We start from the raw sequence: 72,089 nt of genomic DNA on the forward strand, positions 1-72,089 counted from the left end.
TACAAAACAGCATTTCTATTTATTTGACCTTGGTTTCTTTTTTGTGTTAAAAAAATTATAATTTCGTTGAAATTTCAGGGTTTTAATTATCATCTGAATTTTTCATATTAATGGGCACATCCTATTCAGTTTCAGTTCTATGAAACTGTATAATAATTTACATGATATATCTTACGTAATTGTAATATTAATAGTATTATATAGATGATATATATTTAAATAACCATTAGTTCTTTTGCATTATCCTAATTTAAAATCTGTCATTTTTGTTATATATAGATCGTAGTGGCTATTCTGAAATTACTAACAATTACTTTTTCATTAATTATTACTCGATTAAATAATTTTCCTTTACTTAATGACTGTCATGTTGTTACTGTACCGTATTAGTTTATTCCTCTCTGTGTAATAATAGTCTTTCAAAAGGGACCACAGATAGTATTACGATATTGACTTCATATAAAATATTTTAGTTTTCTTTACACGGCATATTAATATTTGAAGAATAGGTTATATTGATCAACATAAAGAATTAAAGAGACTGATAAAGTGTCCATACATTTTCATCTAACTTGCAGTTGTTTTCATACCAAAGAAAACAGAACCAACCTGGTTCTGCTTGAACCACATTATTTTGTATTTAAATTTTTTTTTTATCGATAATTTAGTTAAATATTTTGCATAGTTATTTTTTAACTATTTTACTTAATTGGACCAACGTCGTGTTCCCTGCAAACGATGCGACAGTGACGTAATCCAGAACAGGAAAGTTGATGTGAAAATTAAATTCAGAATAGGCCCTAGAACAGAGCCTTGAGGAATTCCTTGGAAGCCTTGAGGAATGATAAAAAGCATATACCAATCACCCCGGTAACCCCGGGGTATTGTTTGTGTAGTTTTCGGTTGTATGGATTCATTTGTTTTTAAGTTTTCTATTATTGCTCTATCTGTATAAAGTTTCATTCAACAAACTCACTCACTGGCATAATTTTCAAACAGAATACCTTGTAGAATTTGTAACAGATGAAGAAATATTCCACAATAGAAAGAAAGTTAGTATAATTAAGGACATATCTTGCTCTAAGTTTAATTTAAGGTATGCGTAAGGAATAAAAGTAAAATTTCAAAACATTTATAAATCTTGAGAAAATATCTGTAACGAAAAATAATATAATGTGTGATTTTTCCGAATAATGAAATTAAATATAGTGATTGAAGACAATCTGTATGAGAATCAGATACTTATAATAAGAAAATCAAATAAAAAAGTCAATTTTGGATTAACAAAAGGTGGATACGACATGTTTATAGAAAAAAATATATGTTTATGGAGAAAAAATTTCGACATGTTTATAGAAAAAGAAGTACAAGTTTTAAAGGACAGATTGAGTGACTAAAAAAAAAATCACAATGGATTAGTTATTGCCCATTTATGATGGAAAGTACTATTGAGATTCATTGACAACTTTGTTGACTTTTTCGTAACAAGAAAACAGTTAGAATAAAGTGTTACGGCAAGGATTTATGAATACGAGTTATTTTAATTTAAGGAGAGAAAATTATAACAGTAAAAAATTTAATGAAGTGAGGCAGAAACCAGAATTAAATACCAGAATTAAGGAATTAAATATTAAGATACTATAAAAAAAAGGAATATTTGTGTATGTTAGGGTTTTAAAATATTGAAAAATATTCAGCAGGAAAAACCGAATGTCAAAAAGGCCTTAAAAAAGTAATGTTACAGGATGATATCAAAAGGACTGGGTTAATACATTATGGTATGAACATTTTTAAGACGATAAAGAAATTTCTGGCAATATTATAAAGGCAAACTACGTTAGTGAACCATATAATAAAACAACAACGTTAATTAATTATTAAAATAAAGGGAGTTATAGAAAGTAAAAACTGTAGGAGAAAATGATTAGATCGTATAAAACAGACAACTGAGGAAGTAGTAAGTAGTTATTGTTTTTAATTTTAAAGATTAATCAAGAAAATAAAAGAACGAAGATTAGAAATAAACGAGTCAAATGACCTATGGATGATGCCAAAAATATTTATTTCTTATTTTACTGGCTAATATTTTGTTACATTACATTTTATTATTTAATTAAAATTGTGTAAGATTACAATTTTTTTTCTAATGATGAATTAAAGAAAATTTTTTTTATAACATTTCACAAACTCACGACAAAACGCAATCTGTCGCTTTTTCTGTCATATTCAGAAACCAGGTGTACTGTTCTCACTTCTCCCTTAACTGACGTTACGGGTTGCAGAGTCTTTTGAGTTGGAAAATTAGGAATACGAGGTGCTACCTAGGTTCGGGTAATTTGAATTTTGCGCGCGAACCCCCTGCTGGTACGACCTAATCCCGCTAGATGTGGCTAGCAGTACTCTTTGAGAATCAGTGTTCCAACAGCTGTGACAGTGAAAGGCTGCATTGTTGACTTTGGTGCGGTTGTGTAATGTTGTGTTTTACTGCTTCGGCGAAGTTCTAAATGGAAAATTTAAAAAAGCAAAGAACCTGCATCAAATTTTGCTTCATGCTTAAAAAAACCGGTGCAGAAACCCATCGCATACTTGTGGAAGCATTTGGTGACAATGCTGTGAGTAAAAATAAAACTTTTTTGTGGTACAAACGATGCAAAATGGACGAACGACAGTCGATGACGATGAGCGTTCAGAAGACCATCAACAGGCGCAACACCGGAAAACATCGCGAAAGTGCGAGAGGCTATTGTTGCAGATCGTAGACAAACAATCCACTATGTTTTTGCAATCGTGCAAATTTCATATGGGTCGGTTCAACGCATCTTGTCGGACAATTTGAAAATGAGACGCATTGCTCCGAAATTCGTACCGAGACTGTTGAACAGCCACCAGAAATAAAATCGCGTAGCTGTCTGTAGTGAATTGAAAAATTTAGAAAGAGATGACCCCCGATTCTCCTGATCTTACTCCGTGCGACTTTTTTCTCTTTCCGAAATTAAAATTTCAATTGAAAGGCCGTCGTTTTAACACAATGAGGAGATTCAGGAAGAAACGCAGAACAGAACAGAAACGCAGAATGTGCTAAGTCTTCTTACACATGCAGACTTCCAGAGATGCATGGATCATGGGAAAAACGTTGGGATCATTGTATCAATGCCCAAGAGGATTACTTTGAAGGAGACAGTGGAAATTATAAGTTATGGTAAGCTATTTTATTTTTATGGTAAAATTCGAACTTTAGGGTAGTACCTCGTATGTACTTTCGTGGAAAAATATCTTGGATTTTTGATTTCGTCAGTTTTTTTAGTATATATTTTTTGTGTTAGTGATTTTAATCATTTTCATGCATAGTAATTATACAGCCTTTATTGATTATACGTAAAACTTCAATACTCTTGATTGTTTCATTTTATAGAATTTTAATACAGTATGTAGACTATCAGGTTTTTTATGGAGAGTGAAAGTGATTTCATGTGTAGGTATGACAATGAATGTGCTAAGTATGACAATAAATTTGTTAATGCTAAGTATTTTATAATGTTTGGTTGTTCTTACTATTCATCAACTTACACAAGTGTATCGAGTAATCTGTGTTTATAGTTATAAAAGCTTAGAGTTCATGTAAGATTGGGGTTGTTTGATGTATTATAAGTGAATCGGAAGATCATTGGTTCTACTTTTAATTTAAAAGCATTTTTTTCTGTCGAGAAATTAATTTTTTATTTTGTTATATTTATACGCTATAGTAAAACTTTATTTGTAACGCCTTTTTTTGTCATTGTTTGTTCATAAAATCTTACATTGTCTTGATAGAACAAGATATCAAAAATATACAAAATTCAGTAAAATAATATCGTTGGCCTTTTTTAAAGGCTGGAAAAATACCTCTAGAGAGTGGTTTTATAATCTTAACAATAAACGAATTAATATGTGTAATAAATTGTAAAATTTATAATTTCATTTCATTTCTGTGTAATTATAACTGGTTTTGAACTCACCTTTTGTTACTAAAAGGTACGTAAATTAAATTAAGAATCTCTTATAATCTATAAAATGTGTTGTTTTCAGAAAATCGTTCATGAACTGCAAGTGATTGGTGATGATATCCTGTTGTAGAGATGTCCGTAACGAACAACATCTGGTTGTAAAGATTTCCACCAATTCCCGTTCGGTAAAAATACTCGGAAAAAAACTGGGAAAATTTCAAAATTACTGTCCTCCCAAATGTTTAAAAGAAGATTTATTGTTAAATATTATAGAAACAAAGACTGGTAACTAAATGAGCTCAGTTAAGTTAAAAAGCTATCGAATAACAAATCTAGTACCAGAATACATATCTTCATGAATGTTCGTGCGTTATTCCATAAATTATCCTAAAATTCATTTGTATAAAGTTTTATACTCTAGTCAGTACATAAAACATTTTGTAAACTTATATAGTTTCTTGTATACAGCTAGCTACAAGTTGAAGCAAATCCTTTAATTCGATGTCGAACTTTAAACTTTCCATATTACAAAGATTTTATCTTCTAAACTAAAGACCAAAAAAAGAGAAAAAAGATAGATATATAGCATGGGGAAAATATATAACAAAGATGGAGATAGAAAGTAAAAAAGAAAGTGTATAGCACAGAAAACCCTCAACGAAAGTAACTTTTCCAACTGTTTTCTAAAATTTCTTTTTACTATCGAGTTCAGCCGAGTTGAAAGTTTATACCGTCGTTCGATAAGTTTTATCTGCCATGTTTAAACCTTATTACTGACACTGAATCATTAATTATGAAATTATATTTTTTTGTTATCGATTACATATATATATATATATATATATATATATATAAACATAATTCATCAACTTGGTACTATCATGTTTTAATTTATTATCAGCAGTTGAATTAATCAGCCTTTTATTTCTCCAGTTATGTTTCATCCAATGATAAATTGAAAAACAAGGAAATTTCCTGTCTATTCTATTAAAAGATTGTAGCAGTTGTCAATGTTAGCTTTGAAAATATCAGAGACGTTATATTTGTCAATGTTATTTTTGTAAGTATACTTTTATTTAGTGTTTATTTCTTGCTCTTATAAAAAAAGGTAGCTTTTTTTTCTGAAACTGAGACCAATCTATCTTGATTTATTGTCAATGTTGGATATATCAAGCTTTAAAAATACATATAAACCTTCTGTAATGGAATTTTCTTAGTTCCTTCTTTTTATTTATTTTTTAATAGTTTGTAACTGTAGTGATTTACAATTTTAAATAATTGTTCAATCAGGGTGTTTTAAAACTGTTCGTATGCTAAATATTTCATAAAATTTCATTACATTTTATAATATTATGTGGAACATTACTAATCAAGGTTTTAAAATTTAACGGATCTATTGAAGGAATAAAAACCAAGATCACTGTGAAACGTTTTCATAAATATTTATATCTAACATATTAATAAATTGTAAATTTTATGAATATTGCTAGGTTTGCATGATTTCCTTTATGGAAGAGTAAAACCAGGAGATCTGGCGGAAAAATTTACTACGCGATCGGTCGGCTTCTCGGTACCGCCTGTCCAATATTACTTAGTTTTTGGTTTCCATTTAAACTCACATTCGAATCTGGGGATCCAGATATAACAAGTTACACATAAAAATAAGAAATTTTATTTTATAAAATAAGAAATTTATCTGCTTGTGGAGCCTGATCCATCACACAAATCATTCAATCCCAAAATTTTACACTCGGTTCTTAAAAGTTAGAAGATTAATATTAGTATTTTAGAGATATCTTAAGGGGTTTGCTTTATCCAAACAGGAAAAGTATTTAATTTTTAGCGTATTTTTCAGGAGAATGAAAATCTGATAAATGATTTGTTGAAGGAATAAAAATTTTATAAAAATAATATTCTTAGAAATTGAAGGTTTATGAAAATATTTTCAGTTTTTTTTCAATGTTTGTATTTTCAATGTTATTTTAATTATACATATATTTTGTGAAATAAAAAAAGTATAAACGTAAAATAAATAAATAAAAGTAAAATTTGCTCTAAGTCCATGACTTAGATAATACAGCATCCACCAAATACGTTTCTACGTGTTCTGATGATTTAACGTTGAATATAATTAATATCCTTCAAGAATAATTACTAAATTTAACGATCGCAGGTAAACCTTTTATTAAATACTAGCTCCCAGTCGCAGCTTTGCTCGCGCTATATGGTTACTTGCGTTTCCCGTGGTGGTCAATCTTTTTATTTTATATTTATTAGTCAAGTAACTGGAGGCAGATGCAGTCAGTCACACATAAGTAACGGTAGCATATCGCATTTCCGGTCGCTCAGTTGTGTCAAACGGGATTGGGCTGTGTATAGTCGGTCGCTTTCCAATCTTGACTGTCTTTCGTCTTCAGTCTCTGCCGCATGAACAGTTTTCATCATACGTGCTTTTTTTTTCCCGATCGAAGAATGTCTTTTAGGCATGGTATGATGTTTTGAAAATAGATCACAGAATTTAAAAGATTGCAGTTAAATACTTTACACACTTTAAATTAGTAACACACACATGATAAACAAAATCAGCTATTTATTTATGTTTTTAAACAGCTGTAAAAAATTGTAAATGAATGAATCGTAAAAATTACATATGCATGTGCGCTAAATCAGTTGAAGTTAGGAATAATTGTACGTTAAAACCTCAGCCTTTTCAAAATTAATAAATTCAAAAAAAATGTTAGCTAAAAATTAATTTTTTCTTGAAAATCAAAGTCATTTTTAAAATTAAATAAGCTTTAAGGAAGAAATAAAGTATTTTAAATTTCGTTATGTCGGAGGTCCAAAAAAATTAGCCTATGTTCACCGCAGGGCTTCAAAGTGTAGATGTGCAAAATTTTAGACAAATCTGTCCGGTATATCTTTTTTTATATATATAGATGATTCAGAAAAGATGCCATCAAAGTTAGAAACATTCCTAAATTTTATATTATATAACATATATTTTAAGTTATTTTCTTAATTTATGGAAAGTAAAAAATTTGGAGATGATTATTTTTTTGAAAGCTAGATAATTATTTTCTCTAATTTATATTAAAATATCAAAAGAAAAAAATTAAGTTAAACTTTTTTATTTAATATTTTCTCAAAGAATTCTAAGTAGTTTTTCGAAAGTCGAAAAAAAAAATCTGTCTTCTGAGTGCTATACCCTGTCAATTTCCTATAATCGATCTTCCGCACACTGTCCACGTCATTAATAAACAACTATACGTATACGAATATTTGGGTTTCTATATTTGATAGGAGTAAATATAAACTATTATCTTCTTAAAGGAGTTTAAGTGGAGTAATTTTATTACAAATTACAAACGTTTTGAGTTCACAGTTTACAACCAATTACGTTAATGATTCGTCTTGATAGATGATTAAATCGGTCTAATTAGTTAGTAATTAAACCAAATATAATTGCTTTCTCTTTCCTCTATTGAAACTTCTTGGGATAGTTCATAGTTACTAATTATTATGTATTGATATATAGTTAGTTTGCACATCAAATATACGTTTTACAAAGTTTGTTGAAGCAGTCAAAAACATAACAAATTTTATTAAGAGGTCAACTTTTAATTTTATTTAAAGTGGTATTAAATAAAATAATATTAATTACATATTTTATAAGTTTACAGATTAAGTAGTCTTAATACTAGAGAGAAAAAAGGGGTTAATACTTCTTCAGATGAAGTTTTATCTTAATGCTTAAGTAAAATTCTAGGTATCAGATTTTGAAATTTAAGGGTTTTTTTTAATGCTTAAATGAAACTAAAATTTAGTGACTTGTGGTATTTTATACTATTTTGATTTTACGAATAAGAAAATTTTAGAATTTATTGTTCCAGATGCAATGCCTACCTATTTTATTTTCCTATTCCCTGTTATATGTATTAATTCTTGATAGTTCCACTTTATAGTCTTATAATTTAAAATTTTTCACGCTTTTTAACTTCTTCTACTAAGCTTTCTTGCATTGTTTTATTCAATTCGTTTGCTCTCATAATACATTAAATTTAACGCCTTAATTAATCTGAATTAATTAATATTTCCTCATTTTTCACTTTATCCATGCTTTTAAAATAAAATGCCGAATAGCACAAGCTAAACGAGTCTTCAGTAAGAAATATAATTTGTTTACATCAAAAATTAATTTAAATTTCAGGAAAAGATTTTTGAAAGTATATGTTTGGAGTGTCGCTTTATATGGAAGTGAAACTTGGACGATCGGAGTATCTGAGAAGAAAAGATTAGAAGCTTTTGAAATGCGGTGCTATAGGAGAATGTTAAAAATCAGATGGGTGGATAAAGTGACAAATGAAGAGGTATTGCGGCAAATAGATGAAGAAAGAAGCATTTGGAAAAATATAGTTAAAAGAAGAGACAGACTTATAGGCCACATAGTAAGGCATCCTGGAATAGTCGCTTTAATATTGGAAGGACAGGTAGAAGGGAAAAATTGTGTAGGCAGGCCACGTTTGGAATATGTAAAACAAATTGTTAGGGATGTAGGATGTAGAGGGTATACTGAAATGAAACGACTAGAACTAGATAGGGAATCTTGGAGAGCTGCATCAAACCAGTCAAATGATTGAAGACAAAAAAAAAACCATGCTTTTAAATTTTTCAAATTTCTTTCAAGTCCATATTTGAATGCTTGTTTAATGACATTTACTTTTACTTTTAAAAATCTTCTGTTAACATGTTACCTAAGTACCTGTTTTTTTTTCTATTTATTCAATTCCTTAATGTAAACATTCATTGGTTTATTACCTCTTATCTTCATTCCTTATCTATTCCTAATATTTGTTTTCAAATCATATTATATTATAATCTTTTCCAATGCCTAAGTCATCTGCTAAATAACATGTTCTTCATCTCGTAAAAAATACGTCATTGTTAATCTAACTGAACTTATTTTGCAATACAACTTTGCTTTTTAGAATGTTTTAGTGTAAAGTAATGAATGAAAATATTTATATATTACGTAAAATTATTATCTGCAAATTTTTGTATTTTTTGAGGTTATGGAGTTCAAAAACAATAATTAAATATGTTGAAAAGTTAAAAACTTTCTGCATCTGTGAAAGTAGTCCTTGTTGATTTCTTTGTCTCTTAAGTTTAACCTGCAGTGATTAAATGTGGTGTGTTAATTTTATTATTAAGGGAATTAATTATATTCAGTTTAAGAAAATCATAAGAAGTAAAGAAATATTTAGTGACGCTGTACTTTAAAAATTATCAAAGTAAAATAAATGTTATTCCTGCCACTTTTTACTAGTAAGAATTTTATTTTTATATTCTGTAAATTTTTTTTATCCAGTCCAGGTCAATTGGAATGAGACCCGCAGACAGTTGCATTTTTTGTTCTTATCTAACTGTATATCTAGATCGTTAAATTTGTAGATCACCAAGCATGTTAGTTGGAATGTAACAACTGACTGGTAATTCAATAATAATATTTGAAGTCGATAGTGTTAAAATAATACTATTCTGAATTACTCTTTGACCGTCACCCTCTTATAGAGGGAAGTTCAAGCAAAGACGGCGAGATACACATTATATTTCAAAAATTAATTTATGAACCACTTATAAAAAACAGCAGTGAACTATATTACTAGTGTCAATTTCATAAAATATTTAAATTAAAAAAATATTTCTTAAAAATCTCAAAAGCACAAAATCTAAGAAAAGATAATTCAAACTGTAGTGTTCATAAAAAAATAGTCAAAATTGTTTATATTTACAAAAAAAGGTACTTTGCTTTCTTGAGCACTAAAATTAGAAAATAAAATTAATTACACCTACAATAAGAACACCGATGAATTAATTTATGATGGTGAGTATAAACTTGATAAAAAAACTGCAATAAATTTTACGTAACATAGATTGTACTTATGCTAGGTCCAATCAAAAATACTAGCACTTTACAATAGAAAAATTTCAATATTCGATGATCTCCTAGTTAATCTAAGGAATATAATAAACAATTTAAACATCCAGATTTTATTATACATAGATACAAAAAGATTTTATAAACGCACTAAAATTGAATAATATCAAATTTTTAAATATACAAAAAACTTTTAAAAAGAACAAATCAACACAAATCAATTAAAATATTTTATCACCTAACCAGTAAATTCCTACCTTCAACAATTAGACTTTACCTCAACAGTGCTGTATGTTTAACTTGAAATCTGTCAAAACTTATAAAATTTTATTGTTTCGCTGAAACAGGTTGTAGAAAGATCCTCAATATTCTGATACATTATATATAAATTCATAAAATAAACATTAAAAATTTATAATGCACTGTTACAAACAAAACATGCAAAAGCAAATAAAATTTTAACATCGTGCACTTAAGTTACTTTTTTAAAAAGAACCCAAATTCGTATGAAACTGAGTATTATCTTAGTAAAACGGTTTTAAATAATATGTAACTTTGTTTTATCTACCAAAATGGTTTTTATAAAAAAATATACTTTAAGAGAGTAACTTTTTTCTGTTTTCTTTTTTTGCATACTTTTTTATTTACAGTCAGTTTCCTGAATAATGAAACTATGAGTAAATTTTACAGAATAATGATAACGTGAAGGGAGAGAGCATTCATTGGTACTTCCTATTTTTGAAAATATAAAGGTTTAAACAAAACACAAAACAATAAAAAGTATAACGAATAAAAATAAGTAAACGTAAAAAAGAACACATAATTCGACAATTAACTAGAAAGAACAACAAAGTTAAATGGTTAACAGAGCCAGCAGTTAAGTATAACAAATTATCACAAGTCGTATATGAAAAACTAAGAAGTTAACATTGAACTAACAAATGAACTAACAAATTAACATTGATCATATGTAAAAAACAAAGTCAAAACTACGAACAAAATAATTCAGTAAACTTAAAAAAATTCATAAACAACGAAACAAAAGAATTCATATTATTAAACTAAAATAATTCATTAATAGTAACAGCAAAATTTCAACAAAAATGGATGATATTCAGTGAAAAACAGGCTTTAGATTCAATACATGCAGGCTCTTTAGTCGTCTCACATCTTCACTATTATCTAAAAATTTAACAACCAGGTGGTTTTCATGCGCGTTAAGTTAAGTACCGCGTTAAGTTAAAACAGAAGAATGAAGATGAAAGAAGTATGGGTTTCTAGTATGTTAGGTTGGGTGGACAGCCTCAGCGGTGAGAGCCAGCATGCTTAGGTGTGCTGGTTTCAATGATCCGCTGAGGACTCCTTCGGGTGTGCTGTAGGGACAAGAGAGTATTATGAAAGTTCCGGGATACATCACGACTTGTAGGTATGATGTGGTATCATAGAGGACATAATAGAGAATAAAAAATCTTAAAAGAGCCACCGGTAGGCCTGACCTGCCATGCCGGTATATAGCCGGTAGGCGGGGAGGTCCTATTAGAGTAACGGACACTCCCCTGGGTGGCGTAATACCATGATACCATCAAGTCGGTCCGGCCTAGGGGAGTAGAGAAAAAAAAAGAAGTTAAGTACCTACTTTGAACTTAGCCGGTGAATTTCTTCATGAATAGATGGATCCCTAGGTAATCGTGGATCTCTTTACTCTTCGCAAGTCATGGTGCCTGTGATATGTTCCCCAGCACTTTGTTCTGGAACCTGTGGATGATATCGATATTATTATTGCTTGTCGTACCCGTAACTTGTATCCCTTAGGCACACATTGTCTTTAAAACGCTTTATACCACAACAGTTTGTTATTTAACAACATTATAGTAACCAATTCAACCGTCTAAGCTTGATATTTAATTGCTTTTTCTTTTCTCTCACGTGATTTTTTCATGTCAAGCGGCAATCAAAATGAAGTCGTAGGTATCGTACGTTGTACGAATGAACTCCGAATACCTTCTATTTGGCTAGCCCTTTTACTGAGAAGAACTAATTCCGATTTCGGTCTCTTTGAGGCTACTGTTGGGTTAACGTCAAACGCCATTATCGCTGTGTCAACAATAAAAGACGCAAGAGTGATATTTTCTGTCCTTGAAAGATTAGCAGAGTAGATTGAGTACAAAAGTCCAAGTCTGAACACTGCGGAATCCCCTATTTCATATCAAAATGTCTGATAACACTTGTCCATGTTTAATCTGTGGGAACTGTTCATCAAGATAGTTGCATAATACCAAATAAAATGGTTTGGCAGGTTCATTTTAACCTGATAAAATTTTAAAAGAGTAAAATTAAAACAAAAAAACGTTCCACCAAGATTAGACAGAAGTTAGGTTTAATTTTATAAACGTTTATTACTTTAAGTATTTTTTAATTAAGGTTTATAAATAACAAAATTTTCTGTTTCAAATGGGTAAGAAATTTGATGAAAATTTCAAAACTTGTTGGTCCAAAAAAAGAAAAAAGATTATGGGTTTTAATTTTATCATGGTAAGTGTTTTTCTACACTTTATATGAAAGTGTAAATAGAAATAAAAATTTTCCTAAATATTTGTTGAACCATTTTTTTGCGATGCCCAAATAACGAGAAAAAAAAGTCTGTTTAAATCTCGATTCTAATAACTAACTTTAATTTTGTATGAAATTAAAAAAATAAACAACAAAACGAAACTTTAACTGATACATTGACTAAACTTCTTTTCATAGGATTTTATAAATAGATGCTAGATAAAAAGAAACTAAATGATGATTTCTATAGCATTTTTACACTAGCACTGTGGTTGAATTATCAGTGCTTTAAACGATTTAAACAAAAAAAAGGTAGTTGAAATTGATAAGTAAATATCAGAATACAACGAACTTTGGCAAAAATAAGTCTGAATAAATTTTATACATTTGCGTATATTTATAAAAGCATATATATTTATAGTTTGTTATTACAACTTTTTTTTTAATCGTATAAAATTAGATAAATGTGAAACTTCCGTATTATATTAATAAGAAATTAGTTAATAAGAAATAAATTTTACCCTCAATATAATTTCATAAGGAATGTTAAATGAAAATTACCCTCCTGGAATTTAATTAAAAATCTTGAAAAAAAAAACTTAATGAAGAAGAATGAAATAGAAGTTATTAAAATTCCAAGTATTTACTCAAGAATCAGGTGACTGTAATAAGAATCGGAATTGATAATGTGCCAGCTGTAGTACAAAATATGTAAGAGACGAAGATTTTGATCCTCCGTTTTATTTTGTAATTATTAAAGCCGCAATAGAAAATAATGAATAAATTTTAGAATAATTAAGTTATATTGGATGGATTTGTTAAAAGTGGTTGACAATATTATTTTCATTAAAACTGGGAATAAATACGATTTTTTTTTTTTTTTTTGCTTGATGATAAATTCATTAATTCACCCCAGATGCTTTGAAGCTTTTTCGTGGGAATATGAAATATGAAAAATGCTTTGTCTGATCGGGCTTCGAACCCGGTAGAGTACCGGGTTCAGCCTTTCATCCGGAGTGGATGAAAGGCTGAAACACTAATACTCCTCCAAGACCATCGGCAATTTCTTTAATATTATCGATTCATTGTTAGGATAGAAATTATAATAAGTTATAAAAAGTTAAAAAGGGAACGTGATGGAATATGACAGAAGGAAGGAGTTAATTATTGAGATTAAATAACAATGTAGAAGTAGAATTTTGTAATTTAGGTAAACATTTAGAAACGGAATACATGTGTAACAGAGAAATATACATCCAGGCAAAATGTTTTGTAGAGAATAAATTTTTTGGTATCAACTGAACATATAGGGTTAAGAAACAAATACTTTCAAAATATTTGTACGAAAAGAATTGCTCTTTATGGCGGCATAACAGGAATAATACCAGAAAAGCAAAGAAAAATGAAAAGTAAAAAGCGCATTTATAAAAGAATATTGATTAGTAGGTAGGTAAAACTTATAGAAAATTATGATTTTTATGGTGAATTGGAGAAGAGAGCAGTATTTTGTCAAATAATTTTAAAAAGTATAATCACCATATCTTAACTAGAATTCTATACAGAAGAATTGAGAGGAGAGTGGAGGAAGTGTTAGGAGAAGACCAATTTGGTTTCAGGAAAAGTATAAGGACAAGGGAAGCAATTTTAGGCCTCAGATAAATAGTAGAAGGAAGATTAAAGAAAAACAAACCAACATACTTGACGTTTATAGATCTAGAAAAGGCATTCGATAACGTAGACTGGAATAAAATGTTCAGCATTTTAAAAAAATTAGGGTTCAAATACAGAGATAAAAGAACAATTGCTAAAATGTACAGGAACCAAACAGCAACAGTAACAATTGAAGAACATAAGAAAGAAGCCGTAATAAAAAAGGGAGTCCGACAAGGATGTTCCCTATCTCCGTTACTTTTTAATCTTTACATGGAACTAGCAGTTAATGATGTTAAAGAACAATTTAGATTCGGAGTAACAGTACAAGGTGAAAAGATAAGATGCTACGATTTGCTGATGATATAGTAATTCTAGCCGAGAGTAAAAAGGATTTAGAAGAAACAATGAACGGCATAGATGAAGTCCTACGCAAGAACTATCGCTTGAAAATATACAAGAACAAAACAAAAGTAATGAAATGTAGTAGAAATAACAAAGATGGACCACTGAATGTGAAAATAGGACGAGAAAAGATTATAGAGGTAGAAGAATTTTGTTATTTGGGAAGTAGAATTACTAAAGATGGACGAAGTAGGATCGATATAAAATGCCGAATAGCACAAGAGAAACGAACCTTCAGTCAGAAATATAATTTGTTTACATCAAAAATTAATTTAAATGTCAGGAAAAGATTTTTGAAAGTATATGTTTGGAGTGTCGCTTTATCTGAAAGTGAAACTTGGACGATCGGAGTAACTGAGAAGAAAAGATTAGAAGCTTTTGAAATGTGGTGCTATAGGAGAATGTTAAAAATCAGATGGGTGAATAATGTGACAAATGAAGAGGTAAATAGATGAAGAAAGAAGCATTTGGAAAAATATAATTAAAAGAAGAGACAGACTTATAGGCCACATACTAAGGCATCCTGGAATAGTCGCTTTAATATTGGTAGGACAGGTAGAAGGAAAAAATTGTGTAGGCAGGCTACGTTTGGAATATGTAAAACAAATTGTTAGGGATGTAGGATGTAGAGGGTGTACTGAAATGAAACGACTAGCACTAGATAGGGAATCTTGGAGAGCTGCATCAAACCAGTCAAATGACTGAAGACAAAAAAAAAAAATAATCCCCCTTCAGAGGTGTTACTGAATTGTTCAAAATATTAAAATTAAATATTTTTTTTCCTAATTAATGTATTGAAGTTACCTTGAACTATTTTTGGAAAGAGTTTGTGTAAAAACAAGTGTAAAAACAAGTACTTTTAAATATTTAAATAAATACTATAATTAATTACTTTAATACTAAAATAAAACTGGTTCAGGAAGATTACTACTAGAACAAATGTATAATATAAACGTTGATACAAAACTGTGGTTAAACTAGTAATTACTTACGCGAGCGAGACTTTATTTAGATTAAATCAGAAAAATAGGACTGAACCTTTGCTTAAAGTTGAACGCAGGATTCTTAGAACCTGCATAAATAAAAAATATAAAAACGAAAATCAGTACAGATTATTACCTAATAAATTTCTGTACGAAAACTTGGAATCCTTAATCGATACTATGAAAAAGAAGCGAATTTCTTTCTGCGCAAACTTGTTAAGATTACCGCAGGATAGGATTACTAATAGAATTATCGATATTTTTGGTCTTTAAAAAATCCGCCATTATGGATCAAAGAAATGAAAGAAGACATGCAAGAATTAAATTTGACTTACGAAGATTTACTTAATAAATCCGGAAAAATTAAAATTTGTTTTAAAGATCCGAATACGGACTTTAAAGTAAGAACTTTTAATTATACAAAAAGAATTTATTCAGAAGAAGATCGTAAAGCAAGATCATTAAGAAGGACTAAATATTGGGAGAAAGTAAAAGCTAAGAACTTAAAGGCTTAAAGATCGGCAAAAAGGAGTTGAATTATTCTGACTAAAGTGGTCCTATGCGAAGTTAAAAGTAAAAAAAAAAAAAAAACCGTTGATATCTGAGTGATGCTGAATTTGAAACTACAGGCTTGGTTTTACAGGGGTCGTACGTCATCAGTGTGTACGATAAAGACTTGGTTAGACAGTAGTTAAACTAGCACTATAATAATGTTTCATAAATAACTAATACTGTCTTTCAAAATTATATAATTAAAGTTTACTAATTCATGCCGTTTTTTTTACTTTTGCCCATTAATCAGGGAAACACAGTAGAACTAATTAGAACTCTGTAATATCGATTCTCGGATCATAGAGCGTTACACTTTGATCTAAAAGAAGTGGCATCTGTTACCCTTGACCTTATACGTAAAACAGCATTAGTTTCATGTGAACATAATAAAATAGTCAGTATATATACTTTTTTTTCTCATTTTCTACCAAGAAACTAATAAACATTTTTAAATAACTCAGTACACACCTGAGTTTAGCCGTTCTGCCGTTAAAATTATTTAAAAATATATATTGCATAGACGGAGTGTAATATCTGTATAATTCTGTCAAACCCCTAACTTTTTTAAAATATTGTTACATCCTAACCAAAATTGTTTTGGAAGACAAATAAAAAACAACATGTAAAAATGTATGATATCTTGTACATGTTCATATACGCAGATATATGAACATGTACAAATTAGTAGCTCATAGTGCTACCTATTAACATGGATACATTAGTATGCACATAACCCAGAATGCTAACATACATATATTTATCAAATTTTGGTATAGATTAATAAAATCCATCATCACTTCTTCAAATAACCATCGCGCTAAAAAAAAATTAATTAGACTAAAACAGATTTTGGTATTCACAAAAAATTTTGTTTTTGTTAGACTAAAACAGTTATTTTTATTAATAATTTTATAATTTTTTTTTTTTGTCTTCAGTCATTTGATGCAGCTCTCCAAGATTCCTTATCTTGGAGATAATTTTATAATAAATGAATGATTTTTTTTTCTGTTACAGGTAAATTTCATCTTTAAGGAACCACATTTAACATGTTTTAAAGAAATATTCATTACTACGTAAGTTATATATGTTTCTTTTGTTTATTATTTATTTTTCTTATAATTGTTACCTCTCAGTATCATAATTAAACTTTAAATTTATAAATTTTATTAATAAATATAAAGTTGTTATATCGTTTATTCGTGGAGTAAATTTCTAGTTGTTTTTCTTCCTTTGGCTGCAATATAACTTTCTAAGGACGCAGATGTATTAGAAAATTGAATAAGTTTTCACCTGATCTCTGGAGTAGTTGTTAGGACTTTGAAAATAAGTAAAAAGTTCAAGTGCTAAAGCTCTCCGGTTCTTGTTTTAATTACTGAAGTGAAATACTTACGATCAGGAGTAGCGGCTTTATATTGTAGGAATAAGTGAAATAATTTGGGAACTAATTTTGGAGCTTGAAATAACAAAAATATTTTGTAGAAACATATTATATATTTGTAGACTTCATTTTTATATTAAAAACGAAAAATTCGGTAACGAAAAACACATGTCGTTAGGTTTGAAGTAGAATTAATTTGTTAAATTACTAAGAAAAGCATAAATTTTACTATAAAAACTTGAATAGAATTCAGAGGGTAATAATAGTCAGGTGGGTTTGTTTGTGAATTCTTTAAATTATACAATACCTTCTCTATTCAAAGATGAAAATAACTTAGAGAAACCAGCTAAGATCGTAAAGGTTCAGGGGTAATTATATTTGATTCCAATATCACTTTTTCTTTAGCTAAACAATTAAATTTTATTACTGCAATTTATCTTTAGAACATAACAAAAGGGTTAACGAAATGACCCTTGTTTGATTAATTTTATGTAAAGCTGATTTTACCCAGGTCTATTAACGATCTGATTAACGATATGATTTTAACGGTCTATTAACAGTGATATAATGAGGCGCAGAGGATCACTCCCGCTCGAGGGAACTTCGCAGGGAACCTCAAGTTCTCAAAAGATGACATCAACCAAGAAGATGGAAGGCAAAAGCAAAAAGAGACCTCGACCAGGGTCTTCTAAAGAAAAAGAAGGGCTGCCGGACACACTCGGCAGCCTGATTTATCAGTTGGGCTTGACTATGATGGCAGCACATGGGGCCTGGTCTTGCAAGATATATAAGGGTACATGAACAAGAACTCATAGCAATATATGACGGGCTGAACGCCTTAACTGAGATCTCGTCCCCACTTACTACGATCACACAAGCCACCCAGACGGATCATAGGATCCGTCTGAGTGGCTCCACTACCATAGGGTGGTGGAGCCACTCTATTTCATCCTGCACCACCATAGGGTGGTGGAGGATGAAATAGAGCAAGTACTCGCTAGAGAACTGAATGATGAGCAACTAATTGATTTATTGCCCAAAAGGTGGCCAAATCGTCTACGGAGTAAGCTTAGTTTGGTAACTGAATAACTGTTAGAGGCGGTGGATTCTTGTAGTATCAATGATTTAAATAAAATGAGATTAGCGGATGAAAAGGAGGGCATGAGTACTAAATATAAGATAGGTGATATCCGCAAAGATGAGCAATCAATATTAGGAGAATATAATGATACTAAAAGAAGTAAATATAAAATATATTACGACTCGAGTGCCACGGAGAGGAGTACAATGGGGGTTATATTGAAGGCTCTAAGAAAAATTATCCCCCAGGCTAATAATTTGGTTTTCATCCTGCCAAATACTAACATAGGAAATTACACGAAGAAACTGATTTCCTACCTGCGGAGAGATGAGGGGGAAGCAGTTAAGGTATTGACGCTCCCAACGGAAGGCAGAACCATACAGAGCAGGACTGGCCAAGTTCACATCAAAAAAGCAACACCACCTGCAGTTGACAGTCGTACTGTTGTAATTAAATCAGCGGGAAAAACCTATTCGGATCTACTCAAGACAATGAAATCCGCCGTCAGCAGTGACGATGCAAAAGAAGTAATCTCGCTAAGAAAAGGCAGGAATGATGAGCTCCACGTGCGAATTCAAGGAGCTCAGAAAGCTGCAGAATTTAGGAATAATCTGCGAGATAAGGTGGTGGATTTACAAGTTGATCTGCGTACAAGAGCGGGAAGGCGCACTGTTATACATATCAGGGATGTGGAGTACGATACGATTGAGGCAGAGATCTTAGCTGCGATCACTGCGAGAGTAGGTGACAAAGAAGAATTTAAGATCTCGTCTATGAGAAAAGGATTCGCAGAGACGCAGAATACAACTGTAATAACCAGGTACAGGACTGCCTGCAGGCTTGTTGAAGATAGAATTCGAATAGGATGGGTGAACTGCCGGGCATATATCAAGGATGAAGGCGACAAGTGTTATAGATGTTAGGGAACTGGTCATCAAAGGCAGGAATGTAAGGGCCCAGACAGAAGGGACCTCTGCTTTAATTGTGGCGCACGAGGACACAAGATAGCCGAATGCAAGGAGCCGAGGAGCTGTCTTGATTGTGGCAGTCATGAACACAGGACTGGAGCCTGGGTTTGTGCAAAAGATAGGAGATTCTCTTGTTGAATGGAAATCGAAGCTCGCTGTCCCACGATCTAGTCAATGTGCTAGCGGTTGATAGAGAGATAGATTTACTTATAGTAACTGAGCCCAATCGATATAAAGCGGCTAAAACGGGCTGGACAATGTATGTTGAAAGGGATGTCGCACTGAAAGATGTTTCTGGTAAGATTGCGTGGAGTTTCAGAATGAGATCGAATGGCGTTATGGCAATTGAAACGGACACGGCATTAGTGGTTCGGGCTTACGTCTCTCCTAATATAGATATTCAAGACTACTTAAGATTTCTGGATACTATTACCAATATCGTTGTCAACGTAGACCAAAAAGCAGTAATACTGGGAGATTTTAATAGCAAGGCTGTGGTAGCCGGGAGTCCCCATAATAACAGAAGGGGAGAAATATTGGCTGACTTCATGGAGTTCATCAATTGTCACTGCGTTGATGATGGAACACCTACGAGGCCAGAGGTCGCTCCTCGGTGCTAGACTTGGCGATAATAGACAACAGATGAGGGAGTGGCCAATGGTACTGCGGTTTGCTGGAAGATGAAATAGCCAGCGATCACAAAGCCTTGGTATTGCATATAAAGGATCGCAGAATAAATAGTCGCAGAAAATGCATTGCCAATAAGACCCACTGTTAGACAAATAGACAGAATAGTTGGTAAAGTCACTGATAGAATAAATTATACAACTGATCTATTCCCTGAAGTGTTGTCTAACGTCATACAACAAGAAATGGACAGGGAGTTAAACAGGGCAAGAGGTAGGCGCCATGTATACTGGTGGAACAGTGAAATTGCGGACTTAAGGAAGAAATTGCATTACACTAGAAGGAAAAAACACAGACTCAGACCCAGAAGTGGGCAGACTTATGAAGCTGCCGTAGAAATGTTTCTGGTTGCTAGGCGTGCACTAAATAGAAGCATAAAACAGGCTAAGAGGGGTCATTGGATCAGACTGTGCAACGAGCTGGACAATGACCCCCGGGGACAAGCCTATAAAATTATTACGAAACGCTTTGGCAGGCGGATACCTGTATTGAGCAGAAATCATGCTGTGCAACGAATCGCGGACCTATTCCCCTGTAGGGAAGAGACAGAGTCATCAGAACAGGTTTCGAGATAAGAAGATTCACGCCTGGTGAAATTGCGAGCGCGGCTATGCAACTGGGAAACAAAAAGAGCCCTGGGCCGGACGGGATACCGGCGGCTCTTGTTAAGGGTCTTATAAAAAAAGCTCCTTGGCAGATAGCAGATGTAATTAATCAAGGCTTGAAGTCCGGTACCTTTCCCAGGTGTTGGAAAGAAGCGAGAGTGGTCCTACTTCCTAAGGCTAGAGATGAGGATGGCCACCTACAGTATAGGCCACTTAGCCTTATAAACACCTCGGGAAAGGTGGTTGAGAAGTTATTATCAGCCAGAATAGTTAAGGAGATTAATGAAGGTTTGTGTATCAGCTCTAAGCAATATGGTTTCTGGAAAGGGCGTTCTACCATACAAGCGGCAGCAAAAGTAATGGACTGGGCCAATACTGTGAAACAAGGGACATGGAGAACGAGACGCATCCCCCTCTTTATCTCACTCGATGTTAGGAATGCATTTGGCACTATCAGGTGGAAGCACATAAACAAAGCACTACAGGATAAAGGTATTAGTCGATATTTGAGGAGACAGATTGGGGAGTATCTCTCGGTGCGAGTCTGTAGGATTAATGCCCAGGAGGGGCCTATTGAGTTCGAATTGTATGGTGGGGTCCCACAGGGATCTGTCCTTGGGTCATTGTTGTGGGTCCTTACGTTCAACGGCATCTTGCAGTTAAGAGGCGCTTTAGTTTTAAAAGAGAAAAATTATACTGAAAGACGTAAGGGATACTAATAAAGACTGAAGTAATTGTAGAACTAGGATATTCATGAGTATTGTCTCTTTCTGAAAGCTACGACCGCGAGTAGGCGTTACGAGATCGGACTGGGAATGTAAAGACCGAGACCCGGCTTCGTAGTTGGTGGTTGGGGACGACATAGTCGGGCCTGGCCTACCTTCTGCGGGGTTGTAGGCAGGCAACACCAAAAGACCGGGACCCGGTTTCCGGGGCTGGGGCTGGGGACGGCATAGCCGGACTCAGTTCCTGCCCTGGGAATTTGAGGGGCAGGCAATGTAAAGAAAACAAAAAGAAAAGATCCGACCGGGGGGGGGGGCTGACCTACCGTGCCGGACATACAGCCGGTGGGTGGGGAGGCCTCCTTTGAGTAAAAGGACACTTCCTCGGGCTGCATATACTTAACTGGATAACCGGCCCGAAGGAGTAGGGGGAAAAAAATTAAGAAAAAAAACCCTATTAACGAGCATAAGAAATTCTAAAACTATTCGTATCAAAAGATATTAAATTACTTTCTTTTCTTAGAAAAATTTTTGTGATAAAGGAGAAACAATTTTTTTTATTATCCGCCAGTTTATAAGTAATAATAACTATATATTTTAGAGATGATTATTTATAAAAAAAAATTTTGCTTGGCTGAATGAAAAAGTTTGTGCAGTAAATAGAATTAACCATATTATGAAGGAAATAAAATGGTATTTGAAAAGAAAGAACAATTATTTTAATAATAACCTACTTCAACTGCTGTAAAATCACCCTACTTCGTTTTTATAACGGATATCTTAAACTGCTCTTGTGAGGTAAGGTACAGAATAATAATTTCTTGCGACAGTTTAAGGAAGTTCTAAGAGAAAACTAAGCTATCATGAAATTTAGTTACGGCATTCTTAAAAGTATTTTTTTTTTTTTAGTTCTCAAAAAAAAACAATTACGACACTTCAGAGTAAAGCAGCACATCACCCTTCAAATTATGGCCAAACGTATCCAATACGTTTATTATATACTAGACATTAAATTTTTGCCTAAGAAGATAAAAATTAATAGTTGTTAATAATGGCAATATGAAATTTTAATTGTTCTATATTAGTTACCCAATCGCTTTTAATTGTATTTATTTTAACGTAATTCCTTTTCATTAACATAACGCTTTTTTATTTCCTTGTACGAAGTAAAAGAAGTAAAAAAAAAAATGAGCACGAAAATGGTTTCGGTTTTCAGATTTCATCGGAAACATCCACTTTTACCATCCGTGACCATTCTTATGGACTTATGAACCTTGCATAACACAAAAACAATTAGGATGTTGAAATTTTGGATTTAGGACTGTTGTAACATCAAGTTGTGCATATCCCCTTTTGACTGAACCAAAAGTGTCCAAACAAACCAAAAATCCAAAACATTTGGATTTTGGACTTTCTCTTAACTGCAGTAATAAGCGCTCATTGAAAGCTTTTCAACGATGTATTACAAGTTGTACTTATTTTCGTTGTTTCCAGAGTTATAACCAAATGAAATATCTGGATCTTACAAGGGGGAGGCACATCTTTTCGAATTCATCTCTTTTTTTAATTTAAATATATCGATTTATTAATAATTTTACCTCTAATTGTAAAAACAAATTACAATAAATTATCATTCAATAATAACAATAAAAAAAAAATATGAAAAATATCAGATTTTTTTTTTTTTTGTCTTCACTCATTTGACTGGTTTGATGCAGCTCTCCAAGATTCCCTATCTAGTGCTTGTCGTTTCATTTCAGTATACCCTCTACATCCTACATCCCTAACAATTTGTTTTACATATTCCAAACGTGGCCTGCCTACACAATTTTTTCCTATTACCTGTCCTTCCAATATTAAAGCGACTATTCCAGGATGCCTTAGTATGTGGCCTATAAGTCTGTCTCTTCATTTAACTATATTTTTCCAAATGCTTCTTTCTTCAACTATTTGCCGCAATACCTCTTCATTTGTCACTTTATCCACCCATCTGATTTTTAACATTCTCCTATAGCACCGCATTTCAAAAGCTTCTAATCTTTTCTTCTCAGATACTCCGATCGTCCAAGTTTCACTTCCATATAAAGCGACACTCCAAACATATACTTTCAAAAATATTTTGCTGATATTTAAATTAATTTTTGATGTATACAAATTATATTTCTGACTGAAGGCTCGTTTCGCTTGTGCTATTCGGCATTTTATATCGCTCCTGCTTCGTCCATCCTTAGTAATTTTACTTCCCAAATAACAAAATTCTTCTAACTCCATAATCTTTTCTCCTCCTATTTTCACATTCAGTGGTCCATCTTTGTTATTTCTACTACATTTCATTACTTTTGTTTTGTTGTTGTTTATTTTCATGCGATAGTTCTTGCGTAGGACTTCAGCTATGCCGTTCATTGTTTCTTCTTAATCCTTTTTACTCTCAGCTAGAATTACCATATCATCAGCAAATCGTAGCATCTTTATCTTTTCACCTTGTACTGTTACTCCAAATCTAAATTGTTCTTTAACATCATTAACTGCTAGTTCCATGTAAAGATTAAAAAGCAACGGAGATAGCGATTGAGATATACTTCAGTAATGAAATTAAACTTCATAGGTTATCAGAAAAGTGGGAAATACTACTAAAGTGAAGAAAATAATTAAATTTCATGCTGTCACAAAGATAAAGGCGACAAGAATAATTTGTGAAGCGCTGATGATAATATTAAAATTTTCAGTATGTTCTTTACTATATTTGCTTTGAATAAGGCTTTTATTTATGTAAATCAGTTATCTTTTCCTTTTTTCTTTATTTAAACAGTCCAGTAACGGATTTGTCACGTAGTTAAACCACTAAGTAGTTTAAACTTCATGGAAATTGAAATTTGTTACACTGATACAACTGCAAATGGCGTAAAGTTGAGTACTGATTCAACATACTTGACAGCTGGTACTAATAGTAATAATGTTAGTAAATACGGATGTTTGGAGTATCTGGGAAATTAATGTCCGGTAGGTTGGTAATTCTGCTTTTAGCTGTTAATTGCTGTGTTACCCACATTCCCCTCCATGGCATTTCAACTCTTAACTCAAATTTCTCCTTCCTTTCTATCTAACCCTTTCTCTCATCTATACGTTTTCTCGATCTATATGTTTCTCTCTCTTGGATTTTAGCCCTTGTATTTTAACCCATCTCATGTCATTCCCACAAATTGGGTGGTAGAATCCCCGCCTAGTTTGTTAATGTTCAGAAGACCTGAGTGGTAAGGGTTTACTTAACATTACGGAAACTTCTTGTTAGTTAATGCAATAACGTCTTATAAGTACATAATATATATATATATACGTTTATTATAATTGGCTTAAGCTACAAGAAACGATCCCTTTTCAATTTGCTCTTAAAATTAAGATGTATTTTGAGTTTGAATAATCAGTAAAAATAAATCATTTCAAAAGTGTTTAACCATTTATTTTTAATTAATTTGTGCTAATGGGACCAGAATACTTTCTTTGCTTAGTTGAAACAATATGTATGAGGTGTATGTATGAGGTGTCTTATGTTAGGTTAACAAGTGTGATTACTTAAAAAATTAAAAATTATAGTGCAAAGGAAGGTACTCTAATTATTAATAACTCAAAATTAAGGATTATTATGATTATTTTATTAAAAAAGTATTTTATAATTAGGTTTGAATAAAATTAATAGTTAAAAAAAAGGAAAGAGATCTTGCAATCTTGGGTTTACCAATATGAATAACTTTTCCAGTTAAATGTTTAATGTTATTAAGTACCACTACTGGATACTTTGCAGATATTTGTGATTGTACATAACTAGTGATGAAATAGTTCCTAACCAGCTTTTGAATTTTTTTTTACTGTCTCAGTAATTATTGTATAGAATACATAATGTAACAAGTAGAAAAAAATGTGATAAAAAATCACATTTCTACTGATTTTATTTTTGAGTGAGTGTATTATGAAAAGTATAAAATTGCTAAAGAAAAAGAGGAGTTAATTCTATTCGATTGAATGTGCGGGAGGGTGTATCTAAGATTTAAAAAGTTCACTTCGCTCCAAAAAGTTAAGATGTTGGTATACTTTCGCACAAGAATGAGGGGTGAAGAGTGTGCTGTAATTTTGTAACTGGGTTAATAACTTGGAATTGTTCGGATCAAAAATCTTAAAATTCGGTAACGTAATTTGTGTGAATGGAAGATTGATAACATTTTTTTTTTTGGAGTTTGTTTGGGATCTCAAAGAAGTGTGGAAATAAAGGCAGCCAGTAATCACGTCTGTTGTAGCTGGAATGAACGAAAATTGTACTTAATAAAATATTTTTGAGCTCTTTTATTAAGAAATATTATGATTTTATCTTTAAAACTTTCCTAGATTGAACTATAAATTCAAAAACTTTAGAGGGAATTTTCAATTTTCCACAAATCTGGTTGTTTCGTCTAATCTTGGTACACATAATATTTCCCGCCAGAGTTTAGCAATGATTGTTGCTAAATAATCGTTGCCGATTATTTAAATGGTGTAATTTCTGAAATTACAATCAATAAAATTTGAAGAGCTCTCCTCTAAAATAACTTTCTCCCTGTTAATTTTCTTAAAGTTATATGCTGATGCTAATAGCTATAACAGTTATATATATTTGTTATAATTTTGTGTAAATATATATTTTGGTTATATAAATATTCTTATCAGCAAAGTTAAATTACTTGAAATAATAAGAAATGTGATAATTTTTTATGAATATTTATATTCACCATAGAGCATTTAAAATCTTTACTACAACATTCTACTAAATGTTTATGAATAATATTTTTATTTTTTTTTTGGAAGGGAGGTGGAAATACATTTACGCACGGAGCGCTGGGCTCCCACTGGGGGTATTATCCAACCGCCATCAGCAGACTTCCGACTAAAACCACCCTTCTTTCTGGCAGGACTCAACCCGGAACCGTTTAACACATTACTTCAGGTCGAGTCCTCCTATCCTAGTCTAACATGGCCGCTACTTAATTTTCATCTATCCAGGCCACTCTTCTTGGTCCTGAGAATGCTGCCGACGAATCGGGCCACTCTCTCGTAGCTTATGAGGTCACGGAACATCATCGTAACCACGTTGTGGGGGTTCCGTGCTCCGAGATCCGCCTCTAGTATCTCTCGATCTGCCGCCTACCGAGCACATTTAAAAAAGATGTACTCGGCATCGTTCCGTACACCGTGGCAATATAGGCTTTGGGGGACGACGCTTTTCCTATAACATAGAGATAAGCGTGGAAGTACCCGTGACCTTTTAAAAAATTGGGTCACGTAGTACTCCACCTCTCCATACCACCACTTTGTCTACAATCTGACCAGAGGGAAAAGCCTTGCAGTCCATCGTCCTCCGGTCTCGTAGTCCCAAGTCTTTTGCCATGCGATAAACGTGAGAACCCGTTCCTGCTTGGCGATGTTATCCCGGTATTTTTTCCCCTTTTTTTTTATGTCGACTGCTGCGGGATGCCTGGCGCTCCCTTGCCAAAAGAGCAATTGGTATAACGCTGATGACCACCAATACAGAATAATAATAATAATAATAATAAGTAAAGCAAAGAAACAGACTATTCAGATACTACGTATTATTACAAATGTGTACATCAAATTTATAATTAAAAACAACATCTTAATATCCATAGTTTTCAACACAATTTTCATGGTAATATTTTTAAAAAAACGAACTAAATTTAAAAAACTTAACTTTACTAAAGAATGGATATTTATTTTTGTTCGCATCATGTTACAATATGTTTTAAAATGTATTTCAATAGTAAAACATGAAACTATATCTTATAAAATGTAATTGATTAACGATATAATCTAGATAAGTATTAATGAATAAAAATTAGTTTCCTATTTGATCAGTGAGGATTTTTTACATTATTTATTTTGAGTTAAAAGTCAAACCATTAATCGGAAGAAGTGTAAAAATAAATTTTTTAATTTAAAAATTAGCTTTTGAAGATTATGTTATTACTTTCTTCCCTTTTATTAGAGGCATTAAAAAATAAGATAAATAAATTTACTACGTAATAAAAAAAAACTGAATATTGTTGCTATAAAATGTAGGTTTCAGTTTCTGAAAACCTTTTCAAATAATCGTAAAGAAAATGTAAATATTCTTATCAATCTTACTTTTCATTCATGAAATTGTATCAGTTTATCTAAAATCGAATGATGCCAGAACATTACAAAAACGCCTGAAGGGGGTTTGCTATTAATAGTATCGAACGACTGCTTAGCAGTATCCATATAGTGCTATGGTTTACTGCTTACATTTCCATAAATGTAAGAATAAACCAGAAGTATATTGAAAATTTGAAGCACCTGTTTTTTAACATATCACTTATTCATCCGTAAAAAGAAAAAGGACTCATTTATCACCTTACAAAAAGTGAATCTTTATAACGTTATATATGGAAAATAAATATCAACAAGATATTAGTATTTAAGGTAAAAAATATTAAAGATAAATAGTATTAAAAAAAATTATTTATTTTAATTCTCAATAATATTTTACTCTTTAACTTCAACACGAACCTAAAAATCAGCTCGATAAGAAAATTGTTAAAAATGATTCAGTGTTAAAAAGAATAAATACATGGCGAGAATACACATAGAGTAAATAATTTGAATTAAACAACAGAAGGTATGGTAGTATCTTTGTCTTTTATTTGGAAATTGTTGAGTTTGAATCTCGGTCAGCATTTTGTTTGTATTTTCCATATCATAAAAGAATTAACATCACAGTTCCACACAGAAGCCTTACGAATTTCCTAAACATAAAAAAATAATGCCAAAGAAAATAGATTAATTTTTTTCATTTGTGTTTTTTTTTAAATATTTTTTTTTTTTTCATTTGATTTTACGTTTACGTTTCAACGCTTAATTTAATTTTAGTGGTAATTGAAATTTTATCATCAAAGTTGAACATAGTTTAGTGCAATATATAATAATAGGCTTATGTATTATTAAAATAAAATAATAAATGACTTTCCATCATTTCTCTTTAAATATGCTTTTTTATAATTTATTTTTATGAATTTTTTAAATAGATAGTGTTCTGACCTTTATTAAATTCTTTCATTTTGTAATATCGTACCAAATTAATTTAATCCATTGTATAATCTTATATTGATTAACTTCACTTAAAAAAATAAATATGTCAAACACTTATAAAAAAAAGCTATTAAGGGAAAATCACAAAAAATCAGTAACAAATATATTGAGAGATTTAAATAAATAGGGTCATGGTATTTAACTAACATATACATTGCTATTAATGTATTAATTATAAGAAAACTTCACTAACTTTAACGGCAAAACAGTGAAATATTTAATAATATTTATTGGTTAAAGTTACTTTCGTAATCAATTTTTTTTTTATTTTAAATTGTGTACTCAAAAATTTATTTTATAACTTTTAAGAGGATAATTCTAATACTAAGTTTTTTTAAGAGTATTTTGTTAGCAATTTGTATAACCATTTATCACATAATAAAATAAATGTTTAATTTATTAGTTTACTCTTTTTTCGAGTTAAAACAACATTTTTAAAACTGAGAATCATTTTTAAGCCCTTAGAGAAACTAAATAATCAAGATACTCTTTTTTGTTTTATCATGAGTATTTTTCCATGAAAAATGGAAAAATTTTTCCATTTTTCAATTGCCACTTACTTAATTGAAAAAAAAAAATTAGTGATGAATAATGCAATGAGGACTTCATATTTATTTAAAGATATGTTTGCACTCTTTTTACCCCGTTACAGTAAGTGAAGAAAAGTCCTTTTTTAAGAGGTACCTTACTAATCAGGGAATAATGCCTAACTGGTTTAAATTTTTTCAGCTCCTCCACTCTAATTACTCTTTTTGAACCGCTTTTTAATTTACATACTTTGGAGATGTTAATAAAAAAAGTCTTATTTTCTAAAAACTTCGTTAGAATTAAATGTACCAGATTTAAAGTTCTAAAATTAATCTATGAGATGTAATGATAAAATACAGATTTTCTGATTCGTAGATAATAGTACATTTATTACATCAACTTAAATGTTTACAAAAATTTCTAATATAAAATTAATATACAAAACAAATTTACTTCACATTTCTTCAGGCTAGTTTAAAGAAGCCGACCTCCGTGGCGCGAATGGTAGTGTCCCAACCTTTCATCCAGAGGTCCCGGGTTTGAATCCCAGTCAGGCCATTTTCACACGCTACAAAATTGTCATTTCATCTCATCCTCTGATATAACACTTGACGGTGGTTCCAAAAGCTTTACAAAAGGACTGATTTAAAGGGAAACTCCAAAAATGCTTTTTCGTTTAACGTCGTACCTCTTTCTTTTTCCTGTTTAACCACCGGTAACTACCGTTCAGATAATACTTCTCAGAGGATGAATGAGGATGATATGTATGAGTGGAAATGAAGTGTAGTCTTGTACATTCTTAGTTCGACAATTCCTGAGGTGTGTGGTTAATTGAAACCCAACCATCAAAGTACTCCGGTATCCACGATCTAGTATTCAAATCCGTTTAAAAATAACTTACTTTACTAGGACTTGAACGATGGAACTCTCTACTTCCAAATCGGCTGATTTGGGAAGTCGCGTTCACCACTAGATCAACCCGGTCGGTTTTAACATCATACCTGTGTTTAATTTTCGTATGCTAAATCATAACTTAAATATCTGTAGGAGTTAGAAGATAATTTGTTATGTTGTTTTATTGTATCACGAATGTTTAAAAAGTCTGAAAACTTTATCAAAAAATATATAGAAAATATGACATTCGTTATTAATCCAATCTATTCTATTGAAACTATTATAAAAGGAAAACACAAGATGTGTTTTTTTTATAATATTTACTTTATCATCTGAGCTGAATTATTACCTATCAGTTGAGAAAGTATACAATAAAAAAATTCAGGGTTAACTTTGTTTAATCTTCATAGGAATGGTTTTTTATGGAAATTCCTTAACTTTGAATAAATACTTTTGATAAATTTCAGCAATGTATCACTTATCGCCATTACAATTTGAGATTATTGAATTTAATATTGAAGATTTATTTGAAGATTTTATTGAAGATTTGTTTCAATATTTCTCAGACCAGGTTTCAATTTCCGAGTTCTTATCAGGTGCTATTTCTAAAACATCTTCTTAAAAAAAACGACTTAAATATTTTAATCAATATACTTTTACTTCTTCTATACACCCTCTTAAAAATAATTTCATCGTTATTCAGTTTTCCAGATATAAGGTAAAAGGAGATATTGACGTAAGTTAATTACTTTTCACCAATCTGATTTTCGATATATATATATACATATACATTCCGGAATGAATATATATTATTACGGAATGTAAATTCAGTTCGTTCCGTAACATACATATATTCTGAATATATAAGTATCTCATAACAGTTTGTGCTATTTATATGTATTTTATGTACATATTACGTTGAAATAATTCCATACTTATTTTATTAGTGAAACAAATGTTGAATATAATTTACAGATTAACATATCGTTTTCTGATCAAAGCAAATGCGTCAGTGCAGCTAATATTCAATCTATGCAAGTTTTACTAATGTTTTTATTTGTCAATACATTGCATCTTTTTAATTAATTCAACTGAGAACTTTTATTTAAAACACGATATTCCATTGCGAAACTCTCTCTCTCTCTCTAGTTTACAAACGTGTCATTGTTAGTCGGCCTTTTGTGAACTGTTAATTATTTCAGTTATCCTGTTGTTGAATAGATTAGTTACAAAATTGCACATATTATCTATGCACTTCTATAATGTATTTGTCATTAGTTAGGATAAATAATTTACATTTGTTTCAGATTTTTACACTCACAAAAAATCTATTTATTCTTATTAAAACCACATTTGTGTTCAAATAACATGATTTTTATTTATTTTCCTAAATTTCTCTTTAAATTTAGATTACAGGTAGATTATGAAATACAAAAATAAATATATGTTGTTTATTTTTTAATCTTCCTTTAATATTCACTTTTATTATATGAAAATTATTTTATAAAAACTGACGGTATTTCAATATGGTAATTTTCTATTTAATTTCGACTATTTTTTTATTGTAATATTTGTCATTTTGATTTAACATACATACCAACATATAAGTAATAAAGTATATGCTTATTCCCTAAAGTAGTTTTTATAACTTTTTTATGTCTGATAATCATTATTCTTTATGTCATTCTTATTTACTTAATAGAAAACAGCGTTTTTTTAAATACTAGCCGGTCAGGCTTGCTTTGCTCGTCGAACCATCTAGCCAGGGGATGTGGACTATCGACGCGTTCGTATTCTCACGGTTGTGACAATATTAAGTATTTAACAGAAATATTTTTAAAAAAATATATATATATTAGTGCGTAGAGAATACTTCTTCTGAACATTTTGTTGATTTTATATTTAAAATAGGTTTAAGGAGAGAGTAGATGTAGACTTTAATAGTGTTTCATAAAAATATAATGTTTAATGCTAGCCATATTGATAACACGTTGTTGGCTTATGGACGCCGACTTGTTCATTTTAATCTTATGTGAGGTTGGGTTAATTACCAGTCCAATTGCTACTATTTGCGCTGAGTGGACATGGTCCACAACTTCAAAGGTACGGAGGGGGTAGTGTAGCGACCAGACACGCTACGAGGCGGGATCTTCTCCCTTCGGGGGGTAATCGAGAGCGGACCATGTGATTGGTGCAGAGTGAACCGCGGGATGCGCCGGGTGGCTGCGCACAAATGACTCTCTCCTGCTAAATAAAAATACTTCTTTTTTACTGCTAAATATTAACTAAATCGATACTAAAATATAAATATAAATAATCTACGGTTAGAAATTAAATAATATATTATCTGTAATTTAATTGATAATGGACTGCTTCTAGCGGGAGACAGTTGTAGATGGAGCCGTGTGCAGCCGCTTGGCGCACCACCTTTTGTCCGCTCTACGCCAATACCAACTAAAGTAAAAGTGTGGGCACAAACGACAAACAAACCCACGCACCATGATTTTTTTTATAGAGTGATGATGGATTTTATTAAATTTATTTATTTGATCACTTACACCTCAGAATCAAAAGCAAATAAGTTATTTTTTATTAAACTAGCTTTATGTATGGAAATTATGTTAAATATTCTAAAATTCAAAAATAAAATTTAAAGGCTCAAATTATATTTTAAATATATTTACCAGTAAATATAAAAATATTTTTAATTATTCATTTTAAATATAAAATATATTTATATTCTGATTTCAATGAAAGGATTATCAATGTGAATCATCATTTTGTTCTTTTGCATATTTATTTTTCTAGCTACAAAACGTTTCTGTACGTAATAATAATATACCATTATTTTTTTCATCCGTATTTTAAATAAAATTAAAACTAAAAATAAGTAAAACGTTTACATAGGAAAAGAATAAAGCTACTTAAAATTTGCTTAAAAACTGTTTAAAATACTTTAAAAATAATAACTTTTTAATGTTTTCTTATTATGATTTAAGTCTCCTCCAAGAGTTAGTACATTACTAGTAAGTAATTATTTCATTTGATGCTGACTAAAAAATTATTACTTGAATTTCGAAAAAGTACAATCTCTTTATTACTAAATTAATTATTTATTACTATAGTAATTACTAATTCTTTTATTACTAATAGTTTTATTTTAGAGAAATTAAGCCCTTATTTATTAAGTTATTTTATTTTATACAAATTTTATTTCAGCTTGTGTAGTGTTTGTTTTAGACACAGATCCTAATACAACAGAATTACACACAATCTAGTTCTTTAGGTACTCCTTAAAGTTCTTTAAGTTCTTTAGGTCTCCTTAAATCGTCGAAGTTCAGTATCTATTATGTTCTTTCATTTACAAAAAAAAAAATAAAAAGATTCGATTAGAGGAAGTCACTTAAATAATAAATCACTTTAATCATAAATCACTTTATGATTACATCTTTACACGAGTTGATAATATCTTTCATAGTAGTAATTTTATTTTTTTATTTTATTTATTAGTAATTTGACCAGTAAATATTAATATGTACAATAAAAATTAGAAGTATTAATAATCTTGACAAATTTTTACCTTTTCGCTTTGTATATCATTAAACTTCAATTATTACTAATTTATTATAAATATTAATTACCAACCGCGATCTACTATCTTATTCAGCCGAGTGAAGAGTATGTTCATTTAAGATTACAGTTTTAAAATATTTGTTGTTTTATTGAAAAGTTTTCGTACATTTAATCTATTTTAGTCGTTCTCTACACTACTGCTAACCGAAAATTCTTACATCATAAATGTTTTATTTAAAATTTTTATTTATTTTCTTACTTAGCTTTATGGTGTCACTCACTACTTATGACAACTTTTTAAGTGAAATACGTTTTACTCGATCCTGACTGTATATATGTATACATGATTGAACCACCATGATTTGACGATGTATGTTTGTTAAATTTATATATGTAAAAACGAATGTTTGTCTGTCTGTATGACTCTTATGCCTTCCTAAACCATTCATCCGATGAAACTTTAGTGAATTGTACGCACTCTTACGAAGGTTTCTGAATTTGTTTGGACCTGCTACGTGGCGCTGGCGTCGAGATATATCGAAAAATTGTATTATGCGATCTGATTTGCCTCATATTCAGAATACGTGTTACTTACATGGAAAGAATTATCTCTGCAAAAAATGCTAAAATGCTAGGTAGCGCTGGGGTTGAGTTATTTAGAAAAATTATATTTATGGACCGATTTGGTTCATATTCAGAATATGAAAATTAGTTAGGTGAAAAGATAATTTTGCAAAAAACTATACCCGCTAAGTGGGGCCGGTGTCGAGATATTTACGAAACAAAGAAACAAATATACAAACAGCTTTTTTTATTATATATATAAAAGGAATGTTCGTATGTGTGTCCGCTAAAGATCAAAAAAACTAATGGACCGATTTACGCGCGGGCAAAAGAGAAAAAAGGAAAACGGGGAAAAGGTGGAAAGAGAAAACGGGAAAGGGTAAAAAGGAAACTGGGAGAGGAGGAGTGAAAAGGATGAAAGGTTGAAGTTGGAAAGGGAAAAGGGGAAGGAGAATAAGTGAAAAGTAAAATTTGTGAAAATCCCTAATGTTCAGTTTTTAATTTTTTTATAAAATTTTCAATTGTGTTCATTTAAACTCTCTTTCACTCCCTCTCTCTCACTCTCTCTCTTTATATATATATATATATACTCAAATCTAGCAATAGCGAAGCATTGCCGGGTCTGCTAGTTTTTTATAATTATTAGAAACTGGGCGTGAAAGCTAAGAAACTTTATACTCATAAATAAATATGTATAATCCAGTGTAATAAATTTATTCATTTATATAAAATTATTATTAAAACTTTTACTTATATTTATATTTAAAATTACGTTAAGAAAACAAGTACTAGTGCAGTATTTATTTTATTAAAATCTAAGTAATAAAGCTTTGCGCACTACGTACACGACTTTACATGGAATTTAGTATGTAATAAAACTTTATTTGATACATTGGTATTTTAGGTATTCTTATACAAGGGTAATTATGCTGAATCGGAGAACATTAAACAGACAATATGATCATCGGTGATCTAGGTGCTTGCAAAATTGTTGAATACAATATAATTTCAGTTAAATGTAACTAAATACGCCAATATATAAGGAATACTGAAAGAATATTCCAAACTTTTAACCTTAGTTAAAGTGAAATTACGGATCAGCTGTAAGATTAAACCATTTCACAACTGTTTTGAATCATTAGACAAACATGTTATTATATTTCAAATGTTATTATATTGGCTTTCCCAGACCAGTAATAGCGTAAATTATTAAGGCTACTCCTTGAAATAGGAAAGTTTTCTTATGACATCTTTTAAAAAAAGTGGCAGCGTTAAAAAGTAGAATGTAATCTTCGTTAAAAGCAGGTATCAAACAACTAACCCACCGCGTTGGTCTAGTGGTTAACGTGTCTTCCCAAATCAGCTGATTTGTAAGTCGAGAGTTACAGCGTTCAAGTCCTAGTAAAGCCAGTTATTTTTACACGAATTTGAATACTAGATCGTGGATACCGGTGTTCTTTGGTGGTTGGGTTTCAATTAACCAAACATCTCAGGAATAGTCGAACTGAGAATGTAGAAGACTACACTTCATTTACACTCATACATATCATCCTCATTCATCCTCTGAAGTATTATCTAAACGGTAGTTACCGGAGGCTAAACAGGAAAAGAGAGAGAGAGGTATCAAACAACTGAGAAGAATAAGAATAAAATTCTTTTTACAGATATGTAAAAGTTATTATTGAATTATTATAGAATATGAAATTTGATAATTACTGTATTTCAGCTATTATTGATTGTTCAATTAAATCATTGAACAATCATTTATATCAAATCGAAGATACTTCTTGAAGTACTAAATCTTTTGTTACACAAACAGCTTTCTCAAATGTAAATTCGGTCACAGTGTGCTACATATTGTCTAAGCGGTAATAAATATATTTAAACTAAACTTATTTTTACAAAACTGAATCTTTTATGTATTAATTTGTACGTTACAACTACGATTCAATATTTTACATATAGATACATATTTATAAGCGAACGGATATAAAGAAAAAAATTGAGTAGAGAATACAATTTATTTAAAAAGAAAAAAAACTAAGTCATAAATTCTCAACTTGATAAAACCGTAGATTAAGTTAGTAAGCAAGCAAGAGGCTTATAAGTTACTTTATTCTCGAGAATAACCAAAAAAAAAAATCTCCTTATCATAGAAAGATTTACTATCATATTATCCTACAACAGAGTACATCGCATAAATATACATTACATTTAATAATATATATTACGCTGTCTTGTACAGAATTTGAGATAACTTAGTCCAATAAAATAAGATATAATTTTTAAAATAAGACATTTAATTTTATGGCAAAATTCTTTGTCAATAAAAAATATTTAAACGAAAAATTATAAATATTATATATTTAACTAAAAACGTATATACGTTACGAAATACAAAGGTTTCCTGTAACTAGGCAAATATTAAAAACGATTTACGAAAAAATTGATTTTATATCATAATGAACCTTTTCTTCATTATGCTGTTCTCAGGAGTTTAAATTTATTTGAAGAAAATTAAGTGTTAAAAAAATTAATCATTAAAAGATAATAACTTTTTAACTGATTTCCGGCTGATGGAAATACAGTACTGTATAATTTTTTAATATTAATAAAACAAAGTGTTAAAGTCATGATACCAAAGAAAGCAGGGGCAGATAAATGTGAAGAATACAGAACAATTAGTTTAACTAGTCATGCATAAAAAATCTTAAATAGAATTCTATACAGAAGAATTGAGAGGAGAGTGGAGGAAGTGTTAGGAGAAGACCAATTTGGTTTCAGGAAAAGTATAGGGACAAGAAAAGCAATTTTAGGCCTCAGATTAATAGTAGAAGGAAGATTAAAGAAAAACAAACCGAAATACTTGGCTTTTATAGACCTAGAAAAGGCATTCGATAACGTAGACTGGAATAAAATGTTCAGCATTTTAAAAAAATTAGGGTTCAAATACAGAGACAGAAGAACAATTGCTAGCATGTACAGGAACCAAACAGCAACAGTAACAATTGAAGAACATAAGAAAGAAGCCGTAATAAAAAGTGAGTTCGACAAGGATGTTCCCTATCTCCGTTACTTTTTAATCTTTACATGGATCTAGCAGTTAATGATGTTAAAGAACAATTTAGATTCGGAGTAACAGTACAAGGTGAAAAGATAAAGATGCTACGATTTGCTGATGATATAGTAATTCTAGCCGAGAGTAAAAAGGATTTAGAAGAAACAATGAACGGCATAGATGAAGTTCTACGCAAGAACTATCGCATGAAAATAAACAAGAACAAAAAAAAGTAATGAAATGTAGTAGAAATAACAAAGATGGACCACTGAATGTGAAAATAGGAGGAGAAAAGATTATGGAGGTAGAAGAATTTTGTTATTTGGGATGTAAAATTACTAAAGATGGACGAAGCAGGAGCGATATAAAATGCCGAATAGCAAAAGCTAAACGAGCCTTCACTAAGAAATATAATTTGTTTACATCAAAAATTATTTTAAATATCAGGAAAAGATTTTTGAAAGTGTATGTTTGGAGTGTCGCTTTATATGGAAGTGAATCTTGGACGATCGGAGTATCTGAGAAGAAAAGATTAGAAGCTTTTGAAATGCGGTGCTATAGGAGAATGTTAAAAATCAGATGGGTGGATAAAGTGACAAATGAAGAGGTATTGCGGCAAATAGATGAAGAAAGAAGCGTTTGGAAAAATATAGTTAAAAGAAGAGACAGACTTATAGGCCACATACTAAGGCATCCTGGAATAGTCGCTTTAATATTGGAAGGACAGGTAGAAGGGAAAAATTGTGTAGGCAGGCCACGTTTGGAATATGTAAAACAAATTGTTAGGGATGTAGGATGTAGAGGGTATACTGAAATGAAACGACTACCACTAGATAGAGAATCTTGGAGAGCTGCATCAAACCAGTCAAATGACTGAAGACAAAAAAAAAAAACAACCGCAATGCAAAGTAAATTCTATACGAAAAATAATTTGTTATTAAAACACTTACAGACGCTAGATGGAGGCCTAATAATTTATGAGGCAGACGTTAACCTGAGTACAGATTGTTTTTTTGAAATTATTAGGAATTAGCAGATTTAAAAAAAATAAAACCAATTAGGAGTGGATTAGCACGACATAAAAGCTTAAAACTCTGTATAATAACAGTATAAGTTAGATCAATTAGTTAGTTACCTCTCCACTCAACGGGATCTTGCAAACCTAAAATTGTGGTTTGATAATAATATCTTAAGTTTATACCTGACGAAAACAAAATCCATGCGTCTTTCATTAAGAAACAATGGCGATTCAATAGATGATAGAATAAAAGTTAATGTTTGTGGTTACATTATGAATCATAGCTGTAGTTGTGAAAAGATTGAAAGAGTAAACAAGTATAAATACTTGGGTTTAACAACTGACAATAAACCAACGTGGGTCCCTCATGTACAAGGTATTATAGTAAACATACGTTGGTGGATGTTTGCGTTCCGACATATAAATTAAATATTAAATATAAATGAAATGAGGCTATTTTGTAGTGCTAATGTCTAATCCAGGAAAAAAATTTTACATAAAAAAAATTTGATTTGATCTGAGTAGGTCCTTAGACGACAATTCGTCTATATGTTATCTGTATTGTAGTACCCCTCATAAATTAGTTTCATGCTTTTCTTCAACTGCTAACAGGTTTGCAATGGTGGAGATATACTATAGATGGTGGTTATAACTATTTCATAGTTATAACATTTAATTCCAATCAGGAGAAAAAATAAACTTTTCAATTTTAAATCAATATTGTATGTGAACAATAGCATCTTCAACATCCTTTTATTTTTCAAATTCCATGTTTGTATTACGCAAGTGTTGTCTACTCATTAGTGGAGAATAAGGAAATATGCGTGGAATTCATCATGGATGGTAGAACTGGTATATTATTTTTTCACCAACCCTTAATCATAAAAATAGTTCTTATTTTGTGTACATAAAACTTATCAATCTTAATGCAAAGACAATCATAAATTCAACAGTAATTATATTAACTCAATATATTATTACTAAAAACTAGTTTTCCATCAACCCTAAAATATTATAGAATTTAAATCGGTATACAAGATAAACCAAATTTTAGCTACCTAAAATAGCTGAATGTGTACAAGTCCGAAATCATACATATATATACAAATAATAAATCCTCTGAAATTTGTCATATGTATTTATGAAGGATCATTATGAACAAACTACTTTAACAATCAAACTAAAAATGGAGTTAAAAAGATCAGCTTAAAAATTCGATATCTTCCTGTACGAAGAACGGGTAATTATATTTTACCTATGTAACTGTAAATGAAAAATTATAACTTTTACCATTTCTAAAATTTAAATTAACGAAAAATGTAATAAATTTTTATATATATATGTTTTTACGAAAAAATAAATCTCAACAAAATTTGGAATACTTTTTTTTTATAATATGGTCATCGTAAATAGGTGTCTCTATTCATATTTTTATGGTTTTTCTAATGTGTATATACCCAGGGGATTAAAAAAAAACTTTACAACTTTAAAAGCATATGAAATTTGTTTATATAACTTACAGATTCGGTTGAGGTCTCATTTCATAGCAAAATACATCAAGTTTTTACTCACATAGTTCATTCGAACCAATTTCTGCAACGCGCTGTCACCGCTATTAAAAATGGATACACTTACTGGTGCGAAACGTGCCCGCTGTGCTTTTAAGTTTCACACTTAACTGAAATGCAGTCAGGAACTGCATTTCAGCGTAATTTTCGTAGAGAGTACGGTTTGGAGCCTGCTAGTAGGCATAAAATTTACTCTTGGCAGTAAGCTTTCGTTGAGACAGGTTTTTGTGTCTTAAACAAACGAAGACTGTGGACTGTGGCCCGTTCTTCCAGGAGTTAACCGTAAATTGTATCTTTTATCTGAACATGCTTCAAAATCTTCTAATTCCTCAATTAGATCATGATGGCAAAGATGGACGTCATTACTATCAGCAAGGCAGGTACCACTACACTACTGTCTAGAGATCGGAAATTTTCTTGATACTCGATTCTCAGATCGGTGGATTGGTCGTGAAATTTCAATTGGATGGCCACCTCGCTTCCCAGACTTAACCTCGCTAGAAATTTTTTTGTGAAATTTCAGTAAAGATCGGGTTTAAGTTTTCCTTGCTGATCTTGTTGAGCAAAGACTTCGAATTAACGCCGCAGCTGCAGAGACAACGCTCGACTTATTGACTACAGTCTGAAATGAAATCGACCTCAGTTGGGATGTATACCGCATTACAAGTGGAAGTCATATCGAACCAAAGTGAATGTTGGGCGACTAACTGTTTGTAATATCCTTCATAAAAGTTGTTCAATTTTTTTTATTTATTTAACTTTTAGATACGTAATTAACAGTTGTAGATATTTTTCAAAATGAAAAAATCTTTTCTTGTGATAGTCTCTCTCTGTTCAATATTTTTCTCGTATCCCATATCCGCAATAAAAACTTATAATTAATCTCTATAGATGAATATACTGCAAAATATCGTTTATTAATACATTGTTCCTTAGCACTTGTAATTATATTATTATTCGCGGTTAAATTATAGTTAATTATTTTATGTTTTATTGTTATTTGATTAAGACTGAAGTTCATTAAACCTCCAAATCATAAAATTTGAATTTTTTTAAGGAACCATTTATTATTACTGTGAATCAATATTGTCGCCTAATCCTAACATCTTTATTTTCAGTGTTCGATTTTGATCTTGTTCTCGAAATTTAACACTATTATTTCTTATGTAGAGAAGCTGAAAAGGAACTCGGATAGAAGAAATATTTACTTATTCCTTTCTTAATTAAAATTTATCCTTTAACGTTTTCCGTTATCAACGAAGTTAGCTAGATTGTAAATAATATTTACTTCTTCTTTACTTCAATTCAAATATCATTAAATTTTAATCAGTTTATTCAGATTTATGTTATCAAAAATCTTTTAAGAGATTATACAACTTTAAATAATACTGAAGGATATTCATACAAGTAAGCCTACTAACGGAATTTATAATTAAGCATGTCTAATTATAAATCTAATTAAAAACGGTTTATGGCTTTATAAGTCATTTTTTATTCATAAACAATTTTTTTTTAATTCATATCTTTATAATGATAAAATAAATTTAACAGAAAAATAAAATTGTACAATATTTTTTATCTAGAAAAACATTTAGTAAGATTATTGATATAAATTTTTTCATGATGTTTTGCAGTCCATCATGTAAATAAATAATAAACACTCCATTTTTCTATATTTACGGTATAAATAAAAAGAAGGAATAAAATAAATATATAAAAGTACAATATCTTATAAGAAAAATACATTTACATTCAGATTAAAAATAATTAAATACAGAGTGTCCCATATAAAACGCAACCCAACCTTATATTAGTAGGTATTAAAATAATTAAAAGGCATGTGTAAATGTAAATGTAATTTTTATTATTACCATCCATTACCTTACATTTAGAGTAAATGTTGGAAGTGGTCACCATTTTCTTGAATACAAGCTTCAATTCTTTTTACAGCGTTTCTTGGAACTTTTTTCAAAGTTTGTGGCTGGATAAGGATAAAATCAAAACCTAAACCGACAACGATTGTTAACGTCTATATGCCTACAAGCGCCCATGATGATGATGAGGTAGAGTGTGTATACGAAGAGATTGATGAAGCAATTAAACACGTAAAAGGAGATGAAAATTTAATAATAGTTGGAGATTGGAATGCAAGCATTGGAAAAGGCAAGGAAGGAAATATAGTGGGTGAATACGGGCTGGGCAAAAGGAATGAAAGAGGGGACCGACTTATAGAGTTTTGCACGAAGTATAATTTAGTAATTGCCAACACCCAATTTAAAAATCATAATAGAAGAATATACACTTGGAAAAATCCAGGCGATACTGCAAGGTATCAGATAGATTATATCATGGTTAAGTAAAGATTTAGAAATCAACTCGTTGACTGCAAAACTTACCCTGGAGCAGACATTGATAGCGACCATAATTTTCTGATAATGAAATGTAGATTGGGGTTTAAAAACCTGAAGAAAAGGTGTCAGATGAATCGGTGGAATTTAGAGAAGCTTGATGAAGAGGAGGTAAAGAAGATTTTTGATGAGGATATCTCAAGAGGTCTGAGTAAAAAAGATAAGGTACAAAATGTAGAAGAAGAATGGGAGAATGTTAAAAAGGAAATTTTTAAATCAGCAGAAGCGAACTTAGGCGGAATAAAGAGAACTGGTAGAAAACCTTGGGTTTCAGACTGCAGTTGATGGATGAACGTAGAAAATATAAGAATGAAGAAAGTAAAAAGAACTATCGGCAATTAAGAAATGCTATAAACAGGAAGTGCAAACTAACGAAATAAGAGTGGATTAAAGAAAAGTGTTCAGAAGTGGAAAGAGAAATGAACATTGGTAAAATAGACGGAGCATACAAGAAAGTTAAGGAAAATTTTGGGGTACATAAATTAAAATCTAATAATGTGTTAAACAAAGATGGTACACCAATATATAATACGAAAGGTAAAGTAGATAGATGGGTGGAATATATTGAAGAGTTATACGGAGGAAATGAATTAGAAAATGGTGTTATAGAGGAAGAAGAGGAAGTTGAGGAGGATGAAATGGGAGAAACAATACTGAGATCTGAATTTAAGAGAGCATTAAAAGATTTAAATGGCAGAAAGGCTCCTGGAATAGACGGAATACCCGTAGAATTACTGCGCAGTGCAGGTGAGGAAGCGATTGATAGATTATACAAACTGGTGTGTAATATTTATGAAAAAGGGGAATTTCCGTCAGACTTCAAAAAAAGTGTTATAGTCATGACACCAAAGAAAGCAGGGGCAGATAAATGTGAAGAATATAGAACAATTAGTTTAACTAGTCATGCATCAAAAATCTTAACTAGAATTCTATACAGAAGAATTGAGAGGATAGTGGAAGAAGTGTTAGGATAAGACCAATTTGGTTTCAGGAAAAGTATAGGGACAAGGGAAGCAATTTTAGGACAGGTAGAAGGAAGAAATTGTGTAGGCAGGCCACGTTTGGAATATGTAAAACAAATTGTTAGGGATGTAGGATGTAGAGGGTATACTGAAATGAAACGTCTAGCACTGCATCAAACCAGTCAAATGACTGAAGACAGAAAAAAAAAGTGGCTGTATATTTAATACAGCTTGTTCAATATTGACTTTCAATTGTTCAAGTGTTCGTGGTTTGTTGCTGTAGGCTTTTTCTTTGAGGTAATCCCGTAGAAAAAAATCCGCCGCAGTTAAATCTGGAGAACTTGCTAGCCACAAGCCTCGACCGATAACACGATTACCTCAAGAATTCCTCAACAAAATCAGAAGTTGAACCTGCGTAGAGCGATGTCGCACCGTCATGTTGTAGCTAGCAGTGTCTATCTTCCTCTTCCAAGAGTGCGATGAACTGAAATAAAATATCCTGATATCGTTCTGCATTAATGGTGTACTCGAATCAAAATAGGACCGATTATTTTCTTCCGCGATATCGCGCACCACACGCCCAACTTCTGCGGGTGTAATTGTTTTTCGTGATAAACGTGGGGATTTTCAGCACTCCAAATTATACTGTTTTGGCTGTTTACGTAGCCATCCAAATGAAACCGTGCTTCATCTGTGAAAAATAACGAATCCATCAATTCCCTCACGCAGAAATCGACGGAACCGTTGACAATATTGTAGCCGTCTTTCTTTGTCGGGCTGAAGAAGTCGATGAACCGTTTGAATGCGATAAGGTCGTAATTGTAATCGTTCGGTCGCCCGATGAACAGTTGATTTAGACAAATTAATTTCAGCAGACAAACGTCTGATCGACTTATTTGGCGAGGCGAGTAATCGGTGTTTGATTTCAGTGACTGTATCTGTATTCAACACTGACGCAGATCTTTTGTGTTCCTTGTTATTAACAGAACCAGTGTCTCTAAATTTTGCGACTAACCTTAATACTGATGTTTTGTTAGGAGCTGGTTTATCTTGGTACTTATAGCGAAACAAATCTTGCACTGCAACCACTGATGAAGTACGACTCAACAATGAAAACACGTTCTTCTAGCGAAAACACCATCTTGTCTCTAGCAATACACTGAATGTTATGATTGCATTGTTGTTACTATCGGTAGTGTTCTATTGCGTCGCCGCGATGTTCAGATGTTGGACGAGTCCATTTCAGTAACGAGTAGGGGAGTAAGCTTGACTTTTGAAATTTCATGGATGAGTGATTGATAGGTTGCGTTTTATATGGAACACCCTGTATATATATATATATATATATATTACTTTTCCAGGGAATATAACTTGAGTACTATATTAAAAAAGGAAAGTATGGGTCATGCAAAAATGGGGTATCAGGTTTTTTTCAAATTTTTACGTTTACGGGTCTAACTGATTCATCTAGACCAAAAAAAATATGTACATATTATATTATATATATTATATATCGCACTGCTTTGGGCCTTCTATCTCAGGATTGACTAGACAGATTTTTCTCAAATTTGGTTCAATTACCTCTATATATGAGGCATTAATCATATTATTTTTTCCCCAAATTTCGTTGGATAGGAAAGGAGGTGGAAAGATATCTAAAAAAAAAATAATAATTTCGATTTTCTTCAGAGGTACTTTAGAAAGAACTTTGGCAAATTTGTTACCTACATTACATATATAAATAATAAAGAAACCAGTTTTTTTTCTTTGAAAAATCAACTCTCACTTCATAAAACTGAAATATCGTTTATTTGTTTGTTTTTTGGGGTTTTTTTCTCTTTTGCTCTATCATCCTTCAGTTTACATTTTTTTTTAATTTTGGTATTTTATACATCATATATTGAGCTAACAAAAACGGCTACAATTTTTCCAAAATTGTAAATTCCGGTCCTTTTTATTGGAACATTTTTACTTTATTCTTTTAGCATTTATTGAAGGAGTTTAGAGAAAAATTTTTAAGCTTAATTAAATTTTTAAGTTTAATATTTTTTATAAGCTTTTATTTAAATTACTTTAGTTATAATCAAATCTTGCAACTGCTATAATATCTTTTGATCTATTGTATGAAAATCAATGAAATTTGGTACACGTATATAACTTCGATGACAATACGATACTACGGTGTTAGAATTTGGATAAATAAAAGAGTGGCGCAGTTTTTATAACAATCTTTTCGAATAATTATTTATAGACATTTGCCGTATTTTAAAATATATTTTTTGTGTAATGAGGTTGTTTAGTATATGTATACACAGAGTGATTCAAAGAAACGGGAAATTTTGAAAGTTGTGTTGGTAGCCGTGGGCGATTGGTACCACTTGATAAGTGGCGCCAGCCTCTCTAACCTAACCTGCCATTTAGTTGTCATGGATCCTTGGAGTGGTGCGCAACGTGCATTTGCTATCAAAGCGTTTTACAAAAACAATGACAGTGTGGAGGGAGCGCGTAGAGAGTTTCGCCGTCATTTTAATCTGGGACGGCACACCGTGTTCCATCAGCACATGCAATTAAAACATGGATATCTAATTATGAGGAAACCGGTTCGGCAATAAAAAAGAAACCTCCAGGCCGTGAGCGAACCGTCCGTACACCACAGAATGTTCAAGCTTTACAAGATGCTGTCCACATCGGTCAATCCGTCGTCTCTCAGCATCTTTACAATTGCATAGTTCAAGTGTTCGAAGAATGTTAGTGAAGGACTTGCAATACCATCCGTACAAGTTGCAGATCGTCCAGGAACTGAAACTGAACGATGCAGTTGTGCGAGCACAATTCTGTAATGTAATGCTTCAGAAGATAAATGATAACGAAGAGTTTGTTCACGAACTGTGGATGTTAGACGAAGGGTATTTCCACCTCAGTGGATTTGTTAACAAACAAAATTTCAGATACTGGACACAAGAAAATCCTGCGCAGCTACACCAGCGTCCGTTGCACAGCCAGAAAGTAACCGTGTGGTTTGCTATGTCATCTTACGGTGTTATAGGCCCTTATGTTTTGAGGATGACAACGGTCTTGCGATTACAGTGACGTCGGCTCGTTACGTAGCCGTGCTTGAAACCTTTGTTGTGGAACAACAAAAGAGATTTCCACCGATTCTTAACACAGCCTGGTTTCAACAAGACGGAGCAACGTCACATACTGCACGAATATCGATGGCAGCTGTACGCCGATTGTTTGGACAACGTGTCATTTCACGAAATGGTGACATTAGATGGCCTCCCAGATCGCCTGATCTCTCAGCTTGCGATTACTTTTTGTGGGGTCACCTTAAAAGCAAAGTGTTTCACAGTAGACCTGCTACAACGGAAGAACTCAAGGAGAAGATCCGAGAAGCAATTGCGGAAATTGCAATTGAGATGTTACGTCAAACCATGAACAATTTAACGAAGAGACTTCGTGAGTGTTTACGTAGAAGAGGAGGTCACCTGCAAGATGTCATCTTTAAAAAATAAACTAAAATGTATGTATCCTAAAATGGCAACATTTGTACAATTACATGAAATAAAATTCATTTTCTAAAAAAAATTTTTCATTAAAGTTATTTCATTTTTTAAATTTCCCGTTTCTTTGAATCACTCTGTACTTTATTTATCTGTAATAAAATAATTCAAGTTTTAATTCTTTGATGGTTCAAATTTCCACCGAGATGACGTTTAAGGGTTAATAAGATTAAAAATAAAATTTTTCCCACATTGTTACTTGTAGCTAGTCAGTCTCAACTAGAGAGGTTCCAGCTGCCTTTCCGCCTCCTCACGTCGTTATTGAAGTGAAAATGAAGATTAATTGTTGTAAAAATAAATGTGTTGTTTTAAATAAATTATAAAAACTCCGCCATGCTTTTATTTAACTAAATATTTTCATTACTTTTAATTTTAAAATTTAATAATTATTACATTTATTTATTGGTTATTTATTAGATATTTATATAATTTATTTTTTACTTTTCAGTGTATTTTTATATTTTTTGTTTAAAATTCTCAATTTGATTTAATTCTTATTTTTTTTATTTTTTAGAGGGTTTTTCTAATTTGTTTCCTTTTTTTATTAATGTTAATGATAATATTAGTTAAATAAAAGTTTTTTAAAAAATAATTTTTTATATGTAATCAAATTTTAGTAATTGTTTTTTAAGAATATTTTTTAAAAAATTTATTACCCAATTTTGAAAATATAATATTCTCTTTTTTGGTGTTAGGCTCTAATTGTTATTATTAAAAGAAATCTTTGTTAAATTTTTCTTAAATACTTTAAGGGGAAATTAAAATTTGAGTAGTTTTCACTCCTCCAGTGTAATCCCGACCCAAAATAAGTCGCAACTTATTTCAATATTTTTAAACAACTTTTTTTTTAGAATTTTTTTTGTTGAGGATCATTACTTTATAAAAAAATGTTTTACTAAATTGCCCATTGTTGTAAGGAAGCCCCTTATTTGATGCTTAAATCTAATTTTGTTAATCAGTATAATCAATAAAAATGCATCCATTGATACGGTGGCCCGAAAATTTGAAAAATTTGGAAAAGGTTTTTCAGTTATATTTAAAAAGTTTATTATAACAATAAAAATAATTATAACAATGAACGATCGAATTTCAAAAACTTTGTAATGAAAAGATCTCTGCAAGGTATTGTATACTTGACCAGCTTAACCGGCAGTCATGCAATATTTTGTTAGCTTTTATGTATAAAAACGCGCGCGTGTGTGTGTGTAATTGAAATATGGTGTTGTAGGGAAGCATAAGAATGAATAGTAGTCAAGAAGTTTTAATATTAATGGCAGGGGGAGAAAACATAACTAGTCTAAGATTTTTTCTGGTTTACATCTCAACCAATTCGATGCAGGAAAATCTGGTATTTTTCATAAGCTATGTCTCCCTTACTTAAAATATACCATGTTCTTCATAAAATAAGATTAATCTTTTACCTTATTATAACCACCAAGATTGGAAAAATTTTATTTGTAATTTTAATTGCAAAGGCTAGAAAAGTTAAATTAAGACATTAAAAACATATGAAGTAATAAAGACAGGCTTTATGCACGAAAGTATTTGATAGTTATATAAGAAATAAAAGATATTATTAAAAATATTTGGGTGTAGTGTAATCTTTATGAAGGTGAAAAGTGGTCTACAGGGAAATCAGAAAAGAAAAGAAACAAAAAGATAGCTTTAAAATGTGTTGTTTAGGGGGGGGGGGATGAAAAGTATGCGGGTCGATAAATTTTCAGAGTTCGTAACATGAATCGGAGAAGGAGAAATTCACGGCAGAACTTTTTTAAAAGGTACACTAGGTAGCTGAACCTTGTATTAAAAAATTAGGATTAGGTGATTTGATAATACAAAGATTAGCAAAAAGAAAAACTACTGAGGAAAACAAAAATGTATGCGCATGTAAATTTATGACCATGTAGGATGTGATACATTGAGGTTAATTGGCACTGAAAAAATGTAGGACATCATCAAACTCAATTATGAATAATCCTTATTCTATCCAGTCTTTTTCATGATATAGAACTAATATCTATTTCTTAAAAATGTGTACAAATATATTATTGCTATGTAAACTGATTGAGGTACAATGGCAGTAGAGTCAGCGTTACTTTCACAGTCGGTATTGATAAATTTAAGTTATTTGTTGTGTTAAATGAAATTTGTAGACCAGAATATCATCTGCATCTCATCCCATTTTGCATTAAGATCTGCAACAGTGTATTCGTGCAATAATGAAAAGAGTTCACCGCTTATCTTAGTATTAACTCTTGATGATATGATGGTTTTATCTGCTTTAGGATGTCCATGTTATCATTTTCAGGGTAGACATCAATGTCCCATGTTAGGCCACCTGTAACTTTGTACTTATGACACACGCATTTGCACAGGATACAGAATATAAAGTGTTACGAGAAAAAATAAATGAAACTAATAAATATTATTTTAAATAATTATATCTTAAATGGAAAGAAACTTGAATATGTATTCACAAATGTTTCAGACTTCCTTTTGATCATTGATCAATACTATAAAACTGTAATAATTAACTTTTAAGTTAATAAAAAATTTGTATGTAATAAATGCTGTATTTTAACATTAAAAAAATACTTATTGAACACTACAAGGTATCTAAAATTGCATCAAACCATTCAAAATAATTTTTGTAAAACAAACAGCGGGAAAATAATATAATATAAAAATTTTTATTGATTTCTCTTATTTAGTTAAATTTTTTTATTATAATAATAAACTATAAAAAAATAAAATAAAATTAACTTCACAATCCTCACTAAGAACTGAAAAATAATAATTTTATGAATTCTTATATTTTGGGTTTTAAAATTCTGTGACCAAATAAAAACAATTACCACCAGTTTAATAACCTCCTAAATGTCGTAGATTTCATAAACCAAATTTGAAGACTAATTGAAAAAGCATTATTTTGAAAGTTTTTAAATTTTACGATTAAATAAGTTAATTTCATATAGCAATTCTTTTACCATATAATAATATTTGTCATTTAAAATACGAATAAAAAACTGATAGTATATTTTTTTTGGAAAACACTATGTGAAAATAAATTTCTCATTTTATTTTAAAAGTAAAGCACCACAACTTGTGTTCAACCACATAACCAACATTGTTATATCAATTCTACATTAAGTCAATTCACATTAAGTAATTAAGAACACTGTTTAGTCATACTTTTATTATATTCTTTATTACACGTAAATGTTGAATACATGTTTTATGTGTTAATAATTGTAATGTCTTGCTGTTTGTATGAAAGAAGTGTTGAATGTCTAAAGAATAACTAATTACAATAATACAGTTAGACATAATACAATATAATCAGCTGGTAACTAAGCCAACAACATAATAAACTTGTCTACATTCACATGAACAACAATAAATGTATTTATTTATATTAAAATAAAGAGGAGAGGAAATAAACAGGACTGAACATACTGCCCGTCAAAAAATCAAATAATGATTTTTTCCTCCTTTAATATTAAAATAAAGTATAACAAGTAATAACATGGCGGGATGGGAGTTAAGGTAAACTTCAATTTGAGTTAAGATTGTATATAACTCCTCAAACTTAAGAATTGTTTGTCCTATAACACGACACATGAAATTTGACTCTCTTAATTGTGATCTCCCATAAGCCACCATTTGGTTGTATTGTCAAAACACTGTACCCTAGCATTATTTTCTATGCTGTTTTGAAGATTTAACTGATTTGGATTGGTATTCTCAAGAAACTGTCATCTTGATTTGAGAAATTCTAGTAATTCTTGAAAGTTAGGAAATGTTTGATTCAATAGTTTCTCCTTCTATATTTTAAATGTGTTATAATCCAGTTTTCAATTTAAATATTGATCCTTTTACATATAGGTTTGAATACTAAATCGTGGACACTGGTGTTCTTTGGTGGTTGGGTTTCAATTAACAACACATCTTAGGAACAATCAACCTAAGACTGTACAAGGCTACACTTCATTTACATTCATACATATTATCCTCATTCATCCTCTGAAGTAATACCTTACTTACCCCGGGGGGTGGTTCCCAGAGGCTAAACAGAAAAAAAAATATTGAACCACAAAAATTCATAAGTATTGATTGGTATTTGCAGTACCTCAACAGAATTTACATAAGATAATACTTCATTAACAAAATTTGGGCAAGTTGCCTAAAGGTTCTCCCTTTAAAGCGCTTAATTTTAAGATGCAATCAGCATTATGAAAGGTAATTGTATATTTATTATCAAATCTCTTTTTTAATAGTTCTATTGCAATTACATAATTTTTATTTGTTAAAGGCAAATTCTTAATAATAGCACTTCATCCATCAAGGAAGAATGAAGATAATGCAATTTTTGTAAATTTGTCAAGTCATTTCTACAATATACTCGATCATTAAATGTGTTAAAGTAATGCTGCCTATTGAACCAACGTTACCTTTAAATACTGGTAAGTTAATTGGTTGTAATTGCATATGGTTAATATTTGTAATGAGGTTGACTTCTTCATTGACTGGCTTGATGATTATTATTATTTATCATATATTGCAATTTACATTCAATGGTAGATAAGTCATCTTCAACTTCAATACAATCTGATGAGATAACATCATCATCATCAAATTCCATTTCAAGGTGTGTTTGTATAATGTCATATTTTCCTTGTAAATCAAGAAGGTTTCTCAACTTGATTAGTAGGGCATAACTATCACCCTTTACTCAAAGGGTGACATTAAACTTACCAATAAATGTACCAATGCTTTGGTAACTAAGCCAGCAACATAATAACAAACGTTTTTACACTCACATGAAGAAGAACAACAATAAATATGTTTATTTATTTTAAAATAAAGAGGAAAGGAAATATACAGGACTGAAAAACCTGCATTTTAATAATCCATTTCTCTACATCAAGATTGAGAAATGACACAAAGTGATTGCTACCCAGCTTCAGCTATGATTTTCTGGGATGTGTGAATATTGATTATTTTTTTTGCAATTATTCAACAAATTTTCTATAATTTTTGTGTGAAAATATTTTAAATTATATCAATTTTTACACTATTATTCTTTAACACTTTCAGCTCCAGGCGTATATGGCAGTGTTATTGCAGTAGCCCACGATAGATTTCCCATTTTTTTTTCACCAGACCATGTGTATCAATGATACACACAGTCACAGTTTCACCCCAGGTTGTGTGTATCATTTTGTCTCACATGTGTTGTCATTAATTAATTATATTAAAGATATAATGTAAATTTATTATTGTAATAAATGTAAGTTGAGAAGGCTGTGTATCAATATTCTGCACGCTAGCCATGATTTGTGTGGGTTAATGTGTAGGTCTGGGCTAGGGTAAAAGTTTTATGCCATTGGGTTGTAAGATTTAACACATTGGTAGTCCTGTCAGCTACACAAAATCAGTTGACTTTTTGAGTCCATGTGTTTAGCATTGCTAGTAAAATTTTGGCGTTATGATTGTTGTTTTGTAGCTTGTGTGTTGCTGATAATGAGTTATCAAGAGATTATGGTCTTCTTAAATAATAATAATAGTGATAGTGACTTGAGTGAATTTGCCGATATCTCAGACTCTGATGACCCAATATTTGATATTAACAATGCTGAAAGTGAGTCTAGTGATTTAGAAAGTGAATGTGATGTTTTTGAACAGTTTGCAATTCTGAGAGAGATGTCAGCAACTCTTCTAATTTTCAATCTAAAACCTCAAAATAATACACAGGAACCACCAAATATAATTCCAGCTGACCATCAACTTCTACAAATTAATAAAAGAGGAAGGTGTGTAATGTGTTATGCACATTTTGCTAAAATATTTGATAGAAATACTGCTGCTAAGAAGACACCGCAAGTTATCTTGTGGGGTAAAATTTATGTGTATGCAGAGTTTTTTTTAAATCCATAAGTGAATAAAGAAGCAGTGAACTTCACATTGTAAATACCAGAAATAACAGACTAAAGTAACAATTATACTTTAGAATAGTTAGGCCTATAGCATTTCTTAATAATTTGTATCTTTTATAGCAGCAGTCTACTGTTAATTATAGTAGAAACATTAATTAATAAAGTAATTTCTAAAGCACTTTAGGGTAACTTATAATTTCTATTTTTCAGAGAATCAGTCGACTACCAATCATAAACAGTAAAAATAATATTTTGAAGTAAAATACTGTACGTTACGTTTTGTTGATACGTCATGTTACATTGATAGGCCTATAATATTGCTTGTTATTTAATAATTTGTTTTTCTTGAGAAGCAGTGAACTTTGTACTATAAACAGTGAAAGTAATAGAATAAAAAAAAATAAAACTTTAGGATAATTGGCCTTTGTCATTCGTTGTATCATTAATTAGTTGTATCAGTTTTTGTATTTTTACATTAGAGAAGAATATTAAACAACTATATTGTAGAAACCAGTATACTTATGTTCTTAAATTTACAAGTACCCTGCTATATTTGTGGACAATTTACCAATTTTTCTCCACAGACCACATGTATATATTTTATACACGCATTAAAACTGGACTTAAATTGATTAAAATGTAATTTTAAGTACATCAAACTACTTAACTTACATCAATATTGCTTGTTTTTGAAAAAAATTTGCTTGGGCCCAGGGTAATTTTTTTAAGATTATGAGCTGGTCTGGTGAACAGGGTCTCATTTGTATAATATGTATACACATGGTCCACATAAAAGTCTTACTGTGTATAGCATTTATACACATGGCACTGAAAGTGTTAAAAATGCAATGCATGATTGCACAAAAATTGAAGAATATCCTCAATTTTATCATTAAAGACAATGTAATTTTCTATTCATTTAAAACAAATGGAAAAATATTTACAGTGGAATTATCAAAGGAACTTAAAAATACCATGAAGTAATAAAAATTATTATGATAATCCTATGGAAAACGAAATACAGCTATGAATACCTGGACGCAAGATTAGAAACCTTTGTTCTCTTGTATACTCTACGCAAGTTATTTCACCCACAGAGAGATGTACTTTAACTGCTGTAAACAAATACAATAAAATAGACTTTTTCCAACCAAGAAAGAATTTTGTTTTAGAACTGAGAAGGTTATACTCCAGTATGATAAATGATATTAAAAACATATATATCTATTAAACTGGATTGCTACAGAACTGACATAAACCCTCTTCTGCTTGTCCATAGTTAAGTAATGTAAATTAAAACTATTTTCTATTAATAAATAGATAAATATTTTAATAATTAAAAACAGTTAATACTGTTTGATAGTGATGAAAATTTTATTTGCACATATATTATTGATTATTTTTACCTGCACATATATTAATTACCAGTAATTCTAATCAAATTATAATTTCAGTGTAATTGACTGAAGGAGATAACATGTAAATGTGAAAATGTGATGTACTACTACTTAGATATAAATAAAATTATTATTAGTTATCACTCAATAATTACCATAATGAAAACTTTAATTATTATTTTTTTTTGTTTTTGAATTTATAATTATTATTAAAATGTATTATTTAAAAAATTGTATTCTGAATTATGTGATTTTTGATTTTTTTATGAATCGTTGACTATGTAATTATTATCTACTGAATTATGTATACATGTTCATCTGTACTTTTGTATATATGCAAAGACTAATATAATAATCATAAATAGTGTAACATAATTATAACACCAGTTATTACATTCATGTTTATGAATTATAATTAATATTAATCTGAAAATAAATTATTATTATAAAAAAATTGTATTCCGAATTGTATATATTTTAAATTTTGTGTTTTTTTAATTTACATCTAAATTCTTAATTTTTTTATCGTATATGTTTTTTATGTACGACTGTGTAATACACAAAGGCTTTATGTAGCTGTCCTATTGCATAAAAAAACAAATAAAAAAATAATAAAAATAATAAAATAAAATTATTATTATTACTATTACAATGTGAAAAATAAAGATTAAAAGAAGATAGTTAATATATATTCATCTATAAGATATTCGAATCAAATATTGACTAGCCTGTTACTCTAGAGGGCTTTCAATTGTTTATTATAACTTTAAAGCTGCAATCCATTTGACCAATGCAAAACACTGGAAAGCCAGAGTCAATTATTAACATATTCTAGTAGCAGATTGATCATAGAATTCTGTGAAATTCACTTTTTGGTGGGTGTAAAATAAGCCTAGTAACTTAATATCTATCATTTAAAACCGAGGTTAGACCCTTTAAATGTTGTGGAATGAGTAAATGTGAAGGTTCAATCATTTGTGTAATTTTATGAAATGTTATACTTATTTTTTTTTTTAAAGTGCGATTTAGGTACTATGAAATATAATCTATTTTAAATTAATTAAGGTTTTAAATTATTACACTGAAGTATAATAATATTATATTTCAAAAACTTGTATGTTAAATAAAAGAGTTTACATATTTTATATCTTGGAGGCAAGATATTATACATTTTCTTTTTTCTGTTTTAAACTTTGATTTTTATTATAAAATTCCTACGTTATCGCCCTAATATAAAATAATTTTATATCTTGTTTAAGAAATTCCAGGAATAACATTCTTTATTTAAAATTAAGAACTTTTTTTTTGTAAATTATTTAGAAAATAACTAAATTAGTCGTGCTTGAACAAATTAGTCGTGTCGAACAAAAAGAATTTCCTCTTAAATTTTAAAACCCTACAGATTAGTTTTTATTTCATTCCATAAGTAAAATATTATATTGTTTAGACCAAAGATAAAATTATTAAAAACTAATGTCATAAAATTTTATAAAATGTCACTTAGCTAAAAATAAAAAAAAAGGATAAAACATTATTATTATTATTATTATTGGGCGGCGCAGGGGTCGATTCTCGGCCCCAACCTTTGGAACGCCGTCTACGATGGCTTGCTGAGGTTGGAGATGCCTGAAGAATCTTCCTTGGTTGGGTACGCTAACGACGTTGCGCTACTTGTCGCAGACCGCGACGTGGAGCGCGCCCAACTGAGGCTCAATCGAGCCGTGCACAGAGTCGGTGCCTTGCTGAACGACCATGGGTTGTCTCTAGCCCTCAGCAAAACGGAGATCGTAGTACTCACGAAGAAACGTATCGACACCCTTCTCTCCCAGCGGATCAGGGTAGAGGTTGTCGAGACCAAGCCGGCCGCAAAGTACCTCGGTATGATGATCGACCGGAAACTCAGCTTTGCTGAGCAGCTTCGTACAGCAGCCGACAAAGCTGCGAGAGCCGTAACTGCTCTCAGCCGGCTTATGGCGAATGTCGGCATAATAGAATAGGTAACAAGCTACGATAATAGGTAACTTGTATGAAACTACATAATAAGTCGGCTTACCGTGTTTTGACATCAGTGCAATCTGGAACAGCTTCCATTCCGTCGGGAAGCTCGTAATTTTAAGACAGCCATTAAACAGATGTGTTATTTACTAGATAGTCTTGAATGGAATCATAAAAAATATTTTATTTGTTATCATGACATATCTGGGAGCTTTCTTTGAATTCTCTCCTCTTCTCATTATTCACAGATCCTTTGCTGACAAAAATCGTTTCACAGAAAGGCTTATAAGAATTGAGCTACTCAGGAATTCCACTATTTCTTCCTAACCAGCTCATCGTATGTCAAAAGGCTGAGCCATTCGAAAGACACCTTGCGAATACGTCAGCTTTCTCACTGTTGCTTCGAGCTCACGACCTATCCAACGATTTCAAAGGTGGGAACCATGGTAGCGATCTATTGACTTTTTTTGTGGACTTCCATAGTGAATAATAATCCTTTTGTAATGCGAGAGAAATTCTGTAGGGAGTTTTAAAATGTCTCGTTTTTAATAGACTTTTGCTGTCATTTAATCTACGAGCAGCCCTGTTCTATCCTCAGGCCTTGTGTAATATTGCAATCTCCTTGCAAGCTGTCTCTTGTAAGATTGCAGTCAATTAATACGATTTGAAAATACGAATAATTATTTTTTTTGTTTTATTGGTTATTTTTTATTTATGATTTCTGAATACTGTTTTTCATACTTTTATCAAGAGGGAGGTTTCTCACTACTTTGTTTTCCTTAATAGAGCATATTTTATTTTAACTAACAATTATATACATATCTAGATCAAAAATAAAATGAAAAAATACAAAGCAGTATACCTTATTAAAAAATTATTTATACAAATCAAATTGAGCATATCTTGTCTTTTAAAGACAATTAAGTTTTAACTTTTAAAGAAAAGCGAGTTTGGTCATTTTATTACTTTCAAAATTGATATTTGCTTAAAAATATTTTTTAAAAACTTACCTTTTTTTCAGTTATTCTTTAAAATTTAGCTTATTGAAGTTGATGTAAGATTTACGTTTATTATGTTGTTGGGAGCGTAGTCGTTTTAAGTTTGATTTGATGATAACTTTTAAATCCTAACATTTAAAGAACTGAAAAAAAATTAATTTTTTTTAAATTTTCAATTCTGTTTTATGAAGTCAGTTATACAATTAAAAAAAAAAACAATAGAAGTTATTAATTTCACAAAAACCTTTAATACAACTGACATTACAGGTATGTAATTTCAGTTTGTCTTTTTTAACAAATTTTAATATATATTTACATATGGAGGACTTGCAGCTAACTAGCTGCGTTTTTGTTTGAATATACGTAGGTATATACGTAGGTATAGGTTTGAATAAAATTTACTTTAGATACAATATAAGATTGACAATTGCTTTTGTAAATTATTTTAATTTTCATTTAGTATATTTTATATTTTTGTAGAATTCAATTTGTTAAATCCTGTATAAAATGAGTAAACCTACTTCAAAAATGCTAATAACATCTCGTGAAGTGGTAGTAACGATACCATATCAGTCTAGCGATGTTATTTAACATGTAAAAATAATTTTTATTATAATGTTAGGCTGTTGACCGAATGTTTTAATTCTTTTGTTTTAATAAAAATTTAATCTATTTTAATTATATTTAAATATTATGTACCTAAGCCAAATAATGTAAGAATCAATTAATAGAAAATCGATAAAGGTAAGATCTAATGTATATTAATTACTCTTAAGAATGATTTGATAGAATACTACTATCAGCTGCTACAGAAATCTTTTGTAACACTGAATGCCGTAATAGATTTTTGAAGAAAAAGCTAACCACTTACTTTTCTCTTAGAATTGTCCATTCAATACCAGATAACTAGCTGTAATATCCACCGTAGAATCCATATGTTTCTACTGTGCTCGATTTTCCTTTCATATGCTGCAAAAATACTCTGCTGTTTAGCAAATGTCTTTTTTTTATTTTCTTACATCGAAAATTTTATTTATAAAATAAGGTTCCTTACATCCTCACCAATGGTTGTAATTTTTGATTGCTAGAACTATCGCATGAAAATAAACAAGAACAAAACAAAAGTAATGAAATGTAGTAGAAATAACAAAGATGGACCACTGAATGTGAAAATAGGAGGAGAAAATATTACGGAGGTAGAAGAATTTTGTTATTTGGGAAGTAGAATTACTAAAGATGGACGAAGCAGGAGCGATATAAAATGCCGAATAGCACAAGCTAAACGAGCCTTCAGTAAGAAATATAATTTGTTTACATCAAAAATTAATTTAAATGTCAAGAAAAGATTTTTGAAAGTATATGTTTGGAGTGTCGCTTTATATGGAAGTGAAACTTGGACAATCGGAGTATCTGAGAGGAAATGATTAGAAGATTTTGAAATGCGGTGCTATAGGAGAATGTTAAAAATCAGACGGGTGGATAAAATGACAAATGAAGAGGTATTGCGAGAAATAGATGAAGAAAGAAGCATTTGGAAAAATATAGTTAAAAGAAGAGACAGACTTATAGGCCACATACTAAGGCATCCTCCTGGAATAGTCGCTTTAATATTGGAAGGACAGGTAGAAGGAAAAAATTGTGTTGGCGGCCACGTTTGGAATATGTAAAACAAATTGTTAGGGATGTAGGATGTAGAGGGTTTACTGAAATGAAACGACTAGCACTAGGGAATCTTGGAGAGCTGCATCAAACCAGTCAAATGACTGAAGACAAAAAAAAAAAAAAAATATTAAATTAGAAAATTACATTACAGAAAATTGTGTTTTTTGATTTGTCAGTGTTAGTATTCTTGAAATATTTTTATGTTCGTATAATTGTTAATTTTTACATGTTTTTTAATAGTAACTAAAATACCACTTTTTAAGTCTATTCCTTGACATCATTATTTTTATTATCATCCGTATATTAAAAATAAGTAACAGTTTTTTTTGGGGTGTTTTTATCCGCACATAAAAAAAAATACCGTGTTGTGACAAGTAATCATTAATCATCCAGAGACGTAGAGCACTTAAAAATATAATAATTATATAGGAAGCCAGCAGTGACAGATATAGTTAATTATATTTCTTAATTACTCTTCCTTACTCCATAATTTCGCAGTTTACAGTACCACTACTCAGTACATCCAGGTTAGACTACAAAAGAACTTAGTGAGGAATTACCATTAAATATTTATAGTTTATCTTAAAATTTAAGAATAATACTAATTATGTTAATTACTTTTTTTTAAAGAAATGTTTTTAAAAAATCGATGTATCGTATTAATTAATAGCAAAATGGCCCCATTTATTACGGGTTAAATCTTAAAACCTCAATAGCCAGTATCGAGAAAAATGAATAGCAATTATCATGTTTTAGATTAATTTTGCTTAGTTTATAATGTCAAAAATAATAATTTTGGATTAAAATACTGTTTAAAGGAGAATTTCTTCTTGGGTTACCCTTAATATTTATTTATAAGGGTAGTATAATTTAGCATAAACTTATTCTTCTTAAGTAGTTTCCCTTTTCATTTATCCTGGGTAGGATCACCAATAGGTATTTCTACTTTTCCTTTTGAAATGAGAAAAAAACTACCCTTCCAAGATCACATTTTCTACTCTCTTCCTCGTTAATTGATTCCATGTATTCGTAATCCATCATCGTGTTGTAACTAATTTATCATATTGTGTAATCTTGTTTCCATATTTTCGAAAATCTTTGATCTCATCTAATGACCACGATAACGAAACGTTTACCATCTTACATTTGTTATAGCTACTCCTTTTATCTATCTTTACATACCCGATTTCTTAGATCGCTTCATTTCTCACTATCAAGTTTACTTGATTTTAAATTTAACAAAATAAGTAGTTTCAAAATTAAAGTAACACATCTCTAACGTTTTCAAATTATTAAACCGTCTTCAAATTTATTAAATTTACTGAAATATTTGAACTCAGCATGAAGAAATTATAAAGTACTAGTAGAAAATATAAAACAAATTCCTATCATAAAAAAATGATTTCATGTAACATTACTATGGAAAATTTCGACACTGATAAAATTAATAAACTAATAAAATATTGATTCAGCTTTAATAAAAATAAATAAATAAAAAAAGGACAAAGGTATTATTCTAGATTTATAATTACACTAAAATCTACTAAAGTAGAGAAATATTATGCATTTAAGGAACCATTTTTCAAACACTACCTACATGTAATATACATGTAGGGGTAATGGGAAATACTTTGTAAAATTTTATTTGATTTTTTATTTATTCATACTTACCTATATTATTTTAATTTTCCCGATCGCTGTGGTAAAAAAGTCAAAAAATTGGAAAACAGAAGTTATAAAAACTGGGTGCTACTAGATAACAGAAACATATGTAGATAAGTAAAACTACCAAAATATTATTTAACAGAATATTTGAAGTTTTTATCACCATCTTGAAATCAACAAAATTTATTAAATTTCATTTCCAAGATTATCTTACATCGGAAGTTTGTAGATAAATATTCCTGTTTTTGAGAAATTTTAAACAAGCATTATACAAATAAAATACTAACGATATTTGAATAAAAGTTTTGTTATTTCTAGTGTTCCTAAAATTTTACATTTAAGTCGTATAAAGTTAATTTCTGATGATTATCTTGCTGTATATAACATTAGAGTTGTACGCGAAGTGGGAAACAGAACTTTCAAATTATCTTTCAATAATGTTATATCAGTATAAACTGCATCTGTTTATACCGATTGGTTAGTTTTCTGGTGTTAAATCACATTCATTTTATTCTAACATACAATGGAACAAATTTTAAATATTTTTTACACATCTACAAATTTGACTACTCCATTCAATTCTTATATTGAATTCTATGAATGCAAAAATGCTAAATTCTGGTTAAAAAGTTTTCTGTATTTGTAAATTGAAATGTATTTTTCTTTACAACTAATGTGTAACGTTTCTTTATAACAGTTTAATATGAAACCGCAAAATTCGTTGTAGAACTTTACATTGAAATAATTATAATAATCGGTTTTTAAAACCGATTACATCATATATTATTCCCGAAAAACAGCAAAGAAATCTTAAGAATAAGAATTAATCAATGTCACATTTAGTCGGGGAAATCAGAACTGATATAGTCTTCTATTCTCTATTTTACTCAGTCAAATACTTGCAATTCGTTAAAATAAGTCCATGGAAATAAACATGACATTCAGTTACAATTCTACTATAAGTAGTATCTTCACCGTAGAACAGTTTTGCTTTGAAACTTAATATTAACAGAAAAAGGAACTTAGACAAGAATTTCTTTAACCTCAGAAGGTTTAATTCTTTAAACCATAAGAATGATATCAAAATGTAATAATAACTGTTGTAGCAGGTTCTTCCATTGTAGACTATCAAGCTTCTTGATTCTATATCATATTCGTGGTATTCTAGCATATTTGCATCAAATTTGCTCGATTGTATCATTTACATTTAACAACTCCTTAATCATCTTTCTTTTAGTTCAGCATTCCTTGCCTAGATGTCTAAAATTATATTAATATTAATAACAACTATATTCATATCAATAATACTAACATTTCCACTATCTCCTTAGTTAGTATAGAAAATACAATAAAATAAAAGTACAAAGGAATAGATATCTACGAGTATTTTAAATTACTTCAACTTTTTTGTTACTCAGTCTTTCCCATACAATATCATTCGCTAATCATAGCTCTTCATTGGTTTATTCACAAGTACCTGTTTTGTAAAACTAATAGAGCTGTACTCTACTTCTCTTTTACCATTTCTTTATCTTTCTTATTCTTATTTCCCATTGAATAACTGACTTTTTTTTTGTCTTCAGTCATTTGACTGGTTTGATGCAGCTCTCCAAGATTCCCTATCTAGCGCTAGTCGTTTCATTTCGGTATACATTCTACATCCCTAACAATTTGTTTTACGTATTCCAAACGTGGCCTGCCTACACAATTTTTTCCTTCTACCTGTCTTTCCAATATTAAAGCTACTATTCTTTCTTCATCTTTTTTTGCCGCAATACCTCTTCATTTGTCACTTTATCCACCCATCTGATTTTTAACATTTTCCTATAGCACCGCATTTCAAAATCTTCTAATCTTTTCTTCTCAGATACTCCGATCGTCCAAGTTTCACTTCCATGTAAAGCGACACTCCAAACATACACTTTCAAAAATCTTTTCCTGACATTTAAATTAATTTTTGATGTAAACAAATTATATTTCTTACTGAAGGCTCGTTTAGCTTGTGCTATTCGGCATTTTATATCGCTCCTGCTTCGTCCATCTTTAGTAATTTTACTTCCCAAATAACATAATTCTTCTACCTCCATAATCTTTTCTCCTCCTATTTTCACATTCAGTGGTATATCTTTGTTATTTCTACTACATTTCATTACTTTCGTTTTGTTCTTGTTTATTTACTTGCGATAGTTCTTGCGTAGGACTTCATCTATGCCGTTCATTGTTTCTTCTAAATACTTGTTACTCTCGGCTAGATTTACTATATCATCAGCAAATCGTAGCATCTTTATCTTTTCACCTTGTACTGTTACTCCGAATCTAAATTGTTCTTTAACATCATTAACTGCTAGTTCCATGTAAAGATTAAAAAGTAACGGAGATAGGGAACATCCTTGTCGGACTCCCTTTCTTATTACGGCTTCTTTCTTATGTTCTTCAATTGTTACTGTTGCTGTTTGGTTCCGGTACGTGTTAGCAATTGTTCTTCTCTCTCTGTATTTGAAGCCTAATTTTTTTTAAATGCTGAACATTTTATTCCAGTCTACGTTATCGAATGCCTTTTCTAGATCTATAAATGCCAAGTATGTTGGTTTATTTTTCTTTAATCTTCCTTCTACTATTAATCTGAGGCCTAAAATTGCTTCCCTTGTCCCTATACCTTTCCTGAAACCAAATTGGTCTTCTCCTAACACTTCCTCCACTCTCCTCTCAATTCTTCTGTATAGAATTCTAGTTAAGATTTTTGATGCATGACTAGTTAAACTAATTGTTCTATATTCTTCACATTTATCTGCCCCTGCTTTCTTTGGTATCATTACTATAACACTTTTTTTGAAGTCTGACGGAAATTTCCCTTTTTCATAAATATTACACACCAGTTTGTATAATCTATCCATCGCTTCCTCACCTGCAATGCGCAGTAATTCTACAGGTATTCCGTCAATTCCAGGAGCATTTCTGCCATCACATTAAATGATGCTTACTCATTACATCAAAACTACTATGTAAATTTTTTTATTTATAAAAATTACCGTTTCAATAAAAAAATTAATTTTTGTTTCTTTCATCCACTGAATAGTTAAAAAAAACAATGATCTATTATCATCCTAATTTGGCTGTAACAATGATAAAAAAATTATTAATCAAATTGATAAAGAGTGTATTTTAAGAATCATTTTATTTCTTCTTTTTTTTCCTAAAAAAGAAAACTCTTTGAGTTAAATAGTGGTCAAAAACTTGATTTCTTTCCCACCAATCTTTTTAAGAAAAATTTCAATAAGAAATTAGAGTAATTAATTCAATAGAATGTTTATTTCAACAAAGAAATTGTGGTTTAACAGTGTAGTATTTGGGAAATAAATTAAGGTCTCTCTCATGTTTTTGTCATAATTTTGAAACTAGTTACTAAGCTTCAACTCATCCGCAAGCTTAAAACTCTTCATTATATTTTAAATAACCTTATTGCTTCAGATTTTGTAAAATATTTACTTTTTTATACTGATATTGTACAATTTTTTTATATTTATATTTGCTATTACATTGTGGTGTATGCATACAGTATGAGTTACACAATGAAGCCAAACTATGAATGAATCCTGGAATGGGAGAATGATAATGGTTATGTATACTGAACAACGAACCCATTGTGTATACCTATTGTCCAGTATGCAGGACAACAACAATGACCTCCACTCTTCCACTTTTCAATTAAAAAAGCTACCGTACTATTGCAACTTACGCCTTATGCTTTGGATATTCAAATACAGTCAGTTTTAGTTGACCTTGTGAAATTTTTTTTAAAGCTGACTAATTTTTTTTTTTTAATTTAGTTATATAGTTTGAGTCTAAGCATTTTATGTATAAAGATTGATAGAGTAAAATAAACAAAGATAATGGTGAAATTTGACAAAGAAGAGGTATACAAATACCTCTTCTTTGTCAAATTTCAAAATTTTAATAAATGAAGATGAAAAAAGCGAATTTTATTTAGCGAATTTCTCAAAATCTTAATTAAAAATATGATACAGCCAATTCTTTATGCAGTTATTATACATAGTGATTCAGGAGGACAGGGAAATTATTTGGGAACTGATTCTAAAGATTGAAATACAGAAAAAAGTTACAAATTATCAGAAAATTAGTTACAAATGTAACTAATTAAATAATAATACATTCTCTAATTTTTTTTTACATTAAAATTTTATTTCACCAGAAAATATTAAGAAAGTAATTTTTATTTCCAAAATTGGTAACAGCTGATCAACAACTAAACAAAAGTAAGTTACATTTTTCAAAATTTACATTCATTATTCATTTTGTGTTAAGTAGCTAACAAATGGTGATGTGTAAGACCATTAGTGTTATTTTTGAATGAATTTTTGTGTTTTTTCAATTAGTAAGCTTAAAAATTTAAAATGACAAAGGTAAAAAAATAAAAAAGTTAAAGATTAAAAAAATCCAAATTAAAAATACACTAAATTTAGATTAAAAAAATTTAACCTGACTTAGAAACTTGGCTTTTTTTAAGTTATTTAAAAAACCATAATCCTCTAAAAAATTGTTGAGTGAAACGCAATGTTTTTATTGATATTCAAAAAAAAAACAATAGAAATAGTATTTTTATTTGGAGAAATAAAAATATACAAAGAAACAGCTAAAACATTTAATGCGCTGAATCATAATCACACAATTTCCAGGTTGCAGTCACAAATTTAAAAGAAAAATTTGAATGTAATGGTAGTGTTTTGCACAAATGAAGTTATTGAAGTAAGATTATAGCAAAATATCTAGTAATAATCAAAAATTAGTAAAAGCGATTGCATGAAAAAATAATTTATGTAGGTAGTCAGTACAAAAAGGATTAAGAAAACAAAAATACTAGCCATACAAAATTCAATTACGCATAGTACAAGAACTTACTGAAGATGATTCTGGTAGAAGGACTAAATTCAGTGAAATATTGACACAGGGATTAACAGAAAAAATGTTGCTTCAACATATTATTCACTAACAAAGCCACATTTGCTTTATATGGATTCATTAACAGACCTAATAGTAGGTACTGGTCCCAAGAAAACCATCACTGATATCATGAAAGTCATACCCAGCATCCAGAGAGGTTAAATGTATGAGCTGGAAAAATAGGTGACACACTCCTTGGATCATTTAGTATTTATAACTTACATGATGATATGCACTATTCCTTGCTAAAAGAGGAGATAATTCCAGCATTCAACAATTTCATTAAGATAGCTTGTAGATCAAACGGACAATCTATATTGAGAAAAGATGAGGTTTTACATTTAGATGGTGCTCCTCAGCACCATCTACAACGTGAGCAATGAACCAGCAGTTTCTGAAATTGGATAGGTCAATGTGATAATACTGAATAGACAGGCAGTTCACCTGACCTAAACTGACTTGATTTCTTTCTGTGAGAGCATTTAAAATCCCTCTTAGATAACTTTGCTTGAAGAATTAAGGAGTTGTATTGAAATAGATTGTAGCAATACATTTTATTTCACTAAAAACCTTCCACAGTGTGAGACAAGATTTCTAGCAGCATCAGTATTACTGCACGGAAGAACAGGGAGAGCAGTTTGAATATATATTTTGAGGTGAAAAGCCATAAAATCTGTTGAATTTTTTAACAGAAATAATTTTGTAAGGCGGTATATTTAATTACGGGATTATAAGACTTTTTTAAATTAAAGGTAGAATTTATTACGGATCAAAAAGTAATTAAATTGCAAAATGTTATTTACTTAAATAAAATAAAAATTTTAAAACTGTAAATCTAATTAAAAGAAGAAATTGAAGTTTTAATAATTAATTTTTTCAATTTTTAATTAACGTAATGATATTTGTGGTTACCATTTTGGTTTAAATAATCACAATTTAAAACTTTTGATATTTTTTTTTACTTTCCTTGCAAAGACCATTACATAAGCTATCACATGACCATAAGTCCAATTTAAGATTTTTGAGCCACCCCAGCCTCCCACCCATGAAGGCTGAATACTCTAAATTAAGGCTTACTGAATTAGCCTCTCTTATCAGAGAAGATTTCCAAAGAGAGAATAGGAATACATAAAAAAATAATTTAAATGGAGCATACAACCATAGTGCTAAGGAAGGGGTCACCAAAAAATGAAAAAATAGCATTCTACCAATCTGAGCGTGGAATGTTAGAAGTCTAAAAAACATTGGTAGGTTAGAAAATTTAAAGAGGGAAATGGGTAGGTTAAATATAGATGTAGTAGGAATTAGCGAGGTTCAGTGGGAACAGGAATTCGGTTTGTCTGGTGATTTTAGACAAGGAGTAGGTTTCATATTTTGTAATGAACAAGAAGATAGAAAAGAGAGTAGAGTATTTCAAAAATCTTAGCGATAGAATCATTCATTATGATCAGGATAAAATCAAAACCTCAGCTAACAATAATTGGTAACAATATCCTGCAAGCAAACATATCATACATGCTTATGAATGCCCATGATGACGATTAGGTAGAGTATGTGTATGAAGAAATTGATGTAGCAATTAAACACATAAAAGGGGATGAAAATTTAATAATGGTTGGAGACTGGAATGCAAGTATCTGTAAAAGCAAGGAAGGAAATTTTTGGCTGAATACGGGCTGTGCAAAAGAAATGAAAGAGGGGACTGACTTATTGAGTTTTGCATGAAATATAATTTAGTAATTGCTAACACCCAGTTTAAAAATCATAATAGAAGAATACACACATGGAAAAAGCAGGACGATGCTGAAAGGTATCAGATGGTCAAGCAAAGATTTAGAAATCAACTCATCAACTATAAAGCACATACAGGTGCAGATATTGATACTGACCATTTAGTGATAATGAAATAAAGATTTGGGTTTAAAAACCTGAACAAAAGATTGAGATGAACAGGTGGGATTTAGAGAAGCTTGAGGAAGTGTAGGTAAAGAAGAATTTTGAAGAGGATATCGCAAGAGGTCTGAGTAAAAATGATAAGGTAGAAAATATAGAAGAAGAATGGGTGAATGTTAAAAAGGAAATTCATAAATCAAAAACGAACTTTGGAGGAAAAAAGAGAACTGGTTGAAAACTTTGGATAACAGACGATATATGTTGCAGCTGATAGATGAACATAGAAAGTATAAGAATGCTAGGGATGAAGAAGATAAACGGACCTTCCGACAATTAAGAAATACGAGTTGTGTGAGAAAAGTAATGAGATTGGGAACACAGCGAGCGATCTGGCAACGCTGTGTCTACCGGTCTGTGCTAGATCGGTTTGTTCATCCCTTCAATATGCTCAGTACAAGTTTCAACTACGTTCAGCCAACACATTATTTTTGACAGCGCCATCAGTGAAGTTGTGTTTTTGTTGGGCGTTACGAAAATGGAGCATCAGAATTTAAAGCAACGTTGTGCAATCAAGTTTTGTGTTAAACTTGGGGAATCCGCGAGTGTGACATTTGAAAAGTTGAAACAGGACTATGGGGAACATTGCTTATCAAGAGCACAAGTTTTCCGCTGGCTCAAATAATTTTTGGAAAGCCGAGAACACGTTGAAGATCAAACTCACCCAGGGAGGCTTTCATCAAAATCTGACGAAAACGTTGAACGGGTGAGGGTTCTTGCGAGATCAGACCGTCGTTTAACAATAAGGATGATGAGTGAACAGTTAAATTTAAACACTTTCACCGTGCATCAAATTTTGACAGACGATTTGGACATGTGAAATTGGTGCCGAAAAACCTCACAACGGAACAGAAGGACAATCGAAGAAACGTGTGAGTGGTTCTTCTTGAGAGGATTGACAATGACCAAGAATTCTTAAATCATGGGATCACAGGTTATGAATCCTGGATATTTGGGTACGATCCTGAAACAAAGCTGCAAAGCAAAGAGTGGCACACCCCGTCATCTCCTCGACCGAAAAAATGTCAAATTAACAAATCAAAGATCAAAACTATGCTGATTTTATTTTTGATAGTAGGAGGATCGTGCATAAAAAATTTGTTCCAACAGGACAAACTGTCAACCAAGTGTTTTACAAAGGTGCCCTTGAAAGGCTCAGGAAAAGAGTGATTCGCATGAGCCTGACATTGCAGACAAGTGGATGCTTCATCTTGGCAATGCCCCATGTCACACAGCCTTTCCATCAGGGAATTTTTGATGTCAAAACGCATTCCTACAGTTCCTCAACCCCCCCCCCCATTCACTTGATTTCAGTCCTTGTGATTTTTTTCTTTTCCTGAAATTGAAACGTGTTTTAAAAGAACGTCATTTTGGAACTCTGGAGAACATTCAAAAGTCTGTGACTGACCAGCTAAAAGCCCTACCAGTAGAAGCCTTCCAGCACTGCTACCAGGAATGGAAACTATGACTCCACCGATGTATAGCTACCCAAGGAAACTACTTTGAAAGGGATAATATTGTTGTTTGAAAAAAATAAAAACTTTGGTTAGTAAAAAGTCAGTCTCATTACTTTTCTCACGCACCTCGTACGATAAACATGAAGGGCAAATAATAACCGAAGGAAGAGTGGATTAAAGAAATGTGTTTAGTTTAAAGAAAAGTGTGGAAAGGGAAATGATCAATGGTAAAATAGATGGAGCATACAGGAAAGTTAATGAGAATTTTGCAATAAGACATAATATGTTAAATAAATATGTATTTCAAACATATATAAATATGCACACACACGATTTATAATATGAAAAAAAATGTTGATACGAAGGTGGAATATATTGAAGAAATGAATTAGAAACCAGTGTTGTAGATGAAGAAGAGGAACTCGAAGAGGATTGAAAAGAGAGATACTATACTGAGATCTGAATTTAATAGAGCATTAAAGAATTTGAATGGGAGAGAGGCTTTTAGGATAGATAGGATACCTGCAGGATTATTGCATGTGAGGAAGCAATAGATTATACAAAATGGTGTGTAATATTTATGAAAAGGGGGAGGTTCTGTCAGACTTCAAAAAGAGTGTTATTGTCATAATACCAAAGAAATCAGGAGCAGATTAATGTGAAGAATACAGAACAATTAGCTTAACTACTAAGGCATCAGATATTTTAACTCTAATTCTGTTAAGAGGAATTGAGAGGAGAGTGGCTGAAGTGTTAGGAGAAGAGCAATTTGGTTTCAGGAAAATTATAGGGACAAGGGAAGCCATTTTAGGCCTCAGATTAATAGTAGAAGAAAGATTAAAGAGAAACAAACCAGCATACATGCATTTATACACTTAGAAAAGGCATTTGATGATGTAGACTTGAATAAAATGTTCAGCATTTTAAAAAGCTTACGGTTCAACTATAGAGATAGATGAACGATTGCTAACATTTACAGGAACCAATTGAAGAACATAAGAAAGAAGCAGTAACAAAATAAGGGAGTCTAACAAGGATGTTCCCTATCTTTGATACTTTTTAATCTTTACATAGAACTAGCAGTTAATGATGTTAAAGAACAATTTAGATCCTGAGTAACAGTCCAAGATGAAAAGATAAAGATGCTATGATTTTTTGATGGTATAGTAATTCTAGCTGAGAGTAAAAAAATTTAGAAGAAACAATGAATGGTATGGATGAAGTCCTATGGCAATAACTACCACACGAAAATAAACACAAACAAAATGAAAGTAATGAAATGTGTATAGAAATAAGTAGATAGACCACTGAATATGAAATTAGGATGAGAAAAGACAATGAAGGTAGAAGAATTTTGTTATTTGGGAAGTAGAATTATTAAGATAGATGAAGCAGGAGCAATATAAAATGCCTCATAACATACACAAAATGAGCTTTCAGTCAGAAATTCAATTTAAGTACATCAAAAATTAATTTAAACTTCAGGAAAACATTTTTGAAAGTATATGTATGGAACATAGCTTTATACCGAGGTGAAAATTGGACAGTCGGAATACCAGAGAAGAAAAGTATAGAAGCTTTTGAAATGTGGTGCTGTAGGAGAATGTTATAAATCAGATGGGTTGATAAAGTAACAAATGAAGAGATACTGTGGCAAATTGATGAACAATGAAGCATTTGGAAAAATTTAGTTAAAAGAAGAGACAGATTTATAAGCCACATCTTAAAGTATCCTGGATTAGTCACTTTGATATTGAAGGGACAGGTAGATTGGAAAAATTGTGCAGGTAGACAACATTTAGAATATGTAAAACAAATTGTTAAGGATGGAGGATGTAGTGGGTGTACCAAAATGAAACAACTGGTACTAGATAGGGAATCTTGGAATGTTACCAACCAGTCAAATGACAAAAGACAAAAAAAACATGTATATATGCATACATTATAGTTTAGATTATAAACATTATATTTTTGCTGTATACATAATGTATAACGTAATGTGTAATAAATATAACTATAAATAAATTATAATGCGTGTACAATATTAAGTATTATAGAATAAAATGTTAATAATTTTAATTAAATTCACTTTTAATGAAAAGTAAATACTCTAGTATTTACTTTTACTCTAGTACAAGTGTAAAATTACACTTGTTTAAAAGATAATAATAATAATAATATTCGTGATGTACTCACGTTAAAGATCTGGAATTTTAATATTAACATGAAAAAGATAATTATGAGTCAGTTTAGCTAAAATTAGGTGTTGCAGGCAGTTTATATTTTTGAAGTGAAAATGATTAAATAAAACAAATAATTTAATATGGTTGTCTCAGAATGTAAAAAGAAACAACAAAGGAAAAATATACGATCAGAATGATGGGATAGGATGGGGGGATTATAAGAGGAAGAAACAATGTTTAAAAGATCTTGACAGGCCTGTAGATTTCAATTCCATCCATTTGAAAAGAGTCAGTTGAAGAAGATCGTACACTACATCTACTTCCATCCTGACATTCTCTTCAACACCTTTTTACTTAGATAATTGCATTATGTATTTTTCTTTTAGTCCTTTGTAATACATATAAAATGTATTATTTATGAAAAACCTGTCATACTCTAAAATATTATTTAATCTTCTTAGAAGATTGCATTTGAAGATCTTCATAGTCTGCTTAGAAGAAATTTTCCATTTCTTATAACTGAAACTACGGAATAATCAAAGTACATTTATAAAAAAAAAAAGAAAAGTTTATCTGTTCATGAATTTTGCATTATCATTCACTTCAGTAATTACAGACCAGTGCCACCTACTTTTACCCCTCCTTCCATTTATTATTATCTTTTTTTTTGATTAGAAATAATTATTGTATTACGTTTATGAATAATATTAGTAACACATTTCAAGTTATTAGAAATAACCTGAATAAAAATTAAAACAGAAATAGTGTACTTCAAAAAATACAGAAATTAAAAATAAAAACCCACCAGCTTGGTCTAGTAGTGAGCACATATTTGAAATCAGGTGATTTGAAGTTGAGAGTTCCAACGTTCAAATCCTAGTAAAGGTAGTTCTTTTTATACGAATTTGAATACTAAATCATGGATACTGGTTTTCTTTGGTGGCTGGGTTTCAAGTAACAACACATCTCAGAAATGGTTTACCTGAGACTGTACAAGACTACACTTCACTTACACTCATACTCATACATATCATCTTCATTCATCCTCTGAAGTAATATCTGATGGTGACTCCTGGAGGATAAACAGAAAAAAAAGAATA

The sequence above is a fragment of the Lycorma delicatula genome, chromosome 1 (genome assembly GCF_047948215.1).
Source record: "Lycorma delicatula isolate Av1 chromosome 1, ASM4794821v1, whole genome shotgun sequence".
Classification (NCBI taxonomy): domain Eukaryota; kingdom Metazoa; phylum Arthropoda; class Insecta; order Hemiptera; family Fulgoridae; genus Lycorma; species Lycorma delicatula.